Genomic DNA, 72,089 nt, shown 5'->3' on the forward strand with positions numbered 1-72,089 from the left:
TTGAGGAACAGAGGAGAGCAGAGGCAGCCCTCTTTGAATGGGCCCCATGAGTTGCATTTGAGCATTAACTGCCCGTAGATCATGCAACAGGCGCCACTTCCCTGATTTTTTTTTAATGACAAATATGGGAGTATTCCATGGAGAAGTAGAGGGTTGGATATGACCCAAGTCAAGTTGCTCTTTAACTAGAGCATGGGCTGTTGCCAATTTAACCGAGGGAAGAGGCCACTGAGGCACCCAAACAGGCTCCTCGGTAAGCCATGTTATGGGTATCTGAGCCTCAGCGGTCCCTAGGAAAAACCCAAACCAAATCTGTCAAGTTTTTGATGACCTTGTACAGGATGCTTACGTCCCTGTAAATGTTTTTCTAGTCCTAGACCTGGCCTATACCCCATATTTTGCATAATCTGTTGGGACACTGGGGAATAGTTATTACTAAGAGTGAACCCCATGTCTTTCATCAGGTCACGGCCTCATAAAGAGATAGGTAAATCAAGCACATAAGGCTGAAAAGTACCATTATGTCCTTCCGGGTCTTTCCAGAATAGATGCCTGCAGCTGACCTGAGGAGCCTGGGCATATCCAAGTCCTCTCAGAGACTGATCAGAAGTCTGCACTGGCCATCCCTTAGACCAGTCCTTAAGTGCAATAATGCTACGGTCTGCCCCTGTATCAAGCAAGCCCACAATAGATTTACCCTCTATACTTAATTCCAAGGTAGGGCGATTGCTCATATCTAGTGACAAATAAGCACAATTCCCTCCGGTGGTACCAGTCTCATTCCCTGTCCGTGACCTTAAGTCTGCAGGGAAATGATCATGTAAACTAGGCAAAATTAGTAATTGAGCAATCCGATCCCCTGGGGAGATGGACACAATGCCCCTTGGAGCTTCCACCATAACCTTTACTATCCCAACAGTATCAGGACTTATGACTCCGGGGAAAACACGAAGACCTTGTAAAATAGAGGATGCACGTCCAATTAGCAAACCTACAGTGCCAGGTGGTAGAGGCCCTTTGAACTCAGTTTCCACCAATTGAACTCCCATCTTAGGTGTTAACACGAGTCTGGAGGTGGAACAGAGGTCCAATCCCGCGGCACCTGTAGTGGCTCTCCGCGTTTCATGGGATGGCGTAGAGATGGCCATGTCTCGGGTTCGGGTGTGACATTCTCCACTGCCCCATATATTTGCGGGCCCTGGGGTCGGGGGCCCCGTCGGCCGTTTTTTGGCCCAGCTGAAATAGGCTGTCCATGGATGTCCCTCACTGATTTACACTCTCTTGCCCAATGCCTCCCCCTTTTGCATTTTGGACACAATCCCGGTGGACGAAGGCCATTGGAAGGGCCACCGTGAGGAGGTCCAGTAAAATTGTTTAGTTTGGGACACTCACGTCTGACATGACCGGGTTGACCACAATGGAAGCACGTTCCGGCGGCAGGACCGCCTCCTTTTGCAATCCGAAGGACAGCAGCTGCAAGACCTGCATTAGTTAAAGGTCCTCCAATCTCTCTACACACCTTCATCCATGCTTCTATGCCCTTGTTCTTATAAGGAGCGATTGCTGTTTTACATTCCTTGGTGCATTGCTCAAAGACCAATTGCTTGATAAGGGGCATGGCTCTATCAGGATCCCCAAAAATCTTTCCAGCGGCGTCCACCAGCCTTGCTACAAAGTCTGAAAAGGGTTCTGTAGGGCCTTGTATAATCTTGGTCAGATTACCAGATACCTCTCCTCTGTTTGGAAGTGACTTCCATGCCCGAATGCAAATGTTATTAATTTGATCATATACCTCAAGAGGGAATCCCGTCTGTTGATTAGCAAATCTACCTTGCCCCAAAAGCATGTCCTTATCCCAATGAGGGTGTCCCGCCGCATGGTTTTGGGCGGCCTGCTCTATTACGCCCTCTAGCATAAATGCTCTCCAGTCCAAATATTTGCCTGGGGAGACACAAGCCCGAACAAGGCTAGCCCAATCAGAGGGAGTCATACAGTATCTGGACAGACTCTCCACTTGAGTTAGTGTGAAGGCGGCATCCACCCCATAAGTGCGCACAGACTCCGCCAGGGTCTTTACAATTTTGAAATCTAAAGGCTCCTGAAATCTTCCCCTATGTTCATCCTGAAAAACTGGATAAGCAAGACCCATTTCAGCGTTAACAGCCTTCCATGTCTGAGCATGGAAAGCTCTCCCCGAAACACCCCCACCATACGGTGGTGGATCCGGAGGATCACATTTCTTGAGCCCCTGTCTATCTTTGTTTCCTTCTCCTACAGCTAAACTCCCTAGCTGGCGAGACAGCCTCCCAAGCTCCTCCTCCTCATCCTCCTCTTCCTCTGACCCACTTTCACATGGGGGTGTGCGCAGCGCACTGAGATCTGGATACAAGCGTTTTTTCCCTTGCTTCTCGTTCCGCACACTTCCATCCTCCCGAGATACCTCACCTTTTGCCGGAGACAATCGTCTCCTCCCCTGTTTCACGCTCCGCACGCTCCCATCCCCCTGAGATACCTCACTTTCTGCCGTCTCTGATTTCTCCTCATGTAATTGCTCTAGAACTTCCTGTCCTTTAGTAAGTGCATCATGACATCTGTCATCTGTGAGACAACTACGAACTATTTTCCAAAGAGGTATCACCCCACCCTCTAATATGCCCTGCTCAGAAGCAAAATCAAGATCTTTGCCTAATTTATCCCAACTAGGTATAGTAAGACTGCCCGAATATGCAAACCACGGTGCAGCAGTATCCACCTTCTTTAAAAATCTCTGTAAAGTGTTATGTCTCACTTTCAGGCCCTTGGAGCGGAACAGGCCGTCCAGGGCCAGAAGAAGTGGACTTGACGATGTGACACCCATGACACAACAACAAAACAGACACAGAAAACAAAAATGAAAGCACACAGAAAACAACAATGACAGTACACAGTGCAGCTGCAATAAAATATGAGGCTCTCTCTTTCTTAGTAGAGGAGCTGATTCCGCTTTGGTCGCGGGTCCCGCTCTCCGGGACGATGGGGTCCCGCTCTCCGGGACGATGGGGTCCCACTCACTGGGACGATGGGGTCTCGCTCTCCGAGACGATGGGGTCCCACTCTCTGGGACGATGGGGTCTCGCTCTCCGAGACGATGGGGTCCCACTCACCGGGACGATCTGGTGCACCACTCCTGATGACTGAGAGTCCTGGTTTTTCCCGGGTTTCGGCACCACTTGTCGCGACCCCCTTGCCCGCAAGGAAGACGCAACACCAGGAATCTTCTTTCAGCCGTTTATTCGGATCCTCGAACTTCTTCAACTAACTCCCGAAAGCCCCTCCCAGCCTTAATAAAGTATCCCAAGGCCCAATGCAAAGCTGCCACGTGGAGCTTTCTCATAGGGTGGTAAAGAACCATGCGCCAACTCTCCCAAATAAGGAGTTGTTTGTCTGAAGACCACAACGAGGCCAGCGCCATCTTGTAATGGCGACCACAGTCCGCCGAAGCGGCTCACCACACAGATTCAGTGCAATCCCCATCAAAATACCAATGATGTTCCTCATAGAACTAGGGAAAAAATTCTAAAATTCATTTGGAAGAATAGAAAACCCAGAAAAGCCAAAGCAATCCTAAGCCAAAAAAGTCAATGCTGGTGGCATTATAATACCTGACTTCAAATTATATTACAGAGCTATAGTAACAAAAACTGCATGGTATTGGCATAAAAACAGACACAGAAGAGTGTTACAGAATAGAAGACATGGAAATATACCCACACATCTGCAGTTATCTGATCCTTAACAAAAGTGCTAAAAACATACATTGGAGCAAAGACAACCTTTTTAACAAATGGTGCTGGGATAAATGGTTATCCATATGGAGAAAAATGAAACTAGTAAAAAACCAGCCTCTATCTCAGAGCAAAGCCTGTCCAGGGAAGGGACATGGCCTTTGTCCTTGGAAAAACCCACAGAGCACTCCTAAGCACATTCCCACCCTGCTAAGTTGTTTATCTACAAATAACAGGAGAGATCTGCTGCGCCAGGTGTCCCTGACTCAGTCAGGCTAGGTGGAGATCCATAGCAACCCCCTAGCAGCCACCAATCAGCATGAGACAGGGAAATACCTGGGATGCCAGATGACCCTCCCAGTAGTTTATGGTGGTTGATAACATGTTGGGAAACCATGTAGTTCAGCACTGTACACCCCTCTTGGCTTAAACCAATCACTTCAAATGAATACCCCTTTTGTACTGACCAATCACCCCTACCCAACTTGTTCCCACCAGTGAATGTGCTAATCATGTTTTAGAGTTGTTATTTGATTTTCCCGCGGTGTGTGATGATTTGCTAAAAGAGGCTATGATGTATGTGAAGTCCCTGCCTTCTCCAAAGAATGTACAAAAATGCTGCAAACCCAGGGCTCGGGGCCTCTCAGCGTCACCAGTTGCTGTGTGTGTGCACGGAGGACCAAGCTAGCTCGCAATAAACACTTTCCTGCTTACATGATCTTGGGTCTCTGGTGGTCTTTGGGGGTCCCGAATTCGAGCATAACACTAGATCCTTATCTCTCTTGTTGCACAAAAATCAACTCAAAATAGATCAAAGACTGAGGAATGAGAGCAGAAACTTTGCAACTCCTAGAAGCAAACATAGTGTCAACACTCCAGGATATAGGCACAGGAAGATTTTCTCAATAGGACCCCTAACGTTCAGGAAATAACACCAAGAGTTAATAAATGGGATGACATCAAATTTAAAAGCTTCTGCACAGCAAAGGAAACAATTAGGAATGTGAAGACAGGACCTACAGAATGGGAAAAATTCTTTGCTAGCTACTCTTCTAACAGAGAATTATTATCTAAAATATATAAAGAGTTCAAAAAACTTTACACTAAAAAATCAAATAGCCCAATTAATAAATGGGGAAATGAATTAAACAGACACTTCTCGAAAGAAGAAATACAAATGGCCAAAAAATATATGAAAAAAATGTTCCACATTATTAGCAACTAGGGAAATGCAAATAAAAACTTCACTGAAATATCATCTCAAACCAGTCAGAATGGTAGTCTTCAAGAGGAGTGATATTGGCCAAATTATATTGATATATTATGCATGGTGTACGTGTACAAATATGTAACAACAAATTCCATCAGTATGTACAACTATAAAGCACCAATAAAATATGAAAAAAGAATTCAAATAATAATAAAAGCTGGAGAGAATGTGGAGGAAAAGGAACATTTTTACACTGTTGGTAAAAGTGTTAATGTAGTACAACCACTTTGGAAATCAGTATGGAGGTTCTTCAAAAGACTAAGCATGGTACCACCATATGATCCATATAGACTATACCTCAGTATTCATCCTGAAGAATTAAAGTCATCATATGTCCGTGATACATGCATACCAATGTTTATAGCAGCACAATTCACAATAGCCAAACTATGTAACCAGCCTGGGTGTCCATAACAGATTAAGATAAAGAAAGTGTGAGATATAGTCACAATGGAGTTTTATTTAGTCATAAAGAAAAATAAAATTATGTCATTTTCAGGAAAATGAATGGAACTAGAGACCATTATGTTAGGCAAAATAAGTCAGACTCAGAAGGGAGTTCTTTCATTTGGAAGCTAGAGAACAAAAAGGAAAAAGGTGGGAAATCAAAGGGAGATCAATAGAGGAAAAGGATCAAGGGGAAAGAGACAGGGAGGAAGGGGGGGTATGCTGGGGAGTGATTTTGGCCTAATTATATTGTTATATTGTGTGCATATATGAATATGTAACAAAAATCCTATCATTATGTTCAATTATAATGTACCAATAAAAATGTGAAAAATAAAAATAAATAAAAGAATTTTATTTATCCAGGGCTCCCATCTTACCAAGCAGATGATGAAGTAATGGGGAGGTGGGTGAGTTGAGGAGATATGCAAGAGACCAGTGCCGTTAATTGGCCATCAAAAATGATTGGTCATCATCAATCATTCAACTGATGCATCAGCACTGGACTTTAGGCTAGCCTGCTGGAGACAGAGAAGTTATTAAGGCAGGATGAAACAATGAACAGGAAGTAAGATCAGATTGGAGGTGCTGGTAAAGTAATAGAAATTTTGTTTCAGGGCAATAGATGAGGTAGCCTGGAAAGATAGGAGGTAGTTAGTGGTGCAGATTAGAATGCCACAGGGCTTGCAGTCCTCATATCTGTCAAGTATGATGGGATGAAGGCGGGGAGTGATAAGCTAAAGTAAGGCAGAGTACAAGAATATGCTTCCTGGGCCCAAGAAGATGTTAAAAGGATCATCTACCTGTGTACTGAAATCTCCAAGAAGAAAGAGGGAATAATGTTGGAGGAGTTAAAACATTCCAAGCTCTTCATATGTAAGGGGAGTATGTGTCATGTTAGCCTCCCCAGAACAGCACAAAGTGTAAAGTGCAGGGTGAATATATCTGTAAATGCTGAGAGTCTGACAAGCTCACTGTGAAATGAAATGGAGTATGGGGGTCTCTATTATTAGAGTGAGCCTAGTTATGTGGCACAGAATTGAGTCCCCCAGATGCACTGGTGCAATCATATTGAAAAGAAACCTTTCAAGACAAGAGGAAGATACACCCTCTGACCAAACTTTAGCTGAGACCAGGATTAAAGGGACTCAAAGACATTTCCTCAGTTAGGAATGGGTATGGCAAAGCTGTGCACAAAGACAACAGCAGAATGCTGCATTCCTTCAAGGAAAATCCTTTTTTTCCAAGGAGAAGGGCGAAGCAATTCAGGCCGGGGCCGTTTATCCTTGTTCTGAGAGTCTATCGGTCCCGGCAAAAGAGGGCAACAGATATCCAAAGAACTCGAGGAATCCTTCCCTGGCTCTGCCGTCTCTAAGGACAATGAAGTAGACGCCAATGGAGTGAAAAGTCCATTCAGTGAGTCGGCGGCTGTGGGACTCAAGGCTTTCGAAGGGTACTGACACGGTGACTAGGTGGACTAAATGTACCCACTTCCGCCTTTCGTATAGCACTGTAGCCCTGGCCTTGGTCTGGGATTCAAGCACGCGCGACATCCTCCACTGCGCACTGACACCGCCGGACTTGCGGTTCAGCCGAGTTTCGTCCGGGCGGGGGATTCGTTGGGCGGGGCGGAAAGAACGGCGCAGACGGCGCTTGCGCTCACACTCAGCCAATCACAAGACTTCCTTCCGGTATTTTCCTCTGAAATTGGTCTCTCGGTAGATATCTTTCTTCTGTTTCTTGTTTTCCACCCGAGAGCCAGCGGGTGGTGCGAATTTCCGTTTCCGGTGGCGTCCATGTGGAGCTGAGGAGTAGCAGTTGTGAACCCGGTAACCGCCGCGGGTTCGGGTCGACGAGTTTGAGGGCTCTGGGTCTCTGGGAGGATACTGAGTCGAGATCGTGGTACGGTTCCCCCGGGCAGTCTTGTGCTCTGAGGTCATTGGGGAATAGCGGAGTGAATTTGGCAAAAATCCCGGACCAGGAGGGAATGTGGCAGGGAATGGTAGTTTCGTGGCAGGATGGTCCCAGCGGCGACCTAGAGTTTATCCAGCTTAAAAAAAAAAAAAAAAAAAAGAGGGAGGGAGGAGGGAGCCCGTACAAGTAGGATAAAATTTACTTCTCTGGCAGTTAGAAAATATGCCCGTCCAGCACATGCAATTGGACGGCCAATAAAATATTTTAGACGTTTAAGTTTAAGTTAGAAATTAAAATTTTAGTTTAAGTTAGAAGACCATAAAATCAGTTGATGTCTAGGCTTGAGCTGTCCAGTATGTTAGCCACTAGCCGCATATACCTATTTAAATTCGGAATTAAATTTATTAAAATTCAGATTCTTTTTTTTTTCCAGTTTCCCTAACTATATTTTCCCATATAGTGACCTTGTGGCTTACTGTATGGGAAAATACAGATAGAGAATCTTTTCTTTCTTTTATTTATTTATTTATTTATTTAATTTTTTTTTGTGGTGCTAGGGATTGAACCCAGGCACTCTACCAACTGAGCTATATTCCCAGCCCATCTTTATACAGGAGTGGACACCTCTGATATTGACAGGACACTTAAGATGAATAAAATTTAACAAACATAAAAGGTATCCTTAGCAGAGATAACTCTTGTAATTTATGGCGTAACCAAGAGAAGTGAAATGGAGGGTGGTATTAAGTAGTTTCTGCACCTGTTGATTGAATAAATGCATCATCTTTTCATAAAGAAATATGTGGAATTAACTGCACAGGCACACCCCTGCCCACCTCCTTGCCTTCATTGTAAAATACTTCCCCCACCTTTCCATCCCATTCTGTATAGTTATTTGTGAGTTGATAAATAGCCACTATGGAGTCCAAGGATCAGAAGAAACACAGAAAGAAACACAGTGGGCCCAAAGCTGAGAAGAAAAAGAAACGGCATCTGCAGGATCTTCAACTTGGAGATGAAGATGATGCCCGGAAGAGAAACCCCAAAGCTTTTACAGTTCAGTCTGCTGTGCGGATGGCTAGATCCTTTCACAGGTATGTTTCTCTGAATTCTGATGGTGGTTCTATTTATTCTTTCTTAGGTGGTGGGAGACAGTATTTGGCTTTCTGAGCTTTGAAAGACACCTGCATGCCATGTGTCTTACTAAAACATGAGAAGCCTTTCCCATAGAAGCAGCCTTGCCTCTAGCATCTGCCCACTGTGGTTATTTTTGCCCAAGAAAAAATAATTTACAGAATTTAATTTATAGTTTTTTTCCCTAAGTTTTAACAATCTGTGATGTTATGTGCATTTCCCCCTAAAAATTTTTACTTAATTCTAAAATTGTAACATATAATACTAAAGTAGCTTTATTTAGGGAATCCTTATTGAATGCCCAGCAGTGTTTTTAAAACATTATTTAATCAAATATATCAACAGCCTTAACAGATTAAGAATTATTTTTGTCCTTAATGAATAAGAAAACAAGTTTTACCTCCTCCATCACATAACCAGTAAATACAACAGTCAAATTGATCTCCAAAACCTCTGCTTTTATTTGTTATGACGCACTGCCTCAGTGTTTATCTTTTGTTTCCTTTTAAACTATTAAATTTAACTCTTAAAACAATCAGATTTAAGATGTATTTAATTTTCAACTCACTTTACTTTTTAAAAATTTTTTAGTTGTCTGTCAGTGGATCTTTATGTGGTACTGAGAATTGAACCTAGTGCCTCACACACTTTATCACTGAGTTACAATCTCAGCTCCTCAACTCACTTTACTTTTGAAGTCATCCTGTTACATCTTTACTGAAAGCAGTTACTTTGCTTGGGGTGAGAAGTTAAGTTAACAACAAGTTAATTGTATCCATGTATTTTCTGTTCTCTCTATAAAATCTGTACTTAACAAAGTTCTAACCTTTATTATTTTGAAAGTGAATTAATTTATTTTTACAAATAGGACTCAGGATTTAAAGACCAAAAAGCATCACATTCCAGTGGTTGATCGAACTCCACTAGAGCCCCCACCAATAGTGGTAGTGGTGATGGGACCTCCAAAAGTTGGAAAGAGCACTTTGATACAGTGCCTCATTCGGAATTTTACCAGGCAAAAGTTGACTGAAATCAGAGGCCCTGTAACGATTGTGTCAGGTAGGTTTTGCTGCCATATAGCAGGGTTGTCACCTGAGTGACATACATAATCTTTTTGTTTTCTTGAGTAGAAATTGTTAAAGTAATATTGTCACATTGTATTCTTTTGTGCTGAATGATTGTAGCTTCAGAAAAGGATAGGTTCCTAGAGATAATGATATATGTGAATACCTTACCTGATTGCTCTGTTGGGTTTGCCAAGTGTTCCTTGGAAAGGCTTAGCAGGCAGAGGCAGGCTGGTCAGGTAACCATGGACATTTTTTTTTAACAGGTAGTAAGTACCACTGTGAACATGCACACCCACTTTCCCTCTTAAAACTCATTCTTGTGGAAGTGAAAGACATTTTCTTTTTCCCTTTGATACGTTGGATTGATAGTGAATTTTCCAAGTGGAAAATAAAATAGCAATGGTAGAATCTGAAGTGTCTTGCAACAATAATATAGTTAGGCCTTTTTAAAAAAATATATTTATTTTTTAGTTGTAGTTGGACACAATACCTTTATTTTATTTATTTATTTTCATGTGGTGCTGAGGATCAAACCCAGGGCCTCACATGTGCTAGGCAAGCAGTTCTACTGCTAAGCCACAACAACCCCAGCCCTAGTCAGGCCTTTTAACTGGAAAATAATCATTGTTCCATGGATTTTTCTGTTGCATTAGATTTGAGGATGTTTTAACTATAGTGATCAAGTTAAAGTAATTGGCTAAACAACAGGATCATAGTTATCATGAACTCTGTCCAGTCACAATTTTACCTATTTGAACATTTTCATTTATCTGGGTAAACTTGGTATTGTTTTAAAATTAAAGAGAGAACATGACAAATCAAGGTGGGATGTATTTTATTTTGCCAGTTTTCTCACATAAAAATGAACTTCTAGCATATTCTTATAAATGTACGTGTTATATTAATGGATACAGTTAAAGCATGATAATTAGTCAGTGAACTAGTAAATTACCTTTTCAGGATTTTTTTAAAAGTAATATGTTCATTTTTTTGCTTATAGGTAAAAAACGCAGACTCACCATTATTGAATGTGGGTGTGACATTAACATGATGATTGATCTGGCCAAAGTAGCGGATCTGGTAAGTTAATAGAGGCAGCCTGGGTTTCTGATGAAGACTTACAAAAAATGTCATAAACTATTTATCCCATGTTGAAAGGGAGAATATTTTGTGATTATTAAAACAGTAAATGTGATTGAATTAATAATTGTTATTCTAATTATTACTAATAATTATAATTATCGCTAATAATTGTTATGATAAAAATGATATGCACTTGATTAAATGCATTTTAAGATCTAAAAGCAAACCACAGAATGGGGGAAACTTTTAATGAACATAGCCAATAAAAGCTCATTAGTGTAAATATAAGTGTGTATGTGTGTGTGTACCTTTGTTCTTAGTGTTAGTGTTAGACCTTTGTTCTTAGTGATTATGGTCACATAAGTACATGGATTGCCCTAATGCAGCAGTCATAGTTTATTAATGGAAAAACTAGACATTAATAAGAATGTGGAAAACCAGCTTCAATTGTATCTGGAAAGTGATAATGTTCACTATTTATGATACTCTGTTGACTGTCTTATAAACTAGCATGATAGGATGACATGACTGTTACTCCCCCCCACCCCCAATTCAGCTCTTTCTGGAGAATTGTTTATTGACAAAGATACAGATTTTGTCCTTTCCCCTAAAATAATATTAAATACAAGTAATACAGATTTTTAAAACCAGGCCATTTTAATTTCAGAAAATTAAATAGCATCCCCATTTTGAACATGTAATGCTACCAATAGTAAAAATAAATATTTATTATCAACACAAAGTAGTGTAATTTACTAAACCTTGTGTTTTGACATGATTGAATTAGTACTTTCCTAATTAAACATGCCTATTAAAAAAGAAGCCTTTTGTGTAAAACTTGTTACGATTTTTAAAAGGATCACACATTTGGTAAAATATTCAAAAGTGTACTGTAGGATACAAACATTCATATTTTCTCTTTCTTGGCTCTGTCCCTGGTATCTTAGTTTACCTCAGAAGAGTATCTTTCCAGATACATTTAAACACATGTGTAACCTTTTATAAACAAAAATGGTAGTTTATTACATAAATTACCCTGTGCTTTGCTTCTTCATATAATGTATGTGGATATATATAATCAGTAACTTTTATAGCTCAACCTTATTCTTTTTAATGTAGTATTCCTTCTATGAATGTACCATAATTTAACCTGGGACTTATGTTGATTATTCCACTCTGGGTTGTCAGAAAGCTTCCTAAGTCATGTGGAAAAGGCCTACATAATACATGGATTTGTGTATGAACATGCATATGTGGATATTGGGGGTGTAATACAGACTTAGTTCATGCAGATGGCAGCTGAGCGACTGTTTGCTACCTTGTCTTCCTGATTTTACAACCAACTACTTGTCTTTTGGTACACTGTGGTGTCAAATGGGTGTCAGGATATTCTAATATTTGATAGCCGTCCTACCCATCTTTGCCTTGTTCCATTGTCATTGGAGAATTCTTCTTGCAGAGTCTAGTCTGGTGTGTGCAGTGGCTGTGTGCTTGCTCACAACACTTAGTAACCTGCCTTTGTGTGATTTGTGCACACAAAGATAAGCCTTGTGAATGTTAGGCACATCCCATACCACTGAGCTATACCCCCTTACCTGTTTGTGTTTTTTGATATTTTTAGTTAGCTACAAAAAGATGAGAATAAAATAGAGTCAATTTATCAATTGAAAAAAAATGATTTCTGAGTAATTGAATGATACCAGTTAACATGCAAGATAGAACTTTTCTGTTTCATACTTCCCCCCCATGAGACAATTGAAGCTGTTATCATTTTGCCCACTTTTTGGATGTTAAAGACAAGTGTTTGGCTTCCTTACAAAAAATTTCATTTCTTGAAGTCAGGATTTTTATAAAAGGGCCAAATTTGGCCCAGCTTTTTCTGAGTTCTTTCTCATAATTTGGATTTTTTGAGATGTAAATTTACGTCCTGACAGGTGTATCCAGTCAGAGGGTGCTTTCACTGTCAGAGTGCTTCCTAAGGGCCACTGAGTTGAGTCTAGTGCAGAAATCACATTTTCCTGCAAAGGGCTAAGGAATACGTATTTCATACAATTGCTATGGCTGCTATTTAACTCTGCAGTTGCAGTGCAAAAGCAACTGTAGATGGTATGTAGATGAATTAATGTGGCTATGTTCCAGTGGCACTTTAGTTATATCAACAGGTGATGGACTGAATTTGGCCTGTGGGCTATGTTTTGCTTACCCCTGCTTTGAGAAATTTTATGTTCTGTTTTTAGGTTCTCATGCTTATAGATGCCAGCTTTGGGTTTGAAATGGAAACATTTGAGTTTCTGAACATCTGTCAAGTACATGGCTTTCCTAAAATTATGGGAGTTCTTACCCACTTAGACTCCTTCAAGCATAATAAGCAACTGAAGAAGACAAAGAAGCGATTAAAACACAGATTCTGGACAGAAGTCTACCCGGTAGGAAGAGAAATTATTTGAATTAATCCTTTTAAAATATAATGAAGGGACATTAGTAAACATCTTTATAGGCTTGGCTTCCTGAGTATCCTTTATGCATCTGTACTTAGTCCCTGGAATATTTCCCTTCAGAGAATCTTTAATCTGGGCCCCTTATCATATTTCATTCGTCTCTGTTATCTGCCATAACAAGTAGTGTCTGTCTTATTTATGGGGTCATAATTTAAAGCACAGTAGAAGTTTTCCCTAATGAAGGACTAGGGACTGCAACTTTTGTCTTCCTTCTGTGACTCTTCGGTCATAGAATCCTTTTTCTGCCTGGGAGTCTCATTGTCCTCTTTTTGCCATGCCCAGATAGATGCCACTACTTGACTGGAGAGCAGTCTCTTCCTACGTATCCCTTATACAACAAGTCCTGAAGAAGCCCAGGCAGGCTCGGCAAGCATGAGGATACTGGATTGCCAGTGGTCTGCGTTCTCAGGATTTTGTCTTATTTAGGGCCTTTATTTTGGCACCATATTGACCAGAATTTAACTGAAATTTAATTTTCATATATTTTTTTTAATATTTAGGGTGCGAAACTGTTCTATCTTTCTGGAATGGTACATGGAGAATACCAGAACCAAGAGATTCACAATCTGGGCCGTTTTATTACAGTTATGAAGTTTAGGCCTCTCACATGGCAAACTTCTCATCCTTATATCTTGGCAGACAGGTAAAAATAAATGTAAACTTTTTTCCCCAGTCCATGTAATTTAAAGCTAAAAAGGTTAGTAAAACAAAACTGTAATAGTGCTTAGTTTTATTTTTCTAGGATGGAAGATTTGACAAACCCTGAAGATATCCGAACAAACATCAAATGTGACCGAAAGGTGTCTCTTTATGGTTATTTACGAGGAGCACACTTGAAAAATAAAAGCCAAGTTCACATGCCAGGTATCCTCTTTCTTGTAAAACACTATATTGTAGAACTCTTGAGATGACTTCATTTCTCATGAAAATTGAAAAATGTCCAAACAATTCTGAGCTACTTTGCCATAACCTGGGTATGCGTCAACTAGCAAATGTGTTAGTGGATGCTGGTGTCATCTAACTAGAAAGGTACAGTTCTACTATTGAATAATGCCCTTTACAGAATCCTAAGCCTTTAGACTATGGGACTGTTTTTTTTTTTTTTTTTTTTTTAAATGGTTCTAGGGCTCGAATCTAGGGCCACATGCATGCTGGGGAAGCATTCTACCACTGAGCCACGTCCCTAGCCCCAGTCTGTGGGATGTTAATACTGGTTGATTTCTAGTCAGCTGAAGTCACTTCCTGGGTTCTTTCTTCTAGGTGTAGGAGATTTTGCTGTGAGTGATGTCAGTTTCCTCCCAGATCCCTGTGCTCTTCCTGAACAGCAGAAGAAGCGCTGTTTAAATGAAAAGGAGAAGCTGGTTTATGCACCTCTTTCTGGAGTTGGGGGTGTGCTGTATGACAAAGATGCTGTCTATGTTGACCTTGGTGGCAGCCATGGTTTTCAAGCATTGGTAAGAGGAGTCTTTACTCTGAACTCTTTCATTCTTTCTGAGCTGCTTTTTTTTATGATAGTAATTAATGTATTTTGTTTTTATTTGTTGAAGCTTCTTCTCCTTATCCACACTTGTAATAAAGGTCCAAATGCATATTTTAAATATGTAGAAGAACATCAGGCAGTTTCAGACTAAGCAGAAAGGAAGAATCCTGACTTCCTATGGGCCAGTGTGGCACCTCTATACAAACAAATGTGTTTTTCCTCTCTTTTTGGTGTTTTTCTCATTCAGAATGATCTGGTTCTGTTTTTTTGAGATTTTATTTTTAGTTTCAAAATGGGATTTTTGTTGGGTTAAGCTAGTGCTTTCAGCCAGGCATGGTGGCACAAACCTGTAATCCCAGGGACTTGGGAGGCTAAGACAGGAGGATTGCAAGTTCTAAGCCAGCCTTAGCAAAAAGCAAGGCACTAAACTCAGTGAGACCCTGTCTCTAAATAAAATACAAATAATAGTACTGGGGATGTGGCTCAGAGGTTGAGTGACGCTGAGTTAAACCTCTGGTGTCCCCCCCATCCTCCCACCCCAGGCAAATAAAGAACAGTGCTTCAGAAGGACCTACGGTAACTATTTAGATGATATACTCTATGAACTTAGAAAATTTTAATGAAGGTGGGAATTAATTTCAAGTGTTATCTTTGACAGGAGGAGGCAGGACCCACCAGTGAATTGGTTCAAAGTCTTATCACAACACATTCCACTATTGATGCCAAGATGGCTTTAAGCAAAGTGACACTTTTTTCTGATTCTAAACCTCTGGGGTCAGAGGAAATAGATAAACAAGGGTAAGCCTACTTTTTCTAGTTTTAATTATAACAATTATATTACCCGTCATTCTGCAATCATAACAGTTTTTGTTTTGGTGAGATTCAATCCAGGTTATTTTGTTTTGCTTTGTATGTGTGTGGTTTTTCAGGTACAAGACATCACATGGAAGTATTTTCTCAAAATGAAATTCAGGATTTATTTTCAACAGAAAGAATCAGAATACTCATGAAATACCACAAAGTCTTTTCTGTAGTTTTCTTTTAGAGACCTGAGTTCACTTAGCTTTCTTTTGGTGACTAAAATTCTAGAGCAGAATCAGGGAGCTTATTCATGTGCTATTCAGAGCCACACATTTTGTCTCTGAATGTTTTGCTTTTGTTGCATTGTATCTTTGTAAATGAGGTCCCCTAATGTTATGGCTCATTTGAATTATTCTTTAGACCCGGTAAGGAATTTATATACCTTCAAACATAGTGGGTATTTGCTAAACATTGGTTTTGTTGTATTGATTTATGCCTTTAATTAATCTGAAAGTGATTGAGATTATCTAGTATATTATTTGTTCTAGTGTGTATAACTATTTAGCATCTATTAATACCTGGCAGATTAAAAAGTGTTCACTAAGCCAATTTGGAAAGCAGTATGGAGATTCCTTGGAAAGCTGGGAATGGAACCACCATTTAACCCAGCTATTCCCATTCTCGGACTATACCCAAAAGACCTAAAAAGAGCATACCACAGGGACACAGCCACATCAATGTTTATAGCAGCACAATTCACAATAGCTAGAATGTGGAACCAACCTAGATGCCCTTCAATAGATGAATGGATTAAAAAAATTTGGCATTTATACACAATGGAATATTACTCAGCACTGAAAAATAACAAGATAATGGCATTTGCAGGCAAATGGATGGCATTAGAGCGGATTATGCTAAGTGAAGTTAGCCAATCCCTAAAAAACAAATGCCAAATGTCTTCTCTGATATAAGGGGGGTGACTCAAAATGGGATAGGGAGGAAGAGCATGAGAAGACTACCACTAAATAGGGAAGAGAGATGGGAGGGAAAAAGAGGGAGAAGGGGAGTTGCACGGAAGATGGAAGGAGAACCTCATTGTTACACAGAATACATATATGATGTTGTGATGAGAAAAAGAAAGAAAAAGTGTGTCACATTAGATTGGATAGAGAGAAAGGATGGGAGAGGAGGGGAGGAGTAGGTGGGATAGGAAGGGCAGCAGAATAGACTATGATTGATGTATGTACATTCCATGTATGTATTATATGTCAAAATACATTCTGCTGTCATGTATGACTAAAAAAAATAAAAATAAATTGTATGGTTAAAAAAAAGTTCACTAAAACATCATTGTTATTATCTGTTGTAATTAACTGTTTTCATTTTTGTGTATTATTTTTGTCATCCATGTTTGTATGGGTGCTGTTTTTTAGCATATAGTTATAATACATGTAAATTTTTATCTCTATATCCCAAATATTTCCTTGTTTATATAGTCTTGGTACAGTCATCGTTTTGTTACTATTGGTGTATTTTGACTTACTTATGGTGTGATTTAAATTGGTGTTTATTCATAGTTTTATATGTAGTACTACATTAAATAGCTTCATATAGTTTTTATTTTTTTCTGTGGTTTTAGCATGTTAATGATTCTGTACCAGTTACAGCATAGGTCATTTGAAAATGGCAATTTTCTTAATCTGTTATTCTTTTACATATATTTGCTGACATTCTTTAACAAAAAGCTTTTACTTCTTACTTTATTTCACTGTCACTGTTGATTAATGAACTCTTGTTTTTATTTCATGTGCTACTGTTTTATTGCTGTCATTATTCTTTCCAGTGCCTATGTTATTAATAGATTAGATCACAGGAGCATTCAGTCTGTCTCTGCTGTCCTTTTGGCACATCCCGATTAGTCTTTGAGCGTGTCTTGCTTTCTGATACAAAAAGATGAACTAGGCTAATTTTGTTCTCCTTGGACCTGGAATCAGCTATTTCCTTAAGGAGCATCTGTATCTCACTTAGAAATATATCAGTCTTTCAAAAGATCTACTAAATACTAACTTCTGTTTGAACACATTTTCTAAAAATTTAAATAAATAAATACATATATATATGTGTGTGTGTGTGTTATAACAATTTAATAAAATTTAGTTTGTACGCATAATTACATGTTATATTGTGTGTGTCTATATATATATATGTATGTATATGTACACACATAGAGGTTTAAAAAGGTTATCTCTTTTTTCCTTCCATAAGTTCTTTATAAGTGTGTTGTTAGAAAACTGTTCATGAGTTTGTTTATTAGCTATTCCAATGTTTATCAAATCATTTTTTCCTATGCTGTGTCATCTTAAACTTTTCCTTAACATTTTATATTTAATTGTATTTTTATTGGCTTTCTTATCATTTCTAGATTAGTCAATTACTGTACAAATTGTTATTTTGTATTTACTTGGTAATTATAGGCTGTGGATGCCAAAAGAGGAAAAGCAAATGGATGTGAAGACTGGTCGAGTGCGTCGCAAAGCTGTTTTTGGAGATAAAGAAGATGAGTCTGGAGATAGTGATGATGAAGATGATGAAATGTCTGAAAGTGACAGGTCAGAGAATGGCTCTAGTGATAGTGAAACAGAAGAGGAGAAAGATGATACTGAAATGACTAAGTATATGACTATTAAGGGTATCAAAAGGCAGAAACTTGAGCAGGAGGAAGACAGTGAGGTGGATTTGCCAGCATTTGCTGATAGTGATGATGACCTCGAGAGGAGCTCAGGGGAAGAAGGGGAAGCAGAGGAAGCTGATGAGAGCAGTGAAGAAGACTCTTCTGCAGAAGAAGAGAGGGATGTTTTAGAATCGAAGGCTGTTGGAGAAGGTGGTGAAGCAAGACTATTGCCAGATACTCATGGCAGTGACCATTTGACTCTAGAGAAGTCTTCACCAATTAAAAAAGCAGCCCTCACCACTTCTGATTCTGGTCATTGCACAGCTGAAGAGGCATTTCCTTCTGAAGATGTATCTGAAGAAAGCTCCTTACTCAGTTCAGAGGAGGAAAACCCAGAAAATGAAGGGGCTATTAGGGAAAAGCTTGGAAAACCTTTGCAAGTGGGCAGTGGGCAGAAACTGGAGTCTGAGAACATAATTGATGAGACCAGTGATATTGAAGATTTACTTAAAGAGGATGATGATTACAAGGAAGAAAATAACTATTCCATTGAAACTTCAGGTAAATAACTGTTTCATGATAACTTCAAACATGCTTAAATTTAATTGCTTTTTGAGACTTGGCACTTAAAATTGTTGCTGTCAGTAGAATAATAATACTGTTTGGAGATTTTGTTAACTGTTCAGATGTTATGGGGTTTACAATGAATAAGTTGTGAACTTGAAGCAGCAAGGACAAGTATACAGATGTAACTGGATATTGACATTGACCTTTTAGGTGCCCTAAAGTGGAAAGAAGACCTTTCCAGGAAGGCAGCAGAGGCCTTTCTAAGGCAGCAACAAGCAACTCCAAACCTTCGAAAACTTATTTATGGGGCAGGTAAAGAACTGTGATTCAGAGCTACAATATTTTATTTTCTTAGATTATTTCTGAAGTGAGGATAAGGGAATTTGTTCATAATTCTTGGCTGTCACATTTTATATTTGGCAGATGTTTTTAATAATTACCTCATGAAGACCACAAACTGGTCATACAAAATAGATTGATAGGTTTGCCATAAAAATTATATTGGGGATACAGTCCATTTTATCATTTTATAAAGTGCTTCATGAGAAGTTTTGTGTAGAATATAATGCCAGGTAAATATTTCTGCCAGTAAATTTTTTTTTCCTTAGACTGAGAATCTTATGTAATGCATTCTGTTCTTCCTTTTGCCCTTCTTCTCTGATTGTGTTTTGTTAAACTTGTATGTTATTTTTGGAAAAAATAATGCAGAAACAAATATAAAGTGGTGAGATTTACATTGTGCTTCCCCGTTGCTACATGATTGGACATTGGGCTTGGAGTATTGAATTGGAGAGTTGGTGTTTACTGAGTTTGATTTAGATTTTCTTTAAGGACTTTTAGTGACTAGAAACTCAACATTCCTCCCCAAAACTCTTCCATAATAATTTAAAGCTCGCCTTTAATTTCCTTTCTTTTCCCCAACCCCCCTAGTATTCCCACTCCTCAATGGTCTATTTGCTGCTGCCTTGTAGGAGAGAAGAGTCCTCCAAATATGGAGTGTGGTGGTTTCCTGGGCTTTTCTTCATTTGTGACTGTCCTACTCTTGGTAGCTGATTGACTCAGGGCCACCACCTTACCTACCATAAACAGGGATTCCCAGTTCCCTGATTTCTGAGATGTATGTCCTAACTGGTTGAAGATTCTGAGTCCTCTAGAGGTGAAGTGTTTGTTCTTACCTTTTCCTCTTGGTGGTCTCTTTAGTAATACAGGATAATGAAGATGAAGATACCCGAGAAGAGCTTGGAGGGTTGTTTCGTGTCAGCCAGCCTGACAGAGGGTGTAAACATAAGGCTGATTCTTTGGACTGTTCCAAATTTCTTGTGGAGGCACCCCATGATTGGGATTTAGAGGAGGTAAGGCTGAGTAATTATGTTTAATTTAGGAAAGAATTAGGATTACTTAAGGTATAGCTGGGTGGCAGATCACTTGCCTAGCATCTGTGAGGCCCTTGTTTGATTTCTAACACCACACACACACACACACACACACACACACACACACACACAACCAGTAAAACAAAACAAATTATAATGAAAGAATAAGGAATTTGTCCTAGAAGAGCATTATCTGATTTTAGTATTGCTTATCTGTTGTTGGTGTCTTACTTTTATGAGTTAAAACAGGTCATTTTTAAAAATATTATAGTAGATATTTTATACATTCTGAGTGATTACATAAGTACTGAATTTAGTTAACGTTTGTCATAGAGAAAAGGAAAATGTTCAACTTACAGTGTGAATAGTAACATTACTCTTTCTTTGAAGCACTGTATACAAATTTTCATACATTTGAAATATTTTGTGTCTTATGAGGATATACTTAGTGTTCTAAGTTTACATTTATGGTTTTTGCTCTGTGAAACTGATGAATGTTCTTCCCCCATTCACCTGTTAGTATTCTTCTATATCAATTTATAGGAAACCCAGAGAAGAGAGCCTGATTGAGTGCACACAGGAAAGCAGTGCAATCCAGAATCTGTGAAATTCTACATATCAGTTACTTGGTGTCTTCAACAAATAAAATGTAAGGAAAAAGATGGGATGAGGGAGAATTGCAGATTGAGAGATTCAAACAACAGATAAAAACAGCACTAAAAACGAAGTGAAGCTATACTGCAGTGTTTACTGATGCAAACTTTGAGGATAAAATTATGAAGAAAAGGAAATAATCACAAGTCTGGATGTGGTTTCTTCCACAAAAGGAAGGAGACTATGTATCACAGGGCTGGTTCTCAAACTTACCAAGGCTTAATCTCAGATTCCCCCTGGCCCCCACCTTATTCTCTCTTTTTTGGAATGTTTTTTAGATCTTCCCAAGGCTGGCTTCCTATCATTCAGTTTGATTGTTATTGTTTTTTATTTTTTAAATTAGTTTTTAGAATGATTTTCCAAAGGTGATTATTTTAAAAATTTAATGTTAAGAAGTCATGGACTTACAAAGAGTTGGTGTGCTTCCATTCTATTGTACCTGTTATCTTTACTGATGATCATACCTTTAATTAAGTAAAAATTTAAACTTAATTAAGTTTAGTTTAAATAGTCAACATCATTAAAGTTATAGGCAAAGCATCTAGAAATTTGATAGGATTTAGGTTTGATTTGCTTAAATGTCACCTCTCATATTACTGTATTTATTATATATCACTGAATGAAATTTTGTTTAACCAATTTTTAATGGTAAAACAATAGAGATTGAAAAAAGCATGTAAAAATATTGTTTAACAGTGAATTCTTAGAAGGTGAATATACCTGTGGCCACCACTTGGGTCAAGAAATCAAGTTTTGCTGCTCTCCAGTATGACTACCCCTGTTGTATTCTCCTTCCTTTTGTGGAGGGAATCACATCCAGACTCACAATTTTTCCTTTTCTTTCTAATTTCATCCTCAAAGTTTGCATCACTAAACATAGTTTAGTTTCACTTGGTTTTTAGTGTTGTTTTTATCTGTCATTTAAATCTCAATCTGTGATCCTTCTGCCTTCCATGACTTATTTTCCTTACATTTTATTTGTTGAAGAAGCCATGTGTTGATATACTAAGAATTTCTCATTCTGGATTTTGTGGATTGTATTTATTGCATCCCTCTGTGCACTTAATCAGGCTGTCCTCCTCTGGGTTTTCAATAAATCATATCATTAAGAACTTTCTGTCATGATTGAAATGCTCTGTGCATGACTGTCCAGTGTGTCTACTTGTGGCTATCCAGCACTTTAAATGTGGCTACTGAGTAGAAGAATGTAGAAGAATTATATTTTTGTGTTCAATCCTTTTTCTTCTTCTTCTTCTTCTTTTGCAGGCTCTGGGGATTGAACCCAGAGCCTCATGCATGCTAGACAAGTGTTACACTATTGAGCTACATCCTCAGCCTTTTTAATTAAGTAAAAGATTAATTTTTTTTTTTTAAAGAGAGAGAGAGAGAATTTTAATATTTTATTTTAGTTTTCGGCAGACACAACATCCTTGTTTGTATGTGGTGCTGAGGATTGAACCCGGGCCGCACACATGTCAGGCAAGCGCGCTACCGCTTAAGCCACATCCCCAGCCCCTAAAAGATTAAATTAATGAAGACTAAACTTAATTAGATGAGTTTAAATAGCTACATGGTTATAGCTACCTTAAAGACAAAATAGTCTATAAATTTGACAGAATTTAAGTTTTTATTTTTTGGTAGCCCCATTTCCTATGTGGTAACATTTTTTTCATTAGAAAGCAAAGTCTGGCTGGCTTTTTCTCCTTGATGTTAGCAGTGTAGTGCCTAGGACCATTAATTACTTAAGGCTGTGATATGGAGATTCAGTTATTTCTCTTTACTAGCTGGAATACTTATATAAAGAAAGACTGACCCTTACCTACTATTGGGTTACCTGTTTTTAAAATGCTTGCTTTTTTGTTGTTTTGTTTTTGTTGATCAATTTTTAGAGTGATTCTCCAAAGGTAATTTTTTTCTTTTTTTTTGTGTGTGGGAGGGGTTAATGAGAATTGAACTCAGGGGCATTTTACCATTGAGCTCATCTCAACCTTTTTTATTTTTTATTTTGAGGCTAAAGCTGACCTTGAACTTGTGGTCCTCCTTTGTAAGCCTCCTGAGTCATTGGGATTACAGGCATGCACTACTGGGCCTGGCAACTTTTATTTATTTATTTATTTTTTAATATTATTAAGTCATGAATTTAAATATAGTTGATGTGCTTCATTCTTTATTGATGTTCATACTTATACTCTTTGTGACCCATGGAAGACTCTTAATATTGGCTTTATATTTAACATGCTCTTAGTTTTCTTAGTTGGCCTCTTTGCTTTCTGATGAGTCCAGTATTTTGTTCATTTCTGATTCCAGATGTGGAATCAACCATAAGTGGTAATTTATTTTAGTAGAAAATAGTATTTTAACATAACAATCTCATCATAAAAAAGCTTATTACTGTGAGTTGGTCATTGTTTCAAGGTCATCCCAGTGGCTAGAGCTAGAATTCATACAAATATTTTCAGTTCGTTTTAGGACTGCATCTTATGTCTGTATCCATTGTCCACTGGAGAATTATCTCCTGGCTGAGTCTGAAGATGATAAAATTTAAAAATCATATCATTATTCATTTGATTTGTCCCTTATTGCACACAAAACAATGTCAGAATAGTATCACATTACTATTAATACGATTATAGAAAAATATTCTTCCTCTCATATATTCACTTCTCTTTCAAAAGTGTATGAGCTATTTACATGCCTACCAGCAGTGTTTGTGAGTTCTGATTTATTCAAATCATCACCAATGCTTGTTATTATCTATGTTTTTGAGTATAGCCATCTTCGAAGGTGCAAAGAGGTATCTCACTGTTGTATTGATTTACCAGATAGCTAATTAGGTCAAACATTATTTCAAGTGCATATTGGCCATTTGTGTATATACTTTGAAGAAATAATCTGTTGGTGGGTTTTTTTTTTTTTTTTTGGTACTAGGGATTGAACCCAGAGGCACTCAACCACTTCAATCACTGAGCCTCATTCCCAGTCTTGATCCCGCAGTGTGCCCTTTTTATTGAATTTTTTTGAAACAAGATTTCTCTAAATTGCTTAGGGCCTTACTGAGTTGTGGAGGCTGGCACTTACGATTATCCTGCCTCAGTCTCCCAAGCCACTGCAATTCCAGGTGTGCATCAGTATGACTGGCTTGTTCATATTTTGGCCTATTTTTAATATTGGGTTGTTTATTGAAATAATTGTTTATATATTCTGGATACCAGTCATTTATCAGATATATGATCTGCAAATATTTTCTCCCATTCTATAAGAATTATGTTTTTAGACAAAGTAACTTTGTGGTAACAAATAGCAAGACCAACTTTGTAAAATGCTCTCACTGCATTGCCTTAGAAACATTAGTACACTTTGCAAATTAAAACTGTAAATATCAGTTGCTTATGAGGTCAGTAGACTAATAGTACTTACCCTTTCTGCTGTTTACTGTTGTAACCTTTGTGTTTTACCTCTTTGATTATACTGTCAATGTCAAAAGTAATCTTACAGACCCACTTAGATGAGAATATCCATGAAAGTACTTTTAAGTATTTAAAAGCAAGTTGTTGCCTAGTGTTTCTTAACAGCAGTTGTTTTGTTGAGTGATTAGAACACATCAACTAAGTGCTGTCTTTTCTATATAAGGTAATGAACAGTATTAAAGATTGCTTTGTGACTGGGAAGTGGGAAGAGGATAAAGATGCAGCCAAGATATTAGCAGATGATGGTAAGTAAGGGCTTCATTTTTTTTAATGTCTTAAATTATAGTCAAGTTGAAAATAATAGTTGTGAATGCATTGGGGTGCACTCCCAGAAGTTATGGGTGATACACTGGTTTTTCCTTTCATGATGATTTTCTTTTCTCCCCTTGGTTAATCAGTTTGTTAGTTATGGACCCTAAAGAAAAGTGAAGAATTTTCTGTCAATTTTATTAAAAGTAGATTTTTGTGTATGAAATATGTAACATTTATATTTGTCTTTTGATCATTTGGAAAATTTAGAATAAAAAGTACCTGTCAGTACCAAACTCTAGAATTCCACTAACCTTAAAAAAACTTTTTAACCTTCTGAGATGTTTCCATCTAGTCATTTAAGAATTATAGAATTGTGTGTGTGTGTGTGTGTGTGTGTGTGTGTGTGTGTAAACTTTAATTATAAATATACATAATAAGTTTTACCATTAAATGTTTTCAAAGGTTTCATTTTTATGAAATGATACTATAATCCAAGTCAATTTTGTTGACATTTAGCAATTTTGTACATTGTCCATACTATAAAGAACTCTGCACTGGATATCTTCAAATTAACTCTTGGTTCATGTTTTGTTTTCGTAAGATAGATTCATAAATGTTAGAATTGATTTGTTTTTATGGATCACAGTTACAAATTGATTTTTAGAAAGTCATTCTTTTTTATGTGTCTGAGCAGTACATCTTAGTAGTTATTTTACTGCTTTCATTAAGCGCCGAATAGCATCTATAAAAATTTTTGTTAAACTCGGTTTCTTAAATTTTTAACTAACATTTCTTTGATTACTCATAAGTAAGCATTTTTGTTTAATGAACTCTTTATATTTTTACTGATTTATAATACCCTTCACTTATTTCAAATTATTTTGTTTATTGTCAGTTAATTTAAAAATTTTGTTTAATGTTACAATAAATTTATTTCAAAATATAATATAGTTAAATCTATTAGTCTTTTGGGAGGGAAATTATTTTCATTAACTCATTAAGTCCCAAGTTTTGAATTCTGTGACTGTTTCAGTAAAATTGATAGGTTCATTAAAATAGGTTGGAAATCATAATCTACAACTTATGTATACTGTAAGTATAATATTGCTATATTATCAAATTATGTAACTGTACATATTATATGATTATGTATTATATAAGATAAGGTATATAAGTTTTTATACGTGTTCTACATGGAGACAGTGGGACAAAATGGGTTATTATCAACAGAAAATCTTTTTGTATTACTGCACTAACTGGGACAGTTCAGCAGCTTTCCATTGCTAAAAAAGACTTATGTGACCCAAAATGATAGTGCTTTCAAATTTGCAGTACATTTCAGGAAAAAGATGCAAAATGGCAATATCGGTATAGGCTGCCATCCAGCCTGAGGTCTTCAGAGGCCAGATGTAGTATCATTTGTCCCTCCTTTGAAAGTTGTAATTGGACACAATTTCTTTGAACACAGAAAGTCATGGTGGGACTTCTATTTGCACTGATCAGAGGTCCTTGCCTTGAAGAAATTTAGCAAAATAGCTCAGGCTAATTAATTCCAGATCTTTGGAAAGAGCCCTCACAGCACAATTACTGAAGTACTTAATTCTTGTATTACTGACCCTAGAATTGGATTTATAGTTGCATTTTGTACATTTAACTGGCACTCAGATAAGAATCAACTTAAATTTTATTTGCAGATCATGATTCTCTATTACTGTTGGGAATCACGTGGGTTCATGGTGTGTTCTTAAATTCGGTATGTGTATGTCTAAGGCCAGTTATCGGCAGTCTCTTCTCTTTTATTGACCTCTTTATTCTTCTGTTCCTATTTTCTCCATTAAATATCTTTATTATACCTTTGGAAATCTAATAAGGCAATTTGCTTCATTTTATAAATTGCCTTAACATTCACAACCTTTAGTTCAAGTAAATTAATTAAATTAATTCTTATTTAATTTTTATGTTTTTTTTTAGAGAGAGGGGAGAGAGAGAGAGAGAGAGAGAGAGAGAGAATTTTTAATATTTATTTATTTTTTTAGTTCTCGGCAGACACAACATCTTTGTTGGTATGTGGTGCTGAGGATCGAACCTGGGCCGCACGCACGCCAGGCGAGTGCGCTACCGCTTGAGCCACATCCCCAGCCCAATTTTTATGTTTTTGTCAAATAAAAATAGCAACATAGAAAAGTCAAAGTAATGGTGTAATAAACACAGGCGCCTACTACCTAGATTCAGCAATCATTAATTTAGTTTTGCTATGTGTGCTTTTGGTTCTTGTGTACGTTCTAAAACATTTAAAAACACAGCAAATCAAGAACTCTGAGGCACCCTGGGGGATATTCTATAGCTATAATATCTATGTAGAAAATTAATTATAATAATGACCTATCATGTAATTTAAGCCATGTTCAGGTTTTCCCAGTTAATCCCAAATGTTTTTAAATCTTCTTCTTTCCCTCTTAGTCTCTGATTAGATTGTGCATAGCATTTTGCTATTGTCTCCTTAGTCTTTTAATCTATATCAGGTGCTCACAGAATCTGGCTTACAGGCTAAATCCAGCTACCACCAAATAGACAACCTGCATACTGAGAATGGATTTTATATTTTGGGGGGCTAAAAAAATTCCCAAATAATATTTTATGACAGCCATATTATGAAATTCAATCTTCATGAATAAAGTTGTATTGGAACACAATCACATGTATTTGTTAGTAGCAGTTGAATGGTTACAGCAGGGACTATATAGCCATTAAGCCTAAAATATTTACTCTGATTGTTCATAGAAAAAAAACTTTGGTAACACCTGAGCTAGAGCAATACCCTAACTGCCCACCTATCCTTTTATAATGACAGTTGACTTGGAAGAGAAGCATTCCATTGTCTTGGGAAATGGCCCTAATTCTAGATCAGTTTTCTTGTAGTGCCATTTAACTTGTTCTTTCTTTCTTAGAATGCCTGTGAACTACATGTTAGAATTCAAGCCTTGATTAGATTCAGGTTAAGCATTTCTGGCAGATGAGCATATATATGTATCTAGAACGTGTTCTTAGAGGTTAATTTTATATAATTCTGGTTTTTAGTGTCTTCTATGATCGTTAGTTTATTTTATGGTTGTAATTTTTGTATTTATTTTTTAACATTTTCATAAGTTATTTGTGATTTTTTTCAATTCTTTTATTTTCTTCATAATTAGAAAATGAAGTCCAACTTTTAGTTGTATTACTTAGTTTGGGGATTAAAAAATTTTTTTTTTGTTTTTGTTAAACAGCACACTTTTAAAAAATTGAAATATAACTTAATGTTCAGGTGAGTGAAATTTGACAATTTTGTATATGCCTATACATACCCCCTGAAGCAAGCTAAGAAAATATCTATTGCCTCAGAAAGTTTGCCTGTATATGTTGATAGTTAACAGTCCAACCCTTGCCCCTGGGAATCTCCATAATTATGGATTTATCCCCACAGATTTGTTTTGCCTGATTTTTTTTTTTTTTTTGCTTCATACAAATACATCAGACAGTATATATTCTACGTAAATCAACTTTATTGAGATAATATGTTTCATAAAAGTAGAATATGTTGGTATTTTTTTTATGCATAAATAGGCCTATAAAAAGATCAAATAACAGTAACTTTGTAACTGTTGTGCTGATATATGAATCTGACCATGTTGTTCAATAAGAATGCTTTTCAAACACATATAATTGCATTTTAGAATCGATTTTTAGTAATATTGCTTTGACTTATGGTTTTAATAAACTTTATTTTTTTACTTTTTTTAATCATTTTTTTTATTGGTTGTTCACAACATTACAAAGCTCTTGACATATCATATTTCATACATTAGATTGAAGTGGGTTATGAACGCCCAATTTTACCCCAAATGCAGATTGCAGAATCACGTTGGTTACACATCCACAATTTTACATAATGCCCTATTAGTAATTGTTGTATTCTGCTACCTTTCCTATCCCCTACTATCCCCCCTCCCCTCCCCTCCCATCTTCTCTCTCTACCCCATCTACTGTAATTCATTTCTCTCCTTGTTTATTTTCCCATTCCCCTCACAACCTCTTATATGTAACTTTGTATAGCAATGAGGGTCTCCCTTCATTCCCATGCAGTTTCCCTTTTCTCTCCCTTTCCCTCCCATCTCATGTCTCTGTTTAATGTTAATCTTTTCTTCCTGCTCTTCCTCCCTGTTCTGTTCATAGTTGCTCTCATAATATCAAAGAAGACATTTGGCATTTGTTTTTTAGGGATTGGCTAGCTTCACTAAGCATAATCTGCTCTAGTGCCATCCATTTCCCTGCAGATTCTATGATTTTGTCATTTTTTATTGCTGCATAGTACTCCATTGTGTATAGATGCCACATTTTTTTTATCCATTCATCTATTGAAGGGCATCTGGGTTGGTTCCACAGTCTAGCTATTGTGAATTGTGCTGCTATGAACATCGATGTGGCAGTATCCCTGTAGCATGCTCTTTTAAGGTCTTCAGGGAATAGTCTGAAAAGGGCAATAGCAGGGTCAAATGGTGGTTCCATTCCCAGCTTTCCCAGGAATCTCCAAACTGCTTTCCAAATTGGCTGCAGCAATTTGCAGTCCCAGCAGCAATGTAAAAGTGTACCCTTTTCTCCACATCCTCGCCAGCACTTGTTGTTTGACTTCATAGTGGCTGCCAATCTTACTGGAGTGAGATGGTATCTTAGGGTGGTTTTGATTTGCATTTCTCTGACTGCTAGAGATGGTGAGCATTTTTTCATGTACTTGTTGATTGATTGTATATCCTCCTCTGAGAAGTGTCTGTTCAGGTCCTTGGCCCATTTGTTGATTGGGTTATTTGTTATCTTATTGTCTAATTTTTTGAATTCATTGTATACTCTGGATATTAGGGCTCTATCTGAAGTGTGAGGCGTAAAAATTAGTTCCCAGGATGTAGGCTCCCTATTTACCTCTCTTATTGTTTCTTTTGCTGAGAAAAAACTTTTCAGTTTAAGGAAGTCCCATTTGTTGATTCTTGTTATTAACTCTTGTGCTATGGGTGTCCTATTAAGGAATTTGGAGCCCGACCCCACATTATGTAGATCGGAGCCAACTTTTTCTTCTATCAGACACAGAGTCTCTGATTTGATATCAAGCTCCTTGATCCATTTTGAGTTAACTTTTGTGCATGGCGAGAGAAAGGGATTCAGTTTCATTTTGTTGCATATGGATTTCAGTTTTCCCAGCACCATTTGTTGAAGATGCTATCCTTCCTCCATTGCATGCTTTTAGCCCCTTTATCAAATATAAGATAGTTGTAACTTTGTGGATTAGTCTCTGTGTCCTCTATTCTATACCATTGGTCCACCCGCCTGTTTTGGTACCAGTACCATGCTGTTTTTGTCACTATTGCTCTGTAATATAGTTTGAAATCTGGCATCGCTATACCGCCTGATTCACACTTCCTGTTTAGAATTGCTTTTGCTATTCTGGGTCTTTTATTTTTCCATATGAATTTCATGATTGCTTTATCTATTTCTACAAGAAATGCTGTTGGGATTTTGATTGGCATTGCATTAAACCTATAGAGAACTTTTGGTAATATCGCCATTTTGATGATGTTAGTTCTGCCTATCCATGAACAGGGTACATTTTTCCATCTTCTAAGATCTTCTTCTACTTCTCTCTTTAGGGTTCTGTAGTTTTCATTGTATAAATCTTTCACCTCTTTTGTTAGGTTGATTCCCAAGTATTTTATTTTTTTTTGAGGATATTGTGAATGGAGTGTTTTTCCTCATTTCCGTTTCAGAAGTTTTGTCGCTGATATACAGAAATGCCTTTGATTTATGCGTGTTGATTTTATATCCTGCCACTTTGCTGAATTCATTTATTAGTTCTAGTAGTTTCTTTGTAGACCCTTTTGGGTCTTCTAGGTATAGAATCATGTCATCTGCAAATAGTGATAATTTAAGTTCTTCTTTTCCAATTTTTATGCCTTTAATTTCTTTCATCTGTCTAATTGCTCTGGCCAGTGTTTCCAGAACTATATTGAATAGAAGTGGTGATAGAGGGCATCCCTGTCTTGTTCCAGATTTTAGAGGGAATGCCTTTAACTTTTGTCCATTCAGAATGATGCTAGCCTGAGGCTTAGCATAGATAGCTTTTACAATGTCAAGGTAAGTTCCTGTTATCCCTAGTTTTTCTAATGTTTTGAACATAAAGGGATGCCGTACTTTGTCGAATGCTTTCTCTGCGTCTATCGAGATGATCATATGGTTCTTATCTTTAAGTCTATTGATGTGGTGAATAACATTTATTGATTTCCGTATATTGAACCATCCTTGCATCCCAGGGATGAATCCTACTTGATCATGGTGCACAATTTTTTTTTTTTTTTACATTTTTTTTATTGGTTGTTCACAACATTACAAAGCTCTTGACACATCACATTTCATACACTAGATTGAAGTGGGCCATGAACTCCCAACTTTACCCCAAATGCAGACTGCAGAATCACGTCAGTTACACATCCACAATTTTACACAATGCACTAATAGCAATTGTTGTATTCTGCTACCTTTCCCATCCCCCACCATCCCCCCTCCCCTCCCCTCCCATCTTCTCTCTCCACCCCATCCACTGTAATTCATTTCTCTCTCTGTTTATTCTCCCATTCCCCTCACAACCTCTTATATGCAATTTTGTTTAGCAATGAGTGTCTCCCTTCATTTCCATGCAATTTCCCTTTTCTCTCCCTTTCCCTCCCATCTCAAGTCTCTGTTTAATGTTACTCTTTTCTTCCTACTCTTCCTCCCTGCTCTGTTCATACTTGCTCTCATTATATCAAAGAAGACATTTGGTATTTGTTTTTGAGGGTTTGGCTAGCTTCACTAAGCATAATCTGCTCTAATGCCATCCATTTCCCTGAAAATTCTATGATTTTGTCATTTTTTATTGCTGCATAGTACTCCATTGTGTATAGATGCCACATTTTTTTTATCCATTCATCTATTGAAGGGCATCTGGGTTGGTTCCACAGTCTAGCTATTGTGAATTGTGCTGCTATGAACATCGATGTGGCAGTGTCCCTGTAGCATGCTCTTTTAAGGTCTTCAGGGAATAGTCCAAGAAGGGCAATAGCCGGGTCAAATGGTGGTTCCATTCCCAGCTTTCCCAGGAATCCCCAAACTGCTTTCCAAATTGGCCGCACCAATTTGCAGTCCCACCAGCAATGTACAAGTGTACCCCCTTCTCCACAACCTCGCCAGCACTTGTTGTTGTTTGAATTCATAGTGGCTGCCAATCTTACTGGAGTGAGATGGTATCTTAGGGTGGTTTTGATTTGCATTTCTCTGACTGCTAGAGATGGAGAGCATTTTTTCATGTACTTGTTGATTGATTGTATATCCTCCTCTGAGAAGTGTCTGTTCAGGTCCTTGGCCCATTTGTTGATTGGGTTATTTGTTATCTTATTGTCTAATTTTTTGAGTTCTTTGTATACTCTGGATATTAGGGCTCTATCTGAAGTGTGAGGCGTAAAAATTAGTTCCCAGGATGTAGGCTCCCTATTTACCTCTCTTATTGTTTCTTTTGCTGAAAAAAAACTTTTAAGTTTAATTAAGTCCCATTTGTTGATTCTAGTTGTTAACTCTTGTACTATGGGTGTCCTATTAAGGAATTTGGAGCCCGACCCCACAATCTGTAGATCGGAGCCAACTTTATCTTCTATCAGACGCAGAGTTTCTGATTTGATATCAAGCTCCTTGATCCATTTTGAGTTAACTTTTGTGCATGGCAAGAGAAAGGGATTCAGTTTCATTTTGTTGCATATTGATTTCCAGTTTTCCCAACACCATTTGTTGAAGATGCTATCCTTCCTCCATTGCATGCTTTTAGCCCCTTTATCAAATATAAGATAGTTGTAACTTTGTGGGTTAGTCTCTGTGTCCTCTATTCTATACCATTGGTCCACCCGCCTGTTTTGGTACCAGTACCATGCTGTTTTTGTCACTATTGTTCTGTAATATAGTTTGAAATCTGGTATCGCTATACCGCCTGATTCACTCTTTCTGCTTAGAATTGCTTTTGCTATTCTGGGTCTTTTATTTTTCCATATGAATTTCATGATTGCTTTATCTATTTCTACAAGAAATGCTGTTGGGATTTTGATTGGCATTGCATTAAATCTATAGAGAACTTTTGGTAATATCGCCATTTTGATGATGTTAGTTCTGCCTATCCATGAACAGGGTATATTTTTCCATCTTCTAAGATCTTCTTCTACTTCTCTCTTTAGGGTTCTGTAGTTTTCATTGTATAAATCTTTCACCTCTTTTGTTAGGTTGATTCCCAAGTATCTTATTTTTTTTGAGGATATTGTGAATGGAGTGTTTTTCCTCATTTCCATTTCAGAAGTTTTGTTGCTGATATACAGAAATGCCTTTGATTTATGCGTGTTGATTTTATATCCTGCCACTTTGCTGAATTCATTTATTAGTTCTAGTAGTTTCTTTGTAGACCCTTTTGGGTCTTCTAGGTATAGAATCATGTCATCTGCAAATAGTGATAATTTAAGTTCTTCTTTTCCAATTTTTATGCCTTTAATTTCTTTCGTCTGTCTAATTGCTCTGGCCAGTGTTTCGAGAACTATATTGAATAGAAGTGGTGATAGAGGGCATCCCTGTCTTGTTCCGGATTTTAGAGGGAATGCCTTCAACTTTTGTCCATTCAGAATGATGCTAGCCTGAGGCTTAGCATAGATAGCTTTTACAATGTCAAGGTAAGTTCCTGTTATCCCTAGTTTTTCTAATGTTTTGAACATAAAGGGATGCCGTACTTTGTCGAATGCTTTCTCTGCGTCTATCGAGATGATCATATGGTTCTTATCTTTAAGTCTATTGATGTGGTGAATAACATTTATTGATTTCCGTATATTGAACCATCCTTGCATCCCAGGGATGAATCCTACTTGATCATGGTGCACAATTTTTTTGATGTGTTTTTGTATTCGATTCTCCAGAATTTTATTGAGGATTTTTGCATCTAGGTTCATTAGAGATATTGGTCTGTAGTTTTCTTTCTTTGAAGTGTCTTTGTCTGGTTTTGGAATCAGGGTGATGTTGGCCTCATAGAATGAATTTGGAAGTTCTCCCTCTTTTTCTATTTCCTGAAATAACTTGAAAAGTATTGGTATTAATTCTTCTTTAAAGGTTTTGTAAAACTCTGCTGTATACCCATCCGGTCCTGGGCTTTTCTTGGTTGGTAGTCTTTTGATGGCTTCTTCAATTTCATCCATTGATATTGGTCTGTTTAAATTGTGTGTATCCTCCTGACTCAGTCTGGGCAAATCATATGACTTAAGAAATTTATCGATGTCTTCACTATCTTCTATTTTATTGAAATACAGGTTTTCAAAATAATTTCTAATTGTCTTCTGTATTTCTGTAGCATGTGTTGTGATATTGCCTTTTTCATCCCGTATGTTAGTAATTTGAGTTCTCTCTCTTCTTCTCTTCGTTAGCATGGCTAAACGTCTGTCGATCTTATTTATTTTTTCGAAGAAAAACCAGACCTTAAACTATACTACAGAGCAATAGTAACAAAAGCAGCATGGTATTGGTACCAAAATAGACTGGAAGACCAATGGTACAGAATATAGAACACAGAGACTAACCCACATGATTACAATTATCTTATATTAGACAAAGGCACCAAAAGTATACATTGGAGAAAAGATAGTCTCTTCTGGGAAAACTGGAAATTCATATGCAACAAAATGAAATTAAACCACCAAGTTACATGCTTGAGGAGTGTTGTGGGAGCCAAGTGATCTGCAACCTTCAATCCTGGCACCCTCAGACCTGGCCCCAATATCAAACCACATGTAGCTGCTGTTGCTCCCAGTTACAGAGGACAGGTTGGCTGAAACTAATTCCAGAGGGCATTGCCCTCCACTTTCCTCCTTGTTACATTACAGCCTCTGTTCCCTGTGACATAAAACTATTGTGGGTTTGTGTTAGAGACACTCCCCCAAGCCAAGAGTGTTTTCTGTAGTTGTTCTCTGCCCAGTCAACTACAGGTCACTGTTTATCTGTAGGGTGCAGCCTTCTTTGTCATGCTTTGCTGTGGCTCTTTGACATTTACTCCCTTGAAGGGGAGAGTTTTCTTCTCCTGACTGAGGTGCCCAGTGCTAGAGCTGTGGTATAGTGTCTGGATTTCACCCAGTTTTGTTTTCTGTGCTATCTATTTCTAGTGGTCACCCACAGCCACTCAACTCAAGCAGTTGCACACCTGGTTGCTTTGTTTCTATACTGTGGAGCAATAGTACAGAAGTGCTGCTGGGTGCCTCTATACCACCATTTTCCCTCATACCACCTTTTCTCATTTCTAATGTAAATATTCAGTGCTTATGAATTTCCCCCTTAGCACTGCTTACTATACCCCGTAAATTTAAATGTGATATATTTCTATTTTCATTACATTCTGTGTGTTTTTGTATTTCTTTTGGGACTTCACTAGTTTGATTGCATTATATTATGGTAATATATTTTTATGATTTTAGTTCTTTTAAATTTGTTGAAATATATTTTACTGTCTAGAATTTACTCTGTCTTTATAGATGTTCTGTTGGTACTTTAAAAATTTGTACTATTAGTGGATGTTCTATAAATATCAGTTAAATTCTGTTGGTTGACTATATTGTTCAGATAGTATGTATCCTTGCTGATTTTCTTCCTAGTTTTAACAAGTGACATATAGACTAATGTTGAAGTCACCAAATATGACTGTGGATTTTATCTATATCTACTTTCAGCTCTATGAAGTTTTACTTCATATATTTGAGGTTCTGTTATTTGGCTCTTCTAATCTTTAGACTTGTTATATCTTGGTGAATTGATCCTTTTATCATTACATAGTTTTTATAGTCACTTTCATTCCACCCATTGGTGAAGGATGGATCCCCACCTCAAGTAGCAGAAGATTGCTAAACATATAACACCCAGCATTTTTCAGATAATGTGAACAGCAGGTTTTTGTCATGTATACTTCAAAGCTCAGAGGAGGATGATATTGCACACTGTACAGGGCCACACAGGGGTTTTGCTCAGGACCAGCTGAATGGGTACCTGAACTGAGGGGGGCAGACTTTATAATATCAAAAGTATAGGATGACCATTGTTCCTCTGGGAGGGTGTCATTGGTTTGTTTGAATAAAATTGTGGATATGTGGTCAGGTGATGTGAAATATAGGCTGAAGTATAGCTGACCTGGCTCATAAGGACAAGTCATGTGGAGAACCTTTCCTACTGGGTCCAGGGTCCTTCATGGCTAAATCTTTGGAATCCTAGGAAGCTCATCCAGGGCAACACATGAAAATTTAAGTCTTAAAATGCAGCAGTAAAGACTCTTTATAGCTTTGATAATTTTTTTTTGAAAATTTTTCTCTGATAAAATTATTCTGATAATTTTACTCTGAAGTCTTCTTCAGAACATATTAATGGAGCCAAAATTAATGTTTTACCAGTGGAACACTTCTATAATCCCAGTTACTTAGGAGGCTGAGGCAAAAGGATTACAAGCTTGAGGCCAGCCTTAGCAACTTAGCAAGGCCCTGTTTCAAAATAAAAAATTAAAAGGGTTAATGTTATGGTTTAGATGTGGAAACAGTACAAAGTTTGGAGGAGAAATGATTGGCTTATGGCATTAACCCGATCAGTTAATTAATACCTGATGGGATTAATTAGTTGGGACTGGAGGCAGGTAGGGGGTATGGCTGGAGGAAGTGGTTAATTGGGTATGTGGCTGTGGGGTATATATTTTGTATTTGGAGAATGGAGTTTCTCTCTCTCCCCTCTCCCTCTTTCTCCTTCTACCTGCCCCTTGTTGTCTATGGATTGTGACCTCTGAAACCATGAGCCCCCAAATAAACTTTTCCTCCTCTACAGTTGTTCTGGTCGGGTCTTTCAGTCATAGCAACAAAAAAGTTGACTAAAACAGTTGGGGAGGAAACTCAGTGGTAGAGTGCCCTGGGTTCAATCCCCAGTACCACTAAGAAGTAATTTATTTAAAAAAATTAATATCACATTAAATATAATTAATTAATGTTTACATTACTTTTTCTATCCTTTCATTATCCTTTTACTTTCAACTAATTACGTTACAAGGGGTAGGTCCATCTGCTTTCCACTCAAAAGCAGTACTTGGGAGATGAGAAGTAGGAGGGAAATCAGGTTTATTAAAAGGCCAACGCTGAGAAATTGGAAGGGAAAACTATCATCCCCCCAAACAAAGACTGTCTTAGGGAACTCAGGGGCACAAAAGGGCTCTTATAGGGCAGTTAAATGAGGAGCAGGAGGGCAAAAAGCAGGAGCACTATGTGCTGAGCCACACATCCATCCTCCAGTAATCATCTCAGTCACTCAGGGATGTTTTTCTTTCTGTTCTGCCAGAATGTCCCTGTGGTAATAATTGACCTTCAATTCTGTTTTTGAGTACTGGGGATTGGACCCTTGGGGTACTTTTACCACTGTGCTACATCTCAGCCCTTTTTATTTTTATTTAGTGGGTACCAAGGATTGAACTTAGAGGCACTCAACTACTGAGCCACATCCCCAGCCCTATTTTGTATTGGTTAAGCACCTTCCTGTTGCTGAGGCTGGCTTTGAACTCAAGATCCTCGAGCCCTGGCCACCGCACCCAGCTCTGCCCTTTTTATTTTTTAATCTTGAGACTGGGTTTTACCAAATTGCCCCAGCTGTCCTCAACTTCCTGCCTCAGGCTGCCAAATTGCTGGGATTACAGGTGTGCCATCGTACCTGCTAGTTTCTGTAATTTTTTTAGGCAAACACATTATTGTTCCTGCAAGTTAAACATTATTTCACTGTTTAATTAAAGAATAAGATTATCAAGACCTTGGCCCACATTTTTGATGCTATCTGAAGACCATCAGATATTCTGGTTTCCATAAATCTAGAGGAAAGTTACTGATTAGTAAATTTTATGACTCATATCTTTCTAGTTTCTTTTTCTAGGAATAGCGAATCTTGCAATTTGAGATATAGAATGGGGGAGGACCAGAAAACAACTTTTACTGGAGAATGCTTTTAACCTATTAGTTTTGTCCTCTATGGCAAAGCTAGTGAGAGACTTACGTTGGTCAGCTGTGTGACCTATAGTTGAGTGCTTTTTAAAATGTCAGCTAAAAGCAAGGGAAGCCAGAGGGTTTGTTGAGGTTCTTCTATGATTATGTCATTAAATTTGAAGTGAGTTTCTTGTAGACAGCGTATTGCTGGGCTGTCCATTTTTCTTCTATCAGTCTGTTTTTGGGTGTGTTTATATCATTTATATTTAAGGCACTTATTTATATCTAATTGCTTAAATCTGATGTTTTGTTTCTGTTGTTTGTTTCTTTTCATTTTGATGTATTTATGTTTTTGAGGGCATCTCTATAGTTTTTTTGTAGTAGTTGCACTGTATATCACAGTGAGCATTGTAATATTAATAGCCTAATGGTACCAACATTTTAGCACTCTGATTTGTGGAAATCTTTCTTCTATTTGGGTTTCTTTACCTTCTTTATTATTAAATATCATTGCCTCACCGGGCACCATGGTGCATGCCTATAATCCCAGCCACTCGGGAGGCTGAGCCAGGAGGATCAGGAATTCAGAGACAGCCTCAGCAACTTATTGAGGCCCTAAGCAACTCAGTGAGATCCTATATCTAAATAAAATACAAAAAGGAGTGGGGATGTGGCTCAGTGGTTAAGCACCCCTGGGTTCAATCCCTGGTTCCAAAAAAAATAAATGAATGAATTTTTTAAATATGCCTCAAGTATTATATAGGCTTAAATTTTTTTGTTTCAGTCATCAAATGTGATTCTAAAAATTTATGAGGAGGGTAGTCTCTTGTATTTATCCATATTTCTGATCTTTTTATTGTTTTCTCTTTTTTTCCCTAGTAGTCCCATATTCTTCCTTTTATAATTTCCTTTCTGCTTAAGTACTTTCCATAGCCATTTTTTACAGGTAAGTCTACTAGCAACAAAGTCCTGTAGTTCTTTGCTCTGAAAATGTCTTCATTCTCTTTATTTCCAAATAATAGTTTCACTGGATATAGCATTCACAACTGACAATTTCAGAAGAGAAATATGCTGTCATTTGAATTACTGTGCCCTTACACATATTCTGTCATTTCTTTCTCTCTTCTTTCAAGATTTTGCCTTTTTGTTTTCAGAATTTTAACAAGTGTGGATTCCTTTAGATTCATCTTGAGGTTCATTTGGCTTCCTGAATCTGTAAGTTTATCTTTCATCAGATTTGGGGAGCTTCAGTTGTTACAGCAAAGCCTCATTTATGCAGATGGTGTAAATGGTGGTTGTTATGGTTCCATGGATACTTGTTTATTTATTTTCATGCTGTTTTGTGTCTGTTGTTCAGAGCAGGTGAATTCGTTGCTCAGACCTCAGCAATCCCATTCTATCTTCTGTCCTCTACTCTTAACCATTGTTGTTTTTTTTTTTTCTTGTTTTTGTAGATTTCAGTTCTGCCATTCTCATTTGATTCTAACTTAGTTTCTTTGCTGATGTTTTCAGTTTTTTGTTTGTTGTAGGATTTGTAGTTGCTTATTGAAGCATATTTAAAATGGCTGCTTTAAGAGGTGAATCAATAATTCCAACATCTGATTCATTTTGAAATTGGTATCTTCAGTTGTCTTTTCACATTAACTTATAATTTACCTTATTCAAGGAATTACAGGTGATTTTTCTGTTGTCTCCTGTACATTTGGTTAATAAATTAGAAGATGGGGTCCTATGTGATTTTCACAGGCAATTAAATAGTTTAGGTTTTATATGCAGGCCCTGGTGCTTTGTGACTGTGGTTCCAATAATAACTTAATTTCAGAGCCTTTGTGATGCTATTTTGGCCCACTTGGTTTATCTGGTATCTTTCAGTCTCCCACCTGTCCTTGCTGGTATTGCTTAAGGTAATGGGAACTGCCTCTGGCTAAACCACCAGTTGCACTTAGGTAGGGGAAGGTTGTCTTGGCCTATGGGACTGATTTGCTTATTTAAGGGAGGGGAGAATCTCCTTTGCTGGTCTTGCCTAGCCACATAGTGTTTTAGAGTGCGGAGGGAAGTCTCAGGCCTGGCAGAATTTTCCTTGCTGGTAAACTTCAGCCCTCTAGATATCTTAGTGGAGGAAAGAAGGTTGGTTTAGGTCCTTTAGGGAAGGAGAACACTTCCCCCTTGTCATTATTGTCAATGGGACTCCCAACTCCCTTGCCAGTGCTTCCAGGTTAACCTGCTGTTGCCAGCAATATCTCATTTGATCTGGGGAAGATTGAATCTGCCTGGGCCACTTTTCTGTTGCTAGATTGGGGGTTGGGAAACACTGAGCCCTGGGTCACCTTTCTGTTGGGTAGGGTCTACTGAGACACTTACCCACCAAGACCAAGTCATTCCTCTAGTCCAGGACTCCCTGACCAGCCTTTTTCTTTCTACCTTTCATAGTTCTTTGATTGTCTCTTGTCTCCTGCATTATGTCTGGAGTTTATGGTGATATGTAGTCAGGAAGAACAGAGAGAAATGTGTTCTCTTCTCCAGACTAGAAATCCTTGGTGGTGGTTTAATAATAATTACATTAAAGGAAGATTTGACATCTATATATATGTTGAATCTTCCTTTCCAAACCAGGGACATAATTTATTTATCCAGTAGTGTGTACAATACCTTCTTTCTTGGGTTGTGTTTAAGAATGTAAGGCCTGTGTAGTACTGAAAACACTCTCTTTTATGGAAAGTACTGGAAAGGGTTGGCTGATTATGTTACTCCTTTGTCCATTGGTCACATTTTAAAGTTATTTTTAAAATAAAGTTTCAGTCTATTTCTTGTTAGGTTTATGCTTGTGTTCTTTTATCATTTTTTGTGTTTATTACAAGTAGACTCTTATATGACTGTAATACCTTTCTAAGTGTTTCAGGTTATTTATTTTTGAGAGTAGGACCTGCAACTGAACCCAGAGCTCCAAAAAAGAACAAATGGATGAATGAATGAATGTTTCTTGTGGGCTCAGTTCTGTTTGGGGCTCTACTTTTGCTCTAATTTCTGTAGTTTATGTAATCTAAGATTTTCCCTCTGTGTGTGTTACATAATTATATTGTGTTAGTTATTTTCAAGACTGTTTCACATGCTACAGTCATTGTGACTTTTCTATTCACTCTTTGAACTGATGGTGGTTCTTTTTCCAGAGGAGCTCTATGGTGACTTTGAAGACCTAGAAACAGGGGACGTTCATACGGGAAAACCAAGCCTGGATACTCAGGTATGTCTTTGACATGGCCACTGTCAACTTAATCTGTGTAACTTATAGAACAGATTCCTTCCTAAAACTGTGGGCATATGGGTGCAGATAAAAGGTTGTTTATTCTCAGTCTTTTGGATTACAACTACTAATCTTTTGTTGTAGTCACTTACCAAATTCTTTATGATTTTTCACTCATGCAAGTTTTAGCCTAAGTGTTCCTCTCTACACCTCTTTTTGCCATCATTCTCCTCTTCTTAAATTTAAGTGTCATTTTCAGAAAACAAATTCCCTGCTATCCTGGAAATTTCTTTACAACAGTGTCTGGAAGTATCTGGATTAAGGATATTTGCTAGTACTTTTATTCATGTTTGGCATTCCCAGCCAGATTAGGTAGTAGCAGTTAATTGTAATACAGACAACTGCCTCCAGTGGCGATGTGTTGTTTAGAGCCAGATCAAAACTAAGATTTTTGCAACTCAGATTTTTTTTTTTTTTTTTTTTTTTTTTTTTTGGTCTGCTTAATGAAAAGATCTCCATAAACTACATTTTTCTCTTCTGGAAATTTAAGGTTGAAGATGTAGAAGAAGACGTTAAGGAAGAAACTGACCCCAACACAGAGGAAAATGCCAAGAAAAAGCACTTGGATAAAAAGAGAAAATTGAAGGAAATGTTTGATGCAGAATATGATGAAGGAGAAAGCACATATTTTGATGATCTTAAAGGAGAAATGCAGAAACAAGCACAGGTAAGAAAACTCAATTCCTGTCAGCCTCCTTCCAAGGTTGTAGATGTTGTTTGGTCTCTCCTCCCTGTGCTTTTCTTTTGGACTCCTGGGTTGAGATATGGAATAGTATGTTTATTCATGTAGTCATCTAATTGTTTTTTAAGTTCACCAGAAAAATATCGGAACCTCTTTTGCACCAAGCATGAGGTGCTGAGGAAGAAGAAATGACCAAGACATAGTCTCTGCTTCTGAGGGTCTCATGTACAGTGATTTGAGACAGTATGTTCATTTAAATGCAAGCATAGATTTCACATTTCTAATTATTACTTCCCATTTTAATGAATAGGTGATATGTGGCTTATGCAAACACACATGCTGTCCAGGGGAGGTTTTTGGAAAACCCATGTTCATCAGTGTTCAGAGGGTATTTTGGGTGAGGTCAGAAACCAAAAAAAAGGAAGTATGTGGAACAAAGAAAAGGATATAATGTGACCTTCCTGCCTGTGGGTGTTGAGGAGGCTGTTGAGGAGGCTGTTGAAGGGAATGATCTCATGCCAAAGGAGACACATTTAAATGAGGACAAAATTGACCACTGGGTTTAGAATTTGGAGACCTTCAATGACTTTGGTAAGCATTTTCTTAATGTGGTGGGTAATGGTCCAATTTTGTTGGCTTTAAGAGTAGAGGATCTAGAGATTGCAACCATAGGAAATTTTTATGGAGTTTTGATGCCGAAGGAAATGGAAATTAGGACAGCTATTGGTGGAGGAAGTGGAGTCAAAAGATCTTTTTAGAGAAGAGAAATAATAAAGGGGTGATTTTTTGGAATAAAGTCCATCAAGAGTGGATGGTATATGGTGTGCAAGTGTTTGGCATTGAGCTGTACCAGAGTGCCAATGGCACTTGCTACAATAGTGGAATTGTGTATCTATTGGCTACCCAATATCATGGCTGCTGGGCACTTGTTGATATTGACTATTTATAATATGGCAGGTATGACTGAAGAGCTGGATTTTAAGTGTCACTTAATTTTATTAGCCACATGTAGCTATGCTACTGAACAGTACAGAGCTACAATAAAAGGCCTCATGTGAAAGTAAACCATGGGAGAGGGTTTAGTATGTGGAAGTTCTAAATTACTTGGTTTTGGAGTGAATTCTGAGATAACCATCAGTTGAGAGTGAGAATAAGGGGAAGAGGGGGGTATTGGATGTTTGAAGACGGGGGAAAGTATGAAATAACAATTTATAATGAGAGGAGAAGTTGTGGGTTGAGGAAGCTGTAAGCCTTTGCCAACCAGCATCCAGGGATCTTTTCTGAGTTGTTTGTATTTATTGTGCCTTAGGGCAATGGAGAAGAACATAGTTGTGGCAAATCCTAAACAAAATGTAGGGGTGAAATGTATCATTTTCAATTAGAATAGTAATTCTGTCCATGGTTCTTTTATGTAGGAGTTGCTCTCTTTTTCTTTTTTTTCTCTCTCTCTTTTTTTTTTTTTTTTTTTTTTTTTTTTTACTGTAGAGGTTCAAACCCAGGGCTTGTGTGTGCTAGACAAGTGTTCTACTACTGAGCTAATTCCCCAGTCCCTAGGAATTGCTCATTTTAAAATTTAATCTTAAATGTTTATGAAAGATAACTGCATAATGGAGTTTTACTTTTTTCTCCCTCTCATATATAGCTTAACCGAGCAGAATTTGAAGATCAAGACGATGAAGCCAGAGTTCAATATGAGGGTTTTCGACCTGGGATGTATGTTCGAATTGAGATTGAAAATGTCCCCTGTGAATTTGTGCTGAACTTTGACCCCCACTATCCAATGATTCTTGGTGGTTTGGGCAACAGTGAGGGCAATGTGGGATATGTGCAGGTAGGTACCTATGCTTGCGTGCTCAGCAACCAAAGTTCTTTGGATCTACTCTGCATAATTTTATCAAACTCTTCTCACCTTAGATGCGGCTGAAGAAGCATCGTTGGTATAAGAAAATCCTCAAGTCCCGAGATCCAATCATTTTTTCTGTAGGGTGGAGGAGGTTTCAGACCATTCCACTCTATTATATTGAAGACCACAATGGAAGACAAAGGCTTCTAAAATACACCCCACAGCACATGCATTGTGGAGCATCCTTTTGGGGTAAAATGTTGTTAGAATAACTTGCTTGTAAGGATAATTTAAACTTTTATCATTATAGTTTTTTTCTTTTCCTTTTATGAAATCCCAATTCATAAGATTTTTCTTTTTGGGGTATTTATGTAAAATGGAATCCCAAATTTATGGCTCATTATTTTTGTTGTTGTTATTCTCTTAAGGTCCTATCACTCCACAGGGAACTGGATTCTTGGCAATACAGTCTGTTAGTGGCACAATGGTAAATATCTTGGATATTTTATTTTATAGATTATGTTTGAAAAGTATATCTTGAGTATGGATTTTGTACATGTGAGTTGAAAATAACTCATGTTTAATATATATTAAATTTCTCTTTGCTTTTGATCTTTCTAATTAATTCTAAGTAGGGTATGGAAGGAGAGGAGAAGGAAATAGAAGAATTACAATGGCACTTGATGACATTTCATGTTTTTATGCCTTGTTTGGATTTAATTTATCTAAAAAGGTATTTAAGCAGTGCTTGTCATGTGCTAAACACTACATTAAGTTCTGAGGATACATCATAACTAGTTAGACTTAAAACTACCCTGTAGAAACGTTTGTTAGCAAACACAGGCTTCATTGGACCAGTCAGAGCATGTTTTATTGGCTCATGTAACATCAGAGAAAACAGAATAATGAGCAGATGAAATCTACCCTGGAGATCCAAATTTTAATTTCTTAAACATTATAAATGAATTTTCCTTTTCATTATGTTACTAAGAAAGAAATCACCATGAAAATATTTGAGTTGTCATTTGTTTGGCATGCCAGTATTATAGTTTTAGGTTGCTTTTGTTAAAATTCTATTTTGCATGTTCAGATGTTCTCTTGATCTTTCTTAGCTGATTGTAAGTAAAATAACTTGTAATTTTGTAATTTATTAACATCACAGAGAATTGTACTCTTACTGATGAATTATTCCTATATTCAAATTTTGGGGATTTCTTTTAGCCTGATTTCCGGATAGCTGCCACAGGAGTTGTCCTTGATCTAGATAAGTCCATTAAAATTGTGAAGAAATTAAAGCTGACTGGTTTTCCATATAAAATTTTCAAGAACACTTCATTTATTAAGGTCTGTATATCTATATATTCAAATTTATAAATATTAAAGGAAGAATGAAATACAAGTTGAGTATTCCTTATCCGAACTGCTTAGAACCAGAAGTGCTTCAAATTTCATATTTTTTTTTATTTTGAAATATTTGCATATACACAATGAGAAATCTTGATGATGGGATCCATGTCTGAATACAAAATTCGTTTATGTTTTATTGTATGCCTTATACACATAGCCTGAAAGCAATTTAACAATATTTTTTAATATGCCTGCATTTTGTCTACAACTTGTCACATGAGATAAGGTGTGGAATTTTCCATTCATGTCATTTCAGACCTCAAAAAGTTTCAGATTGGGGGTTTTCTTGTACTTCTAAAATATAGGCTTAATGTTTTTAGAAAAATATTTTAAATCTTTTATAAACTTGATTTTTATTTATTTTATTTTAATTTTTTTAGTTGTTTATATTGGTCTGTGTTACTTAAGTATGCTTAAAAGTCTTAAGGCTAAGTCCAACAGGTGTTTAGTTTAGGCTATTAATATTTCCATGTGAGAGTATCACAGAATTCATACTGAAAATGTGTAATTTCAACCACTGGATTTTGCTACCTTTCTGGTTTATGGTATGAAAGGAAGAAGTTTATCTAACAGTTCAGTAGAAAAATAGACAAAATCATTTACAAGAAACTTGGCAAGGTTTCATAGAAATGGATATATTCTGCAATATTTGGAGAGGTTAGTCTGAATATCATTTATTGAAACTTTCATTATTGGGGATGTTTCCATTAGTTAAGATGATCGTAAAATCAGGAAATGGTACCACCAGGATTTGTTTAGCTCTTTTTACTTTTAAGTGCCTGAACCTATTTAGTGACAGGATGTAAACTACAGTTCAGCCAACAAGACACCAGTATAAAGTTCTTCTTTTTTACAAAGATGCCAGTGATGAACATGCTAACGAGCCAGCAGTAGAGTCTTCATCAATGTTATTTTGGAGAAAATAGAGTTGTGTTCTTTTTGACATATCAATGAGTTGTTACTGTTTTCTTAACCAATAATGCATTTATGAACAGAGATAAAGTATGTAATTTTATGTGTATGTATTTTAAATTTTCTTTTGCCTGTAGGGAATGTTTAATTCTGCCTTAGAAGTGGCCAAATTTGAAGGTGCTGTGATTCGAACTGTCAGTGGAATAAGGGGACAGATCAAGAAAGCACTCAGGGCTCCAGAAGGAGCTTTCCGGGCTAGCTTTGAGGATAAGTTGCTGATGAGTGGTAAATATATTTGTGGTGTGTTTATAACACTGTGTTTCCATTCACTTTTTTTTTTTTTTTTTTTAATCTCTAGCCAGTGTTGATTAGAGGTTGGAGTTTGGGTCTACAGAAAGTCCAAATCAACTCCAGCTTATACAGTTGCTGATTCACATTATGTCTAGAGCCTCTTGTTTGTGCCCAAAGATTAGTGATATATGAGTAGTTCACTTGATGAAGTCTCTTTTCAAATGCTGTGCAACTAGGTAGAAAAGTTTGGGGTGAATATTTTGGGATTTTTATTGTTTGTTTGTTTTTTCAAAATGGTTATGAATTTTCTTTTGAAAATGTTTAATTTCCTCTGGTTTCCAGATATCGTCTTCATGCGAACTTGGTATCCTGTCTCTGTCCCAGCCTTCTATAACCCAGTAACATCTTTGTTGAAGCCAGTGGGTGAGAAAGACACTTGGTCAGGAATGCGGACAACAGGTCAACTCAGGCTCGCTCATGGTATCAAACTAAAGCCAAGCAAGGACTCTCTCTACAAGGTACAAGTTGTGCATATATGCATCATTGAAGATGTTATGTCTGCTCACCGGACAAGGAGTCACACAGATGCTTTTGTATATAATATCTTAAGTGCTTTCAATTTTTCAGATATGAAGTCTAACATTAAATTTGATCAAATGTGTATATTCATAAATGTTTTGAAAAGGAACATGGGAAATGGTACTAGCGGTTTACTCTGGATTGAAAACAATTTAAACTTTTTTAAAAATAAACCTTATTGTGTATATTTGAGGTTTATAATAGGATATGTATAGATAGTAAAATGTTACTATACATTTTAGTAACCATAGCCATTCTTGTGTAATAAGAACACACATCTATAACAATAGATTTGTTAAGTGTATTTAACAAAAAATCCAAATACATTTTTATAACTATAATTCTTCTGTTATATGTTAGATCTGTAGACTTAATCATCTTACATATCAGCCATTTTGTATCCTTTGACCTACATCTTTTCATTTCCTTTTGCCTTTTTTATGTCTTTAGAACAATATTTGTTCAGGTCCTTTGCCAATTTTTAAATTGTTATCTGTTTTTCTGTTATTTAATTGTAAGAGTTCTTTTTTTAGTACTGAGGGTTGAACTCAGGGACACTTGACCACTGAGCCCCATCCCCAGCCCTATTTTGTGTTTTATTTAGAAACAGGGTCTCACTGAGTTGCTTAGCACCTCATAGTTGCTGAGGCTGGCTTCCTGTCTCAGCCCTTTGTGTTAACCCCTTATAAATACATAGTTTGCAAATATTTTTTTCTTAGTCTATAGGTTGTCTTTTTGTTTGTTGATATTTTTTTTCCTGTGCAGAAGTTTTTTGAAAAGTTAGGTATAATCTCACTTGTTTATTTTTGCTCCTGTAACATGGGCTTTTGGTGTGATATTCCAAGAATAATCATTGCCAGCACCAATGTTAAAAAGGTTTTTAGCCTCTGTTCTCTTTTAAAAGAGTTTTAAGGTTTTAGGTCTTATATTTAAGTCTTGTACCATTTTGAGTAGAATATTGTATATGGTATAAGATCAGGGTTCTATTTTATTCTTTTTCATGGGGAGAGCCAGTTTTCTAGCACTGTTTGTTGATGATTTTATCCTTTCCCTTTTGTGTTGTCTTGATTGTCCTTGGTAAGAATTAGTCGACTGTATAAATTTAGACTTATTTCTGGGCTCTTTTGGTCTTTGTTTCTATGCCAATACCATACTGCTTTGATTACCATACCTTTATAATACAATTTTAAATCAGGAAATGTGATGCCTCCAACTTTGTTTTTTCTTTCTTAGTATTTCTTTGAATATTGGTTGTTTTGTTTCTTTTGTGAAGAATTGTGGGATTTTTTTTTTATATGTTTTGTCTACTTCTGTGAAAATCCATTGGAATTTTGAAAGACATTGCATTAAATCTGTTTATTGTTTTGGGGAAGTTGGGATATTTTAACAATAATTCTTCTGACTTGTAAAAATGGGATGTCTTTCCCTTTATTTCTGTCTTTTCCAAATATTTTACTTCCTTGGTTAAATTTTTTCTTAAGGCTTTTTTGTTTTGTTAATGCCATAAAATGAAAAATTTTTTTTTCTTTTTCAGGTCATTATTTGTGTGTAGAAATGATACCAATTTTTACATGTTGATTTTTTTTTTATCCTGCAACTTTATCGAATTCTTTTATTCTAATAGGATTTTTTTTTGTAAGATTTACATGTTGATTTTTTTTTTATCCTGCAACTTTATCGAATTCTTTTATTCTAATAGGATTTTTTTTTTTTTGTAAGATGTTTGAGATTTTCTATGAATAGCATTTTTTCATCTGCAAGTAGAAATATTTGGGGTTGGGGCTGTGGCTCAGTGGTAGAGCACTTGCCTTGTACGTGTGAGGCACTGGGTTCAATCCTCAGTAACACATAAAACTAAATAAAGGTATGGTGTCCATAAAAATTAAAAAAATAAATAAAAATGACTACTTTTCCTATTTGGATGGCTTTTATTTCTTTTTCTTTTTTCTTTTTTTTTTTAGTTTAATGATCTTCATTGGCTTTTTTTTTAAATTATTATTATTATTTTATTTTTTAGTTTTCAGCAGACACAACATCTTTGTTTGTATGTGGTGCTCAGGATCGAACCTGGGCCGCATGCATGTCAGGCGAGCGCACTACCACTTGAGCCACATCCCCAGCCCTATTTCTTTTTCTTATGTAATTGTTCTTTCAGGTACTTCCAAAACTGTGTTGAACAGAAATGACAAGAGTATAGGCATCCCTGTCTTGTATGGATTTCTCATAAATAGCCCTTATTGTATTGAGGAACTTTCTTTCTATACATTAACTTTTTGAAGTTTTTATTAAGAACAAGTGCTGAAATTTGTGAAATACTTTTTCTGCATCAAAATGATCGTGTGAGCTGGGCATGGTGGCACATGACTGTAATCTCAGTGGCTTAGGAGGTTGAAGCTGAGGCTGGAGGATCGAGAGTTACCAGCCAGCCTCAGCAAAAGTGATGTGCTAGTCAACTCAGTGAGACCCTGATTATTTTCTGTACAGCTTAATAACACATTTGAAAAAATTTGCTTGTTTTGATCCAAGATATTCAGTTGTTTTGAAATAGAGGGTGATTTAGGGTTTCAGTCTGTCATTCTATCAGAACTAGAAGTCTCACAGACATTACTTTTCTATAAAATAGGAATAAACCTTTGGTTCATCTTGCATGAATTTTTTTTTTGGTACCCGGGATTGAACTCAGGCACTTCAATCACTGAGCCACATCTGCAGCCCTATTTTATATTTTAATTAGAGACAGGGTCTCACTGAGTTGCTTAGCACCTCACTTTTGCTGAGGCTGGCTTTGAACTCCTGATCCTCCTGTCTCAGGCTCCCAAGCTGCTAGGATTACGAGTGTGCACCACCATGCCTGGCTATCTTGCATGAATTTTTATTGAGATATACTCAGAATATGATATCCTTATCCAGCCTCTGTTGCTCCTGCTTCTTTGAGAAGATTTCTCTGAATTTCTTAATTCTAAAGCAGTTATTATTTCTGAACAGAGAATATTAAATGTTACTGAGTATGATGTCTTTAATAATAAATTTAAATACATAAAAGAAAGATTTTTCTACATAGTTGAAAGATTTTTCTACATAGTTTACTTTTTGGTAAAGGCCAGTGGCAAAACTTTGAACTTACTGACAGTATTTCTGAGGCAATTTTAATCATTTTTCTTAATTAAAACATAGAACTTAGACTGCTTTGAAAATTCAGAGTAGAGAATTTTACCTTCATCTGTTTTAAATCTTTTCTGTATTCAGCCAGCCTTCCATCAGAAACAGAATAAAGTTAAGCCTCTTGGAATCAGGAATAGGGATACTTTGCTTATTAGTGCAAGAACTATGTCCTTAAATCCAGAGAGTTAAGAAGAAAAGATAGGTAATCTCAGTGCCCCCAAAATAAACTCTGGATTTTCCCTTATAAGAAACTTTGGATTGTTTCATCTACTTTTTACTCTACTCATCTGTTTTTTAGTCATTGACTCTAATGGACATTTTATATTTTATTTAATATATTTTTGCACATTGGTATAACAAGAGCTATATTTTTGTTGTTTCAGACAAATAGGAAATAAGGAAATGTTGAGATCCCATAAAAGATACCATAGAAGTGGAACAATTGTAAATGTTAACTGTTTGGCCTACAGATACGGATGTGCACTGAGGTCATCCATATTTGATGGGTGATCAGATCCTGATTTCTGTGGTCAGCAGACTCTGTTGTCACTGATTTTGTGGGAAAGTCAAAACATTGAGAAGATATTATGCAAAAGTTTAAATATACATAGGTCATAATTTAAATGTGTCACTGTCTTTTGTTTTTCTTTTCAGCCAGTCCTGAGGCAAAAGAAACATTTTAATTCACTGCACATTCCAAAAGCCTTACAAAAGGCCCTGCCATTTAAGAATAAGCCCAAGACCCAAGCAAAGGCAGGCAAAGTGCCAAAGGACAGGATGAGACCAGCAGTTATACGTGAGCCTCATGAGAGGAAGGTACTGTTGACAAGACAACGTATTGCATATTTCATTTAGAAACGAAAGTAGTGTTTTCCATAGCACAGTTAGCATTTCTACTGCAGTCTCAATCTTCATCAGGAAAAGATAAGGGCCAGAGTTACTCAAGGCCTTAGTTGGAGGAAGGACCAGTGCCCATTTTTCCATTCTTTGATTCATTAATGCTCTGCCTTATGTGTTTGAATTGGGAATAATACATACACTGGTTAACCACTCTGCCTTAGCTAGTTGCACATAGTATCCAGAGGTGATTTTGTGGTATCTCCAAGCCAATTGTGATTTCCTAGTTCAGGGTGGATTTTCACTCAGTTAACATTCAAGTCATGGATCTAATCTAGTTTTGATACTGTTGGCTCATATGTTGAGGCCCCCTGAAATGTAGGTCTCATGCCATAACGGTAAGACTGATCTGATGCTCACTGGGTTTTGTCTTTGTTAGATCCTTGCACTGCTGGATGCTTTGAGCACAGTGCACAGCCAGAAGATGAAGAAGGCTAAGGAACAGCGGCATCTGCACAATAAAGAGCACGTCAAATTGAAGCAGAAGGAAGAGGAGGAGAAGCTGAAGCGACAGAAGGACCTAAGAAAGAAGCTTTTCCGAATTCAGGGTCAGAAGGAAAGAAGAAATCAGAAGTCTAGTCTGAAGGGGGCTGAGAGCAATTGAAGTGACATTTCAGAATGGATAGACCATCTTTTGTATCTGTACAGGTGGATGGTTTCAAATATTATAGTGCTTGTAAATAACAAGAGACAGGAACCCAAGAGAGAACTCCTAGTTGAATACATCACCCAGACTGTGCCTTTAATAGGAGAAGTGAAGAAGACTGTGCTGGTAGGGTATGTGTACCCTCTTAGCATCCAGTTATATAAAGATTTAAAGCACTGTAACTTATTGGCATGTGAACTCTTTCTTATATCTGTCTCAATTTAATTATTTTGTGCTACAGAAAATATTAAAATAATTTTGTGTTAATTTTGATTTAGTAGTTTTCATTAGGTATGCATGCCTGAGAGTTGCTTGTGAATAATAGCTTACTCTATTATCTTCATGATAAGTCTTCCAGGAGGGGGAAAATTTATATTTGAATTCTCAGCTTTAGTGTAAAATTTTAGAGAAGGGTGTGTGATTGTTTTTGAGTTTTGGGTTTTTATTGTTTGTTGTATTTTTTAATCATTGACTCTAATGGACATTTTATATTTTATTTAATATATTTTTGCACATTGGTGTAACAACAACTATATTGTTTTAGACAAGGTACATATAGGAAATAAGGAAATGGAATGTACTGATGAAGCTTCTTGTACTGTGCTTATGCATTACACTATGTAACTATATTTATAAGTTTTCATATCATCTTTGCAGAAGGGTCATGCTAATCATCTCTTGTACTGATTCAGTTTTAGTTTGTGCTGCTGATATGAATTCCATGTTGCCTTTGAAAACATGTGGGCCAAAGAAAATTCACCTGGGGCCAACTGCTGAGTTTTCTGGCAGAATTTAAGTAATCGGCTTAATCTGGTAGGTTCTATGAAAGCCTACAGCTATCAGTGGGAAAGTGCTGGGTCTTTTTTCTTCATGATAAGTGATGGGATCAAAATAAGTCCTAATGTGCCGGGCTCAGTGATGCACTCCTATAATCCCAGCAACTCAGGAGGCCGATGCAGGAGGATTGTAAGTTTAAAGCTAGCCTCAGCAGTGGCAAGATGCTAAGCAACTCAGTGAGACCCTGTCTGTAAATACAAAATAGAGCTGGAGATGTGGCTCAGTGATAGAGTGCCTCTGAGTTCAATCCCCAGTACAAAAAAAAAAAAAAAAAAAAAGTCCTAACATTATGTATAACTAAAAAGAACCAATAAAATTTTTAAAAAATGATGGAACTGTGAAAATTCTGCCAAGACTGCGTCAGCCTGGGAAACAGCGGTTGGAATAAGCCTGTACCCTTCTGAGGAACTCTAGTTGTATATTTTTCTCTTTTCCTAAGGAGTAGTTGGACATGTCATTGTGCTAATAAAATACTTTAATTTCTGTTGTTATGTGGCATAATTAATCTCTTTTAAAATATGAAACTATAATTTAAAAAAGCATTCTAAGCCATATCATGTTTTTCAGTTAAGTATTTTTACAAGGTCATCCAGAGTAGACAAAAACCTAATTTTAAAAGTGTCTCATAGTAGTAAACTTGTTCAGAGTGAGCATTGCAAGTAATATACTATATATAATTGTTTAGTCTCTTATATTTTAACCAAATGAGTGATGTTCTTTAGCCATAGAGTAAAAGAATGTTTAAACAGTTGCAGATAATTGTCTTAAGATAGTGTATGTGTATATAATATCTGCTAATATTTAAAATCTGGGCTTATATTTGGAGAACAAAAGAAATGAAAAGTTCACATATCAAGAATATTTAAAATTTAAGAAACCTCTCAGGCTAGGATTGTGGCTCATTGGTGCAGCGCTTGCCTAGCATGTGTGAGACCCTGGATTTGAATCTCAGCACTACATATAAATAAATAATATGAAGGTCCATCAACAACTAAAAAACAAAGAAGAAACCTCTCATTTGAAAGTTACCATAAATGTTCTTTTTCTTGTAGAATATTTAGAATGTTTATTGGTTTTGATCCCGACAGGCTCAGTCAATAAGATGTGCATAATTTTTATAACTGAAGTTTGCATTCATTAATGTAGTTAAGTAGGGACTAGCCTGAAAGAGTTTAAAAATTACTTTTCAACATTAATGTCTTAGTCACTTGATACTATTAGAATACTTTTTACAAAAGTAAATTCTATCAGAATGTGGGTTCCGTGAGAGCAGACACTGGCTTGTTTACTTTCTTAGCACTTAGAGTCAAGCCTACATAAAATAAGTGCTTAATAAACAAACATCTGCTTGGAATGATGAAGAAAGGATATTTCAGACAACTGAAGTTGCTATGCAAAGTATGCCCTCACCCTCTAAAATATGTTAAGATTTTTAATAGAAATCTTTCTTGCATGGGCTCTCGTCCGATGAAGAGGTCCACAGAACAGGGCAGAGGAGAGTGTGGCTGCAGAGTTGCTAATCAAGACCTCCTCCGGAGACCAAGCAGGAAGCAGGTCTGATTTTATTGTGCAGTTACCATGTATATATATTCAGGCAGTAGCTAAGCAGATTAAAGGCAGTTACCAATACAATTTCTGGGCAACTGTCCTTGCAGCTACCAGTCGAGGACTGGACCATGGAGCAAGCGCAGGGACTGCAACACATGGCTTCACGTCCAGGGGGTAAGTGATTTGCCCCCTATGTACCTAGCCACTCAGATGCCCTTAATGTATGCCATGTATATAGTACTCCATGCACTTTTCCCCACACTTTCTCAATTGTATTAAGCTTTATAAATTATAAAACATTCTTTTTTGTTATAAGATACTGCATTTGACAAAAATTGGGAATTGAGATAAGCCACTCGTTTTTATACCTGTTTTTTTAGTATGGACGTGTGGTTGTAGTGGGGTTTTTTTTTTGTTTTTTTTTTAACTAATATTGGCCTAAAGTGCATATAATATTCCATACCAAACTGTTAGATATTTCTGGTTTCCTCTCAGTGTAAATGCTAGATTGTTTCTTTTTAAATTACACATAAACTTTCTTAATTTGAAACTGCTATAATACTATTCGGTGACATACCACCATTTTCAGAAACAAATGCTCGCATGAAAAAAAAAACAGTCTGTAATTCAACTTTTTGAAGGCTTCCGAATAAAAATTGATAGATAAAACTTTTTGAGGTCCTCGAAGTGTAAAGATTTTGTCACATAACCATCACTATAAACTAGATGGAAAAGAGTCACATCACTGAAAAGTATTTCCTCTTAACTGTGTAGTCCTGCCAGCTGATATGTTACTTTGTTGTTTCATAATGTTATGTGAGTGAAAACAGTATGTAGTCCCTTGTAACTGGCTACTTCGACTAAACATAATACCTTCAAGATGCATCCCAGTTGTTTTATCAGTGGTATGTTCCTTTTGATTGCTGAATAGTATCCAACTATACAGATTACAGTTGTTTATTCATTCACCAATGGACAGACACTGAAGTTCTTTCCAGATTTTGGTGATTATGAATATATGCGCATGGAAATGAAGGGAGACCCTCATTGCTAAACAAAATTACATATAAGAGGTTGTGAGGGGAATGGGAAAATAAACAAAGAGAGAAATGAATTACAGTAGATGGGTTAGAGAGAGAAGTTGGGAGGGGAGGGGAGGGGGGATAGTAGGGGATAGGAAAGGTAGCAGAATACAACAATTACTAATAGGGCATTATGTAAAATTGTGGATGTGTAACCGACGTGATTCTGCAATCTGCATTTGGGGTAAAATTGGGGGTTCATAACCCACTTCAATCTAATGTATGAAATATAATATGTCAAGAGCTTTGTAATGTGAACAACCAATAAAAAAAATGAATATATGCACTGTAAACATTTTTTGTAGAGGTTTTTATGTAAACATAATTTTTCATTACACTGTAACAGTGGTTCATTCACCTTCTGAAATAGCCCTTGTGAGGCTTATTTAAAAAAAAAAAAAAGTGTTTTTCTGTCTTCTCCCCTTTCCCCCTCCCTAATAAGATTAGGGAGACAGGGTTATCTTTTCTTACTCTAGTTAATTGCCCTTGAACCTACTACAGGAAGGAGATGACTGCTGAGGATTTGGGAAGTGAATATCTCCCAAATTAACAAGTGAATCCTAACAAACCATCACAGTGCCTTGGACCCCCCTACCAGAGCACACCTGGAGTATAACCCTTGAAGTGTTCCTTTAACCCCCCCCCCCCCCCCCCCCCGTCCCTCCTGATAGAGAGAGTCACAGCCTTTAGGACAGGAGTCCTCTGTGTTTTTCCTTTGCTAGCAAAGCAATAAATCTTTTTCCTTTTTCTCAAAACCATGTCCTCATTATTAAATTGGCACTGGGGAAAAGAACCAAGTTTTTAATTAAAATCCCAGGGTAATACTCCTACGACTTTTAGAACTGTCACCATTTTCCAGAGTGGCCATATCATTTTGCACTCCCATCAGCAAAGAATGAGAGTTCAAGGCTGCCTCTTCCCCAATACTTGGTCTTGCCACCAGTTTTTTTTTTTTTTTTTTTTTTTTTTTTTTTTTTTTTTTTTTTAAGGAGAGAGTGAGAGAGGAGAGAGAGAATTTTTAATATTTATTTTTTAGTTCTCGGCGGACACAACATCTTTGTTGGTATGTGGTGCTGAGGATCGAACCCAGGCCGCACGCATGCCAGGCGAGCGCACTACCGCTTGAGCCACATCCCCAGCCCTTGCCACCAGTTTTTGTTAGCCATTCTAGTGTGTATCTCATTGTGGTTTTAATTTGCATTTCCGTGATAACTAATAGTATCGAGCATCTTTTCACATTTCCACTAGTGTCCTCTTTGGTGAAATTTATGTTCAAGACTTTTTACGCATTTTTAATTTGAATCATTTTCCAACTTGACTAGTGGATATTTTTCCTATAGTGCTGAGGATTGAACCCAGGTCTTTGTGCATGCCAAGCAATGTCTTTACCACTGAGCTATAACCCTGTTCCCTTAAGAGTTCTTTATATATATTGGAATATTCACTTTGTAGGATATGTAGTTTGCAAATATTTACTCCCAACATGTAGTTCCCAAGCTAATTTTGTTTTGGTAAACCTTGTTTTTGCTTTTATGGATTATACATTTGGTGTCACTCTATGAACTCGTTTTATAACCTCAGTCATGAAGATTTTTCTCCTAAAATCTTGCATACACAGAGAGAGAGAGAAATACATATTCATCTATGTATACATGTACAAATGTATGCATACCAAATAAGGAGGAAATACTCAAAGACAGTTACAGTCCTTGGTTTTGTAACTGGTCACATTGTCATATGACTACTTCTTCCAGTACCCATTCTGTGTTCCCTTTCCTTCAGTAAACTAGAGCTGGTCATGGTTCTTTACCAGTCTAGCCTTTTTCCTGATGGCCCTGGACCATTATAATCCTGCATGATTTTGGTTTACTATTTTTCTAGGTAGAAGTAGTTTTACTGGCTTCCACCTTTAGCTTTTCTCCCCATAATAGCCTTCACTTTACAGGGAACCAATGTAGGGGTTCTCCCTGTTGCTGTGTGTATCTTTTCCAATTATGAATTGAAATAATCAATAAATAAGGTTTATATACTGTGAGACAGATCTTGAGTTAAAACTCATTTTATTGCCTGACTTTCATAAACATTGATTCTGACTTGGGGGAGAGAGACAGTGACATTTTGGGTTTTCTGAAATTAGTTTCAGTTCAGGACCAGTATCTAATAGTTCCCTAAAATCTGATTGTTTCCTTTTCTCTAAAGCCCAGTTACCCTGGTAACCAGGGAAGACTGAGACAAAGATTTAACAATATAGATTTTGGGCAGTGTGCCATGCACTTCATCAAGGGGACTTTACCTCTGCTATAGCCTGAATGTAGATGTCCCCTCAAAATTCATATGTTAAAACCTAAGTCCCAATACAATGGTATTAAGAGATAGGGACTTTAAGAAGCAATAAATCATGAAGGCAGCACTTAATGAATGGAATTATAAAAGAATAGAGGGAGCTGCCTTTCCCCTTCCCATGTAAGGTGCAGCAAGAGGTGACAGCTATGAAGTAGAGAGTGAGACTTTACCAGACACTAGATTTTCTGGGAACTTAATCGTGGATTTCTATTATTCATAAGTTACTCAGACTGAAACATTCTGTTACATTAGCAGGAACAAACTGAGGCAACCTCCCTTTAGTCAAAGGGTACTAGATGTCTAAATGGAGACTGAAGTTTGGGAATTGAGTACCTGTGATTCTTTGTTTTCATTCAAGTTAGAGTTATGTTTGCTTGACCTAAGAGAATTTCTGCTTAGATCAAGAAAGAATTTAATAAGCTTCCTATTTCATTTCTAAGGACAGGGACACAATGATCAACTAGGCAGTAGGATAAGTCTGCATGAGTCAAACTATTCTGATCACTACTTCACTCATTACAGTAACCTTACCTACCTTGCCTGAATTAGTTAAGTGCTGCCACTTGTTTTCTGACACCACAGGATCCAATTATGGTCATTGTATTTAGGTTTTTCAATTCAATGACTGCAATTTCCATTATCAGGTCTGACTTAAAGAGAAGAGCAATCACAGAACTCTTCAAGGATGGCAAGGCTCCCCTCACAAATTTATTTCAGTCATGGTGAATCATGTCTTCTAAACCCTCTGTGTGTGGATGAGAAGGTCTACTCTAACATCCACATCTCCCTAAGCCTTTTAATCCCTTCTTTTACATTAAACCATGACAGGTCCAGCATTTTCAGCTCTCTCAGGCTACAATATTACATGCAGAATCTCTGCTAAGTGAACATAAATTTGGCTGATCCAACTTTGTTTCTTCCATCATTATCCCATAGTCTTAGTATCTATTCCTATACACATTTCCTGATTGTATAAATTAGTGAGCTCCAGTAATTCTTTTGAATTGTAGTTTACCTCCTTCCTTTAGGGGCCTGCTAGACCCAAAATTATTTATAGGTCTAGAAGCAAATAGGAATAGTGAAGGTGGGTCCTGAGGAGACTTAGCATTGTCTTGTATGCAACTACTTCAGGGGCTGAATTATTACAGTTTCCTCCTGCAATATAGGGCCAGTGCTCCCAAATGAGGGTAGGGAGGCCTATTCTTCTGGCAAAGGAGACTTATCAGAATTTAGGACTTCATGTCCCCAGCTTCATCAGAGTCTTCCTACACATCCATTTCCATTCCAACTGTCACGACCCCGTCTCCCTCATTCCTTTCTAACCTTAACAGAAGAAACCCACTTTGTAAGTCTGTGAGTTTAACTTCATTAAATTCACACATTCACAGGATAAGATTTTGAGTTTGATTTTCAGCAATCTTAGTCCTGTGCTACAGGAATTAAGGGTCGGCTGGAGGGAAAACATGGGGGTTTTCAGATTATTTGTATGTCATTCAATATGAGGATTTGAATACCTGAGCTTATCTTTTCCTTTCCCCATTTTGTCCAGTGACAATAGAAGAAATCAGCTGATCTCATTATATTTATTAGTTTTTAAAAATATTTCAAAGTAATAGTATACATGTGTAATCCAGATCCTTGGTTCTTAAAAGTGGTACTTCTATCCAAGTGATATTTTGTGAATTTCTATAACTAGATAAGGCCAGGACTATCAATGTTCTCTTTGCTACTGGAAATAGTTATTAGTATACCTAATCAGACTAGAAAAAATTCTAGAAATCCCAGAACCTATTCAGAAAACTCATTCTCAAGATTCTGTTCCTTTAGACCCCTTCTTGGATCTACTTTGCTTGGGTCACAGTTCTACCTATCAGAAAAGAAGGTACCTGGGGGCCACAGGGGTTTGGGAAATGAGAAATGGATTAAAGAATAAAAGGAGTTTCTTGCATTCTGGGTTTTAGAAGGGGGCTATTTCACCTCTCCAGCCAGATCTGAAGGCTTCTACTCTGTTTGCACTATGAGCACAGGCTGGGAGATCTCAGGGAAGGGAAAATGGTAAAACTCAGTGACAGCTCTGTGAAAATTTGAATTATGTTCTTTTAAAATACCTGCAATTATTTGATTTTAAAAGTCCTCAAATAGCTTCTCAATGCTTACTGGCCTATATTTATGGTGGCATTCAGTGAAAACTGAAAGATAAAACGTGCTTAGTCTGTTTCCCCTGAACTGAAATTCTCCTTATTTAGTTTCCTCAAAATGAATTACTATGAATAAGATCCCTTCACTATGTAAAAATGTTTATTATCTAAATAAATATAGATTTATATAAAGTTGCGAAGAAGTTTCTGTGCCCTTTTCCCAGCTTTCCCTAATGCTAATATCCGGCATAACTAATAGGAATATCAAGAAATTGACATTGGTACAACCCACAGAGTTTATTCAGATTTAATGAGTTAGTGCTGTACTCATTTGTGTATATGTGAATAACTCTATATAGTTATGTATAGTTTTGTGTACCTACCACCATAATCATGATACATTTATCATCACAACAAGGTTTCCTCCTATCACTTTATGGCCACATGACCTCACCCCCACCTTCCTTAACCCCTAGAAAATACTAATCTGCTTTCCATTGGTGTAATTATGCCATTTCACACGTGTATTCTTCTAAGATTGACTTTTTTTCACACAGCATACTTTCCTTCAGCATCGCTGCTGTATCATTAGTTCCTATTAATTTGTGATAGTAGTCCATAATATGGATATACCACCCACCATTCTCCATTAAATGACACCTGAGTAATTTCCAGTTTTTCACATCTACAAATAAAGCTGCTTTGAACATTACATATAAGATTCTGTGTAAAAGCAAGTTTTCACTTCTCTGGTATAAGTGTCCAAGGTTGTATTTTCTAGGTTATTCCATAAACTCTATTTTAGTTTTTAAGGAGCTACCAAACCTTTTCCAGAGTGGCTTACCATTTTACATTCTCACAAGCAATGTATGAATGCTCCAGTTTCCTCTGCATCCTTGCCAGCATTTTATGTTACCACTTTTTTTTAAGCCATTCTAATAGAGTGTGATAATATCTCACAGTGGTTTTAAATTGTATTTCCCTAATGGCTAATGATGTTGAACATTTTTTCATGTGCCTATTTGCTGTCTGAATAACCTCTTTGGTCAAATATCTGTTCATGTCTTACACATTTTTAAACTGGATTTCTTATTTAATGTCATTCTGAGACTTCTGTTATTCTAGATATAAGTTCTCCATCAGATATGTGATTTGAGATATTTTCTCCCATCTATAATTTTTCTTATCATCATCCTAACAGGATCTTTGGCAGAGATAATAATAAAAATCCCAATTTATTGATTTTTCCATTTATGGACTTTAGATGCAAAGTCTAAGGAACTCTGCCTATAGCTCCTGGTCTTGAAGATTTTCTCCTGTGTTTTTTTTTCCTGAAAGTATATTTTCACATTTAAATCCATAACCCTTAAATTAAATATTATATAAAATGGGAAGCTTAGGTCAAGGTTTGTCACTTTTGCCTGTGATGTCTGATTTTTTGAGGAGTACTTGTTGAAAAGCCTATCTCTTCTCTACTAGGTTGCTGTTGGATTTTTGTGAAAAACTGAGCATATTTCCATGTTTCTTTCTGTGTTCTCTGTTTTTGCATCATTGATCAACATCTCTGTCATTTCCCCAGTATGATTACTGTATGGAGTAAGCTTTATTGGCTAGAGTGATTCTTTCCATTTAGTTGTTATGGTTCAAAATTGTTTTGGCTATTCTAGAGCCATTTCTCTTTTACCAAATTTTTTATAATAATTTAAGTTATTAAATTTTAGAATATACACACACATGCACATAATACACAAAAAATTTTGAAATTTAGATAGGAATTATGTTAAATCTACTGGGTGATAACTGAAGGCAAGTAGGGTGTGGTTGGAGGTAGTGGGTCATTTGAAGTGTGCCTTTGGGGTATATATTTTATATCTGGCAGTGAAGTCTCTCTCTGCTTCCTGGTACCACATTCCCAGTTGCTTTCCTCTGCCTTACTCTTCCACCATGATGTTCTGCCTCACCTTGAGCCCTGGCTGTCAAGGCTGTCTGTGGACTGAGACTTCTAAAACTGTGAGCCCCCTAAATAAACTTTTCCTCCTCTAATTGTTCTTGTCAGGTTTTTGGTCAGCAGTGAAAAAGCTAAAACAGATTTATACCTATTTTTTTTATTTTGGAGCACTTGTAAATAGTATTGCTATTTTTTATTTTAGTTTCACTTGTTCATTGTTAGTACATCAAAGTGCAGTTTGTGATCTTGTGTACTGTGGCCTTGATGTTCTGATTAGATCAAGAAAGTCTTTATATATTCCTTGGGGTTTTTTTTACCCCACTAGATGATCAAGCCTTGTGCAAATAGACTGGTTTTTTTTTAAATTTTAAATTTGCACATTTAAAATTTTTCCTTGCCAGGCACCAGTAGTGCATGCCTGTAATTCTAGCAACTCAGGAGGTTGAGACAAGAGCATTGCAAGTTTGAGGCCAACTTTAGCAATTTAGTGAGGCCCTAAGCAACTTTATTAAGACTGTGTTTCAAAATCAAAAATAAAAAAGGGGCTAAAGATGTGGCTAAGTGGTTAAGCACTCCTAGGGTCAATCTCCAGTATAAATAAATTAATATAATATAATTAATATAATATAATATAATATTTCTTTTCCTTACCTTATTGCACTGGCTAGGACTTGTAGTGCTATATTGAATAAAAGTGGTAAAAGGCTTTTGCGGGGAAAACATTCAATCATTCATCATTAAGTATGATGTTAGTTATAGATTTTTATATACACTTTTTATGAAATTGAGGAAATTTTCCTCTATTATAAGTGTGCTAAGAGAGTGTATCAAGAATACATTTTGAATTCTGTCAAACTTGTTTATAGATCAATTGATATGATCATATAATTTTCATTTTTAACCTTTTATATGGTAGATCACATTGATTTTTCAAATATTGAATCAGCCTTGCATAACTTGAATAAAATTCCTCTTGATTATAATCTATTATTATTTTTCTACATGGCTGAATTTGATTTGCTAATATTTTTCTTGAGGAATTTTTCATCTAATTTATGAGCAATATTGGTCTGTAATGTTCATTCTTCCCTCTCTCCCTCCCTTCATTATCTTCTGTGTTGTCTTTGTCCTGTTTAATATCAGTACAATTCTGGACTTATGAGTAAGGAAGTGTTCCCTCCTCTTCTATTTTCTGGAAGAGATTGCATAAAACCTGTGTTAATTGTTCTTTAAATATTTGAGGGGCTGGGATTGTGGATTAATGGTAGAATGCTTGCCTAGCATGTGTGGGGCACTGGGTTCAATTCTGAGCACCACATATAAATAAATGAATAAAATAAAGGCTCTTCAACATCTAAATTTTTTTTTAATGTTTGATAAATTCTCCAGTGAAACTACCTGGGCCCCTATATTTCATGTTCAGAGACTGTTAATTATAAATCCTATTCATATAATGATTATATGATTATTTGGGTTGTATATTTCATCTTTTCTGAGCTCTGGTAATTTGTGATTTTCAGTAAATTGGTCCATTTTTTCCCTAGGTTGTCAAATTTATGAGCATAAAATTATTAATAGTATTCCTTTTTTTCATGGCTACAGTATCTTTTGTAACATTCTCTGTTTTGTTCCTCATATTAGTGATTTGTGTGTTCCCTCTTTTTGTGTTTGTCAATCTTGGTAGAGGTTTATCACTTTTATGAATAAAAGTGGAGTGAGTGCCAGGATACCTGGGTAGGTTGGCTGACAGTACTGGAAAACTCCTTCCTCCCTACTGTGAGGGAAAGTCAAATCACAACACCCAGACTGCACCCAGGTTAGAAGGACAGGGAAGTTTCTTGGGGGCCAGAGCAGCCCCATGGAAATGAGTAAAGAGGAACTAGATTTCTGCCCTAAACTCTGCCCAGAGAAGCCACCTGCCTTGAAATCCATCTGGAAGGTATCGTCTTGGTTCTAAGGGTCTCTACCAAGGATAGTCAGCCTCCAGCCTCCATATCTGTAGGTTTCATATTCCAGAAGTCAATCAACCACAGATAAAAAATATTTTAAAAAATTGCAATTGTATGGAACATGTGCAGACTTTTTTTTTCTTGTCATCATTCCCTAAACAATACAACATAACTATTTACATAATATTTATATTGTATTAGGTATTATGTATCATATATCATCTAGAGATGATTTAAAGTATATCAGGAGATATGTATAGGTTAAATGCAAATACAACACCATTTTATAGAAGGAATTTAAAGCATCTTTGGTTTTGGTGTCTACAGGGGTTCCTAGAGCCAGTCTCCTGTGATAATATGAGGTAACTGTATACCTGACCAGTGAAGATGGCTGACTTTCCCCAGGGAAAGAGAGTGGCCAATAGGAAACATGAGATACATGAAAGGAGAGAACACATGGGAGAGGGAAAGATCACAAGCTGAACAATGGAGGCAGCAAATGAACATTTAAGAAAGGAAAAAGCATTTCCATATGCATGAAACATGTCCACAGGAACATAATGCAAATGTGATGCTAGAAGAAGCAGTTATGCAGGAACAATATAAGTAGAGAAATGATGAGCTTTGTGGGAAGGCTAAAATAATAACTGCATGAGGTGGGAGATCAGGCTGGGGAGCACTTCTAAAAGGGACAAGCCAAAGCTAAGAAAAAGAAGTGATTATGTTTATCTAATGGAAGAGCCAGAAAGAGATAAGAGGAAATATCTGAAAAAAATGACTGTACATTTTTTGTAATTAAGAAAAGACATGTGCTTGCTTGCCACACTTTGGTAGCACACCCTTCTGCAAAGTTTGCCTTGCTGAAGTGCTGAGTGACTTTTGAGTATGTGCCTGCTTTCTTTCAGCACCCTCATATTTCTAACAATCTTGAGGGCTCATCTGGGATAATTATGTCATCCAGGGATCATGGAGACCCCTTCTCTACCACGCGGCCTGCGCAGTGGTTTCATTAATGAGGTTCTGGCATTCAGTTAGTTAGAAGAGATCAAAATAAAACACACAGACAGTACCTTATTTTAATGCTAGGTCCGAGACGGCTCGGTCTCCCTGTTTCCCTGCCTCCAGCCGCTCAGCAGGGCAGCGAGGATTACTCTGGGCTAGCAGGAGAGAGAGAGAGCGAACACGCCGGGGATCAGCCTTTTATTTGGGGGAAACAAGAGATTCAGGGGAGAATTCCATCCAATGAAGGTTGAGGGGGGGCTGTACTCCAAGGTCAGGGTCAGTGATTGGGTCTCCAGGGTCAGTGGTTACGCACACCCCCACACGGATGGGCTCTCTCATCAGGAAAGGGTCGGGATAACTCCGACACAGCCAGAGTGCCTCAGGCCCTTAACGGGAGTCACCCAATCACGTGTCAGAATGGCTCCCCACATATTCCCCCTTTTTATTCTTAACAATGAGGCGGCGGTTCACTCTCTGGAGTCCCCGGATTCTTGATTGGAGGACTCGCCATCCTATAGTTACAATACAAAAGAGAATTAACAGCAAAGAGAATAATCCAATAATGTACCAAGCGGAGTGTTTAAGAATATTTCCAGGGTTGAATCCATTTAACTCCTTCAATATTTGATTAGCCAAAGAAGAAGGATCTGAAAAATCAGCTCTATTATTTTGAATGTCTTGGATATGGTGATGAAGTTCCAGAATATCCAAGCTATTATTACTATTTTGCCAAATACCTAATAAATGGGTTTTAACCTTCTCCCAATCCCAGAGAGAAGCATTGTACTTGGCAGCTGTAACACATACATACTTATAATTAGCATGGCATTTAAGCCTTTCCTTAAATTTTAAGGCTGAAAGTTCATTACCAATGTTAATAACAGTCGCCTCTAAGGCGTTTAATTTAGTCTCAATCCTTTCATCAATATTTACTTGATTACGCAGAGCCTTGGAAGTATTTTGAGCTAAATTATTAAGAAATTTTGCATGCTGAATATTCTGAGACAATGTCAGAGATGCAGAGACGGTTGAGGCAATAAATGAGACCAGTGCTAAGACACCAACAATTATGACTCCAATAGCACGTTTAGGTCTTGTTAGCTGGGCATGAATTTGCTGCAGGACTTGTAAACCAGCATCAGCATACCATGGCTCTGAAATATTAGCAGGTAATAAAACAAAAGAGGGCTGATGAAGTATCAGCACTCCTTTTCCTCCATTATACCTAGAAATACAATTGGTTAGGTTGCACTTATTACAAGTAACAAAATATCTATCACCTATCCATCTAACTTTTACATTTCCAATAATTAAAACATAAGGAGATTGGACACAGGCTCTTAGGCCATAGCAAGATCCCTCTTTACAGTTCTTGCCGACAAATTTTGGTAAAGGTTTGTCTGTAAAATGTAAATACTCTGAGGCAGCAATTAAACGCCAAATATCTCTTTGAATGCCTCCTTCACTATAAGTCAAAATATTACTAACAAATCCTGCAGGTGTCATAGCAGAATTTCTTCGTAATTGTCTCTTATCAATTTTTGGAGACCAGTCTAAAATATACCCACTAGCTTTAGACACCTTATGTTGTACAGGAAAGGTATTTACACAATCCATCCATTTAGGAAAGGTGCCAATTTCAATTATAGAACTATTTGGACAGTGGGGTACCGGTGGAGGTTTTGTAGAAATGACTGGCTTGTTATGGGAAAGTCCCATCTTAATTATTGATCTAGTATTAGGTTTTAAGTCTCCATAAATAGAATTATTTGTCAGTCTAGGTTTACCAATCGCTGTCTTTTCTTCAAATGATACTTTCAGACAGCCAGCATGTTTATCATGTGACCAACATAAAGGTAATTGGGCACTGTAGCCAGAATAATTAAATCTAGTCACATGACTGGGAGTAATATGAGTATCTGTAAATCCTCCCATCATGAATGAGTCATTAGTAAATACTGGAATAGATTCTCCAGTCCACACAGCTGGGTGTACCAGGGGTGGATCTGGGAAATATGTCCAATAAGTGTCTACTTGATTCCCTTTTACCTGACAGCCCAGTAGGGCAATTACTGTCGCTACCATCAAGACTGGTGTCCTGTTCTTTCCTAGGCGTCGAAGTATTTGGGAAGCCTGGGTTGTCAATTTCTTCACATCTTTCCACGAAATCAGCTTCTCGGCTGGTTCAATCTGGTCTTTCTTCATCTTTTTCCGATATCTCCTCCTTCTGGGTTGTGGCTCCTCCGTGTCTATCCTCAGTCGCTTGAGTCTGAGTTCTATCTCCTCCATGTCTGATAGCACGTTCAGGCACCCAGATAGGACGAAAAGCACCTTCTGGAAAAATACAAGCATGCCCTCGGCCCCATGATATTACCGGATCTGGGCCCTTCCACTGACCAGTCTGTAAATCTTTCCACAGAACTCTGCCTAAAGGGCCTGTCACCGAGGGAGACATTTGCCTCTCAGCAGCAGTGTGACCTTCTGTGTCACAGTTTAAAAAATTTAAAACAAATAAGGCATGATTAAGGCTATTTTGGGGAGTCATTATCTTATTCCCCCTTTTTAATTTTTGTAATTGAAGCTTAATAGATAAATGAGCTCGTTCTATAATGGCTTGACCTTGGGGGTTATAAGGAATTCCTGTTTTATGATTAATTTGAAACTCTTGGCAAAATTGTTGAAAAGCAGAGCTTACATAAGCTGGAGCATTATCTGTTTTAATCTGCAGAGGACACCCTAAAACGGAAAAAGCTGCTAAGCAATGAGAAATTACATGTTGAGTATTTTCCTTAGTACATGCTGTGGCAAAAATAAATCTAGAATAAGTGTCCACTATGACATGTACATAACATTGCTTACCAAATTGAGGAATATGAGTTACATCCATTTGCCATATTTGATTTGGTTTTAAACCACGGGGATTTACCCCTGATGGCAGAGATGGAGTGTGAATAACACACTTAGGGCATTGGCTTACAATCTGACAAGCCTGTTCTCTGGTAATACTGAATTTTTTACGTAAGCTAGAAGCATTTTGATGATGCAAGGAATGGGAAGCTAGGGCACAGTCATATGAAGACATCTGTTGACAAAAAGCTACTAATTTATCAATATTATCATTACCTGCAACCAAAGGTCCAGGGAGGCTAGAATGTGCTCGGATATGTCCAATAAAACATGGGTACTTCCTCATTAGCACTGTCTTTTGTAAATTATGAAATAATTCAAATAACTCCTGTGATGAAGTAAACCCAATAACTGAGGTTTTAATATTTTTGGTAACTCTGACTGCATATAAGCTGTCAGAATAGATATTAATAGGCTCATTTGAAAAATAATCTAAGTCCAAAATCAGGGCTTGAAGTTCTGCCCTTTGAGCTGAAGTATAAGAAGTTTGTATTACCTCTGTGTGAACACGGCTGAAGAAACCTGCCTTACCAGAGCTGGAATCATCTGTGAACACCGATAAAGCTCCCTCTATTGGATGGGAAAGTACAATCTTTGGAAAAATAAGTGATGTTAATGATGCAAATTGTACAATCTTATCACGAGGATAATGGCTATCTATCTGGCCAGGGAAATCTGCAAAAGCTATTTGTCATGAACTAGAAGTTTGAAAAAGTCAATTAGTCTGTTGAACAGAAAATGGAATAATTATGATATCAGGCTCAGATCTAATTAATTGTAAAATCCTAGTTTTACCCTTAATCACTAATTGAGCTGTAGAATCATGAAAAAGAGTTAATGTTCTTTGAGGGGAATGAGATAAGTAGATCCATTCAATAACTTCTAATCTTTGTCATATGGCTCCTGTTGGGGTATGTTTAGTTGGAAATATTAATAAATACAGTATTTCTTTAGGATCTATTTTAGTAAGTTGTGTATTTTTAATTGTAATTTCCACTTTCCTTAAGGCTGTTTTGGCCTCCAAAGTTAGTTGACGTGGAGAGGTTGGAGAAGGATTTCCTTGTAATATCTGAAATAAAGGACTTAACTCAGAAGTAGTTAACTTTAAGGATGGTCTTAGCCAGTTAATATTTCCTAATAGTTTTTGAAAATCATTAAGGGTATGTAACTCCTTAACTCTTATCTGAAGGTTTTGAGGACGGATTGTACTCCCTTGAATTATCTGACCTAGATATTGAAAAGGAGATACCTTTTGAATTTTTTGAGGAGTTATACTTAAACCCATAGTTGTAAGTGAGGTCTCTAACTGAGTAAAAATTTCTGAAAGTACTTCTGAATTAGCATGGGCCAATAATATATCATCCATAAAATGAATAATGTATGTATCAGGGAAGTTATTTCTAATGGGATCTATTGCCTGATTAACATATTTTTGACACAGTGTAGGGCTATTACGCATTCCCTGAGGAAGGACTTTCCAGCAGTATCTTTTAACAGGTTCTTTAAAATTAACTGCTGGGACAGTGAAAGCAAATTTTTCACAATCTTCAGGATGTAACCTTATAGAGAAAAAACAGTCTTTTAAATCTATTACCATCAAGCTGTAATCTAAAGGAATGGCTGTGGGGGAGGGAAGTCCTGGCTGTAATGATCCCATAGGCCGAATTGCCTGGTTTATTGCCCTTAAATCCTGTAATAATCTCCAATTTCCTGACTTTTTCTTAATAACAAAAATAGGTGTATTCCAAGGGCTAAGTGTTGGTTCAATATGACCAGCTTGAAGTTGTTCCTCAACTAATCTATGAATTATTTTAAGCTTTTCCCCTGAGATGGGCCACTGAGAAATCCAAATAGGCTCTTCTGTGAGCCATGTAATTTTTTCAGCTGTTTTAAGGATCGGGGAAGTACTCAGTGCCCCTAATAAAAATTTTGTCCTGAAGTATTTACTAATCCTTGCCGTGGAGACTGGCTTGTAAACAGATATTCTTCCTGAAAGTTTTCCCTATCATCTCCAGGAAAATACCTCTGATTAATTTCTTCAACTGACCTTATAGAATTTGGGGTGACTAGTAGCAGTCCCATTTTGGCTAGTATATCTCTTCCCCATAGATTAGCTGGTAAAGACTCTAACACATAAGGCTTAAATATTCCACTGTTCCCATCAGAATCTTCCCAACGGAGATAGTTGGCACTTTGAGCAGGCTGTGAAATTTTTCCTATTCCTTCTAGATTAGCTGAGGCTGTATGCAGAGGCCACTGCCTGGGCCAAAATCGGCTGGACAATATTGAACTATCAGCCCCTGTGTCAATTATTCCTAGGAAATTTTTATTATTAATTCTAAGTTTTAATAAAGGGCGTTCTTGTCGCACTAACTGGGACCAATATACTCTGTCCGGCGGTTTAGAAACTGAATCTGCCGGCAGGTGCCTTTCTGAGACACAAGGCAATAATATTAATTGAGCAAAAATATCCTTTGGGGTGAGTCTTAGGGCATAATTGGATCTTACAGTAACATATAATTGCCCTTTAAATTCTGAATCTATCACACCAGGTATTACTTCAATAGCTCCCTTTAAATTATTACGCCCCAAAATTAAACCTACAGTATTTTCAGGAAGTGGCCCGAAAATCCCAGTAGGGATTTGTGTTGGTCCCGTTTCAGGATCTAATTCAACTGTCTCTGAAGGTCCTAAGAAAACTGTCTGTGATCCATGTCTCTGCTCCGGTAAAAATCGCGGACTGTCCTGGTCGGCGCCGCTAGTGACGTCACACTGTGCGACCGTCCCTGGAATTCCCGGGCTCCCGCCAGGAGGAAATGCCGGCGGCGGCGGGAAAGCGGGCTGATCCGCGCCTTTTGAATCCTCCGCATGGGGCTGCGAGTCTAAGTTCACATTTCTAACCTTGGTCCCTAGTGCTTTTGTTCTCAAGGGAAAGGTAATTAACTTAGCCTCAGGCTGATTTTCCATTTGAATAGACCTAATGGCTCTTTGAATACCTCTCAGAAGCTCTTCTGGCGGCCACGGACTCTGGTCTAGGGCCGTCCAAGTTTTTTGTATATTCTTTATGCCTCCAGGTATTTCAGTAGAAAGACAAACTCTCTGTAACTTTCTTCCTAATTTCTCCCAAGTAAGTAAATTTGGAGACTCTTGGTCACAAAACCAAGGACAATATTCACCTACAATCTTTAAGAATTGCAATAACTGAGTTTTCTTTATCTGTTTTCCTTTCTGATTAATTATACTGTCTAAAATAGTTAGATACATTTCCTTATCCGAAGAAGTAGAATTTCCCATTTTAAGTAAATTAACGTCTCTTTCCTTCAATATTTCCTGGTACTTTTGTGACTCAAATGTCACTTTTTTCTTTCTCTTATCTTATTTCTTATTTTCTTTATCCTCTTTATTACTTTTGTGACCCAAATGTCACCTCTTTCTTTTCTTTATTCTTTATTCCTTACTTTCCTTTATTTTCTCTTTATTTCTTTATTTCTATTTCCTTATCTTCCTTTCTCTTTATTTCTTTCCCTTAATCTTTTTAGCGCGCGCTCCCACTCAATCTAACTAATTCAGAATGCCCCCCTCTTGGGCGCCAATTCTACCACGCGGCCTGCGCAGTGGTTTCATTAATGAGGTTCTGGCATTCAGTTAGTTAGAAGAGATCAAAATAAAACACACAGACAGTACCTTATTTTAATGCTAGGTCCGAGACGGCTCGGTCTCCCTGTTTCCCTGCCTCCAGCCGCTCAGCAGGGCAGCGAGGATTACTCTGGGCTAGCAGGAGAGAGAGAGAGCGAACACGCCGGGGATCAGCCTTTTATTTGGGGGAAACAAGAGATTCAGGGGAGAATTCCATCCAATGAAGGTTGAGGGGGGGCTGTACTCCAAGGTCAGGGTCAGTGATTGGGTCTCCAGGGTCAGTGGTTACGCACACCCCCACACGGATGGGCTCTCTCATCAGGAAAGGGTCGGGATAACTCCGACACAGCCAGAGTGCCTCAGGCCCTTAACGGGAGTCACCCAATCACGTGTCAGAATGGCTCCCCACACCCTTCCTTAGAGGAATGTATCCCACTGCCTTGTTGTGGTGGCCTCAGAGTTGGGGGTTGTGGGGGGAGGAACCTGCAACCCCTGAAGCTGACAATGAACTTGAAATAAAAAGTTGATTGACAGTGCATGGAAAGGGTCCAAGCAAGCACCATAGTGACCAATTAATTAATCCACGCAAGGGCCAAGGTAGGAGTTGTTTTTTTTTTTTTTTTTTTTTTTTTTTTGCACCTAGAAGGTACTTTATTTATATTTCAGTTTATACTAAATTTTTTTTCACTTAGGATATCTCTTAATTTATAAATTTGGTAGTTCCAAACTTCTGCAAAAAAATAAAAACCATTTCTGTGTACATGTCACCTAAGTTCAATAGCTGTTAACATCCTGCCATTCCTATTCCATCTATACTTCTTCCCACTTATACTAAAACATCTGAATAAATGAAAGCACCTCTTTCACATGGGCACAAACATCACATAAAGCAGACATATATGTATATCATCTACCAAATAGGAATCTATTCTTGACAAAGAAGTACTTCCTTGTGGTTGAGACATCCTGGAGATTGTGTGAGTGTGACTAAGATGTTAGTGCAAGAAACTTCCAAAATGGGTGGTTAAGCCTCTATTCAGAAAAATCAGACCACACCCAGGACTGTGGGATGGGGAGAAGTGCAAGAAACCTCCAGTGGGGGTGTTGAACCTTTAAATAAAAATTCCTGCTGGCACAGGAAAAGACACTGAAATTCCCCCAGATAGACTTCTGGGCCTTAAGTTAAAATAATGGAAAGATAGTCACAGAACGAAAGGAAAAAACAAAAGATTATAAAATACTGTTGTTTTATTTGGACTCAGGAACCTATATTAAAGCCTTCAGTAATTAGGCAGATAAAATTGGATATGTCCATTATCAATAAAACATGTAAATGATAAAAGGTGGTCAGAAAGAGATAGATTATGCTCTTTATTAGAAAGGGGGACCTATAGTCCTCTTGACTCTTAAAATTACTAAAAATGAGGATAACACTGGTAAGATTCAGAAGGAAGAATCAAATGAATGGGATCC

The 72,089-nt window shown here is 37.2% G+C and overlaps 1 protein-coding gene across 2 annotated transcripts; it reads left to right on the plus strand.

Moving 5' to 3' along the window:
• The first annotated feature begins 7,182 nt into the window (after positions 1-7,182).
• Positions 7,183-52,547, plus strand: BMS1 (BMS1 ribosome biogenesis factor). Of its 2 annotated transcripts, none has more exons than XM_081267468.1 (23): positions 7,183-7,310; positions 8,287-8,489; positions 9,398-9,588; positions 10,597-10,676; positions 12,917-13,105; positions 13,678-13,820; positions 13,920-14,041; positions 14,438-14,631; positions 15,316-15,455; positions 17,933-18,690; positions 18,907-19,008; positions 19,897-20,048; positions 24,354-24,435; positions 40,674-40,747; positions 41,298-41,474; positions 43,132-43,320; positions 43,404-43,584; positions 43,761-43,819; positions 44,554-44,676; positions 45,789-45,936; positions 46,285-46,460; positions 50,338-50,499; positions 50,960-52,547. In XM_081267468.1, exons 2-23 carry the CDS (start codon positions 8,314-8,316, stop codon positions 51,182-51,184), a joined length of 3,843 nt encoding a protein of 1,280 aa, XP_081123594.1. In that variant the 5' UTR covers positions 7,183-7,310; positions 8,287-8,313; the 3' UTR covers positions 51,185-52,547. The 2 variants fall into 2 exon arrangements, with proteins under 2 accessions (XP_081123594.1, XP_081123593.1); XM_081267467.1 differs by having other exon boundaries at positions 7,236-7,383.
• Positions 52,548-72,089: the final 19,542 nt, after the last annotated feature.

Source organism: Spermophilus citellus (assembly GCF_964194105.1).
Source record: "Spermophilus citellus genome assembly, chromosome: 15".
Classification (NCBI taxonomy): domain Eukaryota; kingdom Metazoa; phylum Chordata; class Mammalia; order Rodentia; family Sciuridae; genus Spermophilus; species Spermophilus citellus.

Excerpts from the sequence above, each read along its gene's own strand:
- BMS1 (XM_081267468.1), top strand. The coding sequence starts at position 8,314 with ATGGAGTCCAAGGATCAGAAGAAACACAGAAAGAAACACAGTGGGCCC. Across the intron at positions 40,748-41,297 it reads AACCAAGCCTGGATACTCAG|GTTGAAGATGTAGAAGAAGA; the intron begins GTATGTCTTTGA and ends TGGAAATTTAAG. Across the intron at positions 41,475-43,131 it reads AAATGCAGAAACAAGCACAG|CTTAACCGAGCAGAATTTGA; the intron begins GTAAGAAAACTC and ends TCTCATATATAG.